The sequence below is a fragment of the Camelus bactrianus genome, chromosome 5 (assembly GCF_048773025.1).
Source record: "Camelus bactrianus isolate YW-2024 breed Bactrian camel chromosome 5, ASM4877302v1, whole genome shotgun sequence".
Taxonomy (NCBI): domain Eukaryota; kingdom Metazoa; phylum Chordata; class Mammalia; order Artiodactyla; family Camelidae; genus Camelus; species Camelus bactrianus.
This window is the reverse complement of record NC_133543.1, coordinates 74,529,996-74,602,084: the sequence shown is the minus strand read 5'-3', so window position 1 is coordinate 74,602,084 and position 72,089 is coordinate 74,529,996. Positions and strand designations below refer to the sequence as shown.

The following is a 72,089-nucleotide window of genomic DNA, read 5'->3' as shown; positions in this document are numbered from 1 at the left end:
TTCATTTATTCCTTCAATAAATGAGTGCCTATTATCTGCCAGACGCTGCTCCAGGTGCTGGGATACAGTAATGGACAAGATAGACAGACATCCCTGCACTTCTGCAACTTACATTCCAGTGAAGAAGACAGACATGAAAAAAGAAATAAGAAAACTATATAGTGTATTAATAATGACACATGGTATGGAGAAAAAAAATAAAGCAGAGAAAGGGTAGCAAAGGGAGGTTGAAATTTTAGATGCTCCTCAGGGAGGGGGAGGGTATAGCTCAAGTGGTAGAGCTCATGCTTAGCGTGCACAAGGTCCTGGGTTCAATCCCCAGTTCCCCCACCAAAATAAGTAAATAAGCCTAATTACCTCCCCTCCAAACAAACAAACAAAAGAAAACTTCAAAAAAGATCATCGAATTTGACACAACATTGTAAAATGACTATAACTCAATAAAAAAAAATGTTAAAAAATAAAATAAAAAATAATAATATTAAAAAAAGATCATCAGGGAAAGCGTCACAGGGAAAGAGAAGGTGCCACTTGAGTAAAGACCAGAAGTAGGTACAGGGACTTGCCATAAACAAGTGTCTGTGGAAAGAGAGTCAAGGGAGATTAAGTACAAGGAACCCTGGGGCAGGATCATGTTCCACATTCAAGAACTATGGAGTGGAGGGGGTTGGGCAGGGAAGGAGACAAGGTGAGAGAGGAAACAAAGGCCAGATGAACAGGGCCTCACATCACTCCAAGATGGGCAGCCCATGGAGGTCTCTGAGCAGAGGACTCGCATGATCTGACTTATATTTTAACAGAATCACTCTGGCTGCTGCGTTGAGAATAGATGGAAGTGGGGCAAGGCGGCCACTGATAGAATCCAAGCAAGAGACGACAGTGGCTTGGACCAGCGTGGGACCCAGTGGAGGTGGTTAATCAGATTAAGCAATTGTTAGTGACCAGAGTATATTTTGAGAGTAGCGTCCTCAGGATTTGCTGATGAGCTAGATATGGGGTATAAAGGAAGAGAAGAGCAAGGATGACACCAAGGTTTGGGCGGGAGCAAGTGCCAGGTGGTATCGATATTGAGATGGGGAACACTGGAGGGATCAGATAGGGTCAGATAGCAGGAGCTCAGCTTTGAATGTTAAATTTGAAAACCTCTCAGACAACCCAAGTGAAGGTCTCAAGAAGCCAAATATTTCTGGAGATAAGAGGAAAGACACTGGATAGAGACATGTTAAAAAAGAAAATTCAATTCAGGAGATTTTAAAGATCTTCCTGGCTTTATGCACTGATTCATGAATCAGGCAGTGTCCAATCTAGCAGATAGAAAGGAGTTCCAAGGAGCTGTACCAAATGAAAAACTATTACAGGCAGAAGGGCGCAAGAACAAGGAAGTTATAGTAGGCAAAAAAAGCAGATGGGTTATTGCAAGGTTACTTTACCGTGGATGGCAGCGCCCTAACAAGCAGATTATCTAACTAGTGCTGATCAAGGGACACCTGCTTGACAGGTTTAAGATTTCATTTTTGGAAAAATCAAAACTTTAAGTTAAATCTCAGTTGGGTGATGTGAACTTAGCATAAGCGACTCCCTTTGGCGCCTGTGGTCCTGTTTTTAACAAGATGTAAATCTAACAGATGGTGCTGAAAGCCATGAGACTGCCAGAGATGACCTGATTGTGGGTGTAGGGAGGAAACCTGCAAGGTCTGAGCCCTGGTGTACCCAATGTTATGAGGACAGGGAGAAGAGGAAGATCCAGAGAGAGACTGAGAAGCAGCCGGGAAGAAGGAAAAAAGACTGAGAGAATCTAACATCCTAAAAGATAAGTGAAAAAAGAGTTTTAAGATGGAGGGAGTGGTCAACGGTGTCAAGGGCTGCTGCTAGGATAAGGGCAGTGAGGGACAAAGGTCACCATGGGGCTTAGCAACACAGAGGCGTAAATGCCCTTGACAAGAACAGGTCTGGTGGAACCGTGCAGGCTGGAGGCCGTGGTGAAAGTCCCACAGGAGCAAGATCAAGAGAGACTGGGAGGGGAGAAACTGGAGACAATAAGCACACACAACTCCTTCCAGGAGCCGTGCTCTCAAGGGAAGAAGAGAAATGGAATCATAACTAGAGAGGGAAAATTAAGAGAGGGGTATTTGTTTTGTTTTTCCTAAAATGTGAAACATAACAGCATGTTTGTCTGCAAGTGGAAATGATCCAGTAGAAACAATAGGGAAGAGAAGAGACCATCACCGGAGCCGTGTTTCGGGTGCATGAATAGGTATGAGGTCCAAGCACAAGGGGAGAGGGAGGCCCTGGCGAAGAGCACAGACACATCATCCATGGTCCCAAGAGGGAAGGTGGGGGAGATGGGAACACGCATCCACCAGTGAATAGATGTGCTGTAGGAGTCGGTAGGCCTGGTCCTTGATTGCTTTCTTAGTGAAATAGGAAGCAAGGATCTGTCCTCAAGGTAAGGAGGATGAAGCATGAGGTGAGGTTCGAAGAAAGAGGAGAAAGTATGAACTTATCAGCTAGAAGAGGGCGGAGAGTAAAGGGATTACTTGTTCGCTAGGCAGCATTAAAGGTACACTTGAATTCAGTGACCTTGAATCATGTTCGACCTCCTATGTATAATTCACTTTTAAGAATAACTAGGAATCAATCAGTGGAAATACTGTCTTCACTACTAAAATCATGGAACTCTAGACTTTTTGAATCAGAAGATACTTTAAATATTATCATTCAACTTCTTTCATAGAGAGAAAAATAGGAGACCAGGGAAGTTAAGATGTTTGCTAAATAAGGTCCCTAAACAAGTTAGTGGCAGAACTCAGAACTACATGGCAGAGAAGAGAATAAATACTTGAATGGTGTGTCCCCCAAATGCAGACTACACATTGGTATATGAAATTTATAGATTCAACTAAGTGTAACACTGTCTTGCTAGAGATGTGCAATGATGGGGTGGGCTCCCTGAGAAGGAGTGAAGGTAGAAGTCATCTTTTAAATATTGTGAAGGATGGTTCTTGCATTACAGAGTTAGTCTAGACTAACCTTCCAATTTTGACGTTCTACCCTTCAAAAGGAGTGTTCAAGAATACTGTGCACTGTTATTTTCAATAGCCAAGACATGGAAGCAACCTAAATGTCCATCAATAGATGATTGGATAAAGAAGTTGTGTATATGTAGAATGGAATACTCAGCCATAAAAAAGAATAAAATAATGCCATCTGCTGCAACATGGACGGACTCAGAGATTATCATACTAAGTGAATAAAGTCAAAGACAAATATGTGGAATCTAAAAAGAATGACATAAATAAACTTATTTACAAAACAGAAACAGAGTCAAAGACATAGAAAACAAACTTATGGTTACCAAAGGGGAATGGTGGTGGGGAGGGATAAATTAGGAATTTGGGATTTGCAGATATAAACTACTATATACAAAATAGATACACAACAAGTTCCTACTGTAGAGCACAGGGAAATATATTCAATATCTTATAATAAAAGAATTCTTTTTCTTATAACGAAAAAGAATATGAAGAAGAATATATATGTGTAACTGAATCACTATGCTGACCACTGGAAACACAACATTGCAAATCAACTATACTTCAATTGAAAAAAAAAAAAAAGAGTACTGTGCACTGGCTGCTAAAAAAGGAATACCAGGGACAGCGTTGGGACCACTCGAGTGACTAAGGCCCACAGCTCACTTAAAAAGCCTCCTCCCCTAAATTCTTCAGTTACAACTTTTGAAGTATCAGAACTGATGTTAGTTCCTTATTTCCCCTCCCCACTCTGCAGTCCCCGTGATTACCCAGCATGAAATGTCCATAAAACAAGTAACCAGAGAAAGAGTTAGGAGACCTAAGAAGCTCGGATAATAAACGGAACAGATAATTAGTCCTTGAATAATTGATGAACGTAGGCTCCAAGGCTATTATTCTGTCAAACATTCTTAATGACGCTAAAACTAATCCAAACATTTCCCCGATGCCAACCAAGGAACGGACGGCAAGTTAGCCCCGAAGGAAACACTGTACAAGAATGCTGATTACGATGCTATTCCAATACATAGGAATTGCCACAGCAGAGAAGGTGCCTTTAAAATACAATCTGGGGAAGTTTTCTCCAATCTAGTTTGTTCCATAGCATGTTTGCACTTTTTAAGTTTTTCTACAGCGTATTGGAAAATAATTGGGGGAATGACAAGGACAAATCTAACACGTCCACTGATAACTGCTGTGTGTCAAGTGAGGCTGGCAGATTTGGCCGGTAGATAAACAGGGAGTCCTGTTAGATTCAAACGGTTTATTATTTATATCGACAGCAAAAGAGTGAGGAGCACAGGTGCCAGCTCCCCATGTCCTCCGTCCCGCAGGGCAGCACTGAAACAGAGGGGATCAGGTGACTACAACAGGGACGGTAGGAAGCTCTGAGGCTGAGGAGCCAATGCCAAGCTGCAGCTAAGCGGCTGTGGGGAGGGTTGGTGGCTGCAGCTCAGTGATGGAGCGCATGCTCAGCATGCGTGAGGTCCTGGGTTCAATCCCCAGTACCTCCATCAAAATAAATAAATAAATATAAGCCATCTTAAAAAAAAAAAAAAAAAGCAAACATAAAGTCTGCGGCTATGCCCTAAGGTGGGTACAAGGCCCCATCAGAAGCTGGGAAGCAAGGAGGAACTGTCTCATGGAGGTCGGGTGGCAAGTGGGAAATGGGCTGATAGCATCTTCTCACAGGCCTCTCCTGTTCTGAGACAATCACAGGGACACTTAAGTGGGGACGTGCACAGATCGCCAGGGCTCCAGGGTGGAAAAGATTGGGAAAGATTGTGAAAGAGAGGGAGGAATGACACGCAGAAATCAGTGAAAATAGGCAAAGAGGCCCTGATTAGGAAGCTGAAGGTGGGACCTGCCAGGGGCAAAGAGCTGATGATCAGCCCGTTGGACCCAGCATAGCGGAGGAGTCCAGGGCACCCCCAACACACAGATCTGAAAATGCTACTTCACATCAACAAAATCTACAGTTTCTACTGTATAGCACAGGGAACTACATACAACATGCTGTAGTAACCTCTAATGAAAATGAAGACGAATAGGAAAAGGAATATATGTATGTATATGTATGACTGAAACACTATGCTGTACACTAGAAATTGATACAACATTTAAACTGACTATACTTTAATTTTTTTTAATGGGGAAAAAAAGCAGAAGGGTTTAATGTCTTCAGAACAAAGAATTTTTAAAGGCTAACAAATTGTTGTAAAAAAGCTATTATGTTATGTTACATGAACATGCATTTGAAGTTTCTGTCACAGTATGGTGCTCCTAATTACTGTGCTCTATAGACTTTGTCAGATCTGGATCTTCCTAATCCTCCAGACCCCTGCACAGAGAGAAACTGGTGGAATAAGGAGGGAAAAGTATGATTTTAAAGAGAGAGCAAGTGAGAGAGAGAGATCTAATACAGTAGTTTTCTTAGCCCTCTATACTCCAGAGTAAAGACACTATCTTCAAAACAAAAATGAAAATTGTTAGGATTTCAGATTGGAAGGAGTCTTGGAGATGATATAATCTGAAGATTACCAAACAATTTAAAATTTTGAGCTCCAGAACTCACTGTTCAAACAAAAGCCCATGAAAAGGGAAGGGGGAACAGTCCATCCCACTCTGCCATATTCTAATCCTGCTGAACATTCTGGAGACCTTGAGAACACTCCCAGAGCAAAGCTGAGAAACCACTAATTTAGCATAATTCTTAGTTTACAGATAGGAAAACTATGGTCCAGAAGGGTGAGGTTATTTTGCAAAGGTTAAACTTCTAGTTTATAGAAACAGCTTGCACATCTGAGCCTTTCTTCACAGTACGGTGCTGTTTCTAGTAAACTACTCATTTCTAAATGGCTACACGTTTGCATTTACTAATACAAAATCACACCGGTAAGGAACTGTTCCAAAGCAAAACAGACTTAGAATTCTATTGTTCTGAGGCTGAAATTATGCTTTTAAAATCACTTTTTTTTCCCTACTGGACTAATTCCATGGCATCAAGAATAGCTTCTATTCTTAAATAATTTAAGCATTATTTTATCAGCAATTTAAGAATACGTGACTTGAATGCTTCACTGCATTTTCTAGCAATATTTTCACTTAGTTTTAAACCCAAAACACTTCCCAAAGGAGAGCACTCCAATTTGGTAATTTATATCAACAAGAAATAGGACTAATGAATATAAATCAGATCTACTGCCAACTTTTCAGGAATAAATTTATCTTGTTAAGTAGCTTGTTAATTAAACAGGAGTATGATAAGAGAAGCAAATGATCATACAAATAAATCATAACCCCAAGGTTTCTTCTTATTTTTGGAGAGAAATGTTGTAGGTACTAGCCATGAGCAGAAAAACATGTTATAATTTCAATACCAAAATTTAAATATAATTTTGGTACTGTTATTCCATCAGTATTTAAAAACAAAATATAAAATAAAAGACACTGGGTACACAGTCTTAACGATTAACATTCTGCACATATTTTGAGTGAGGCAGGACATGGATAAATGAGATGCTGACAATCTAGCATACGCTGTGACAAATGAGGGTTATAGACAAGATCACCAACTTTGAATACCAAGATAAATTGGAAGGTTCCTTGTCTTCCCCTTACCCAAAGAAACCAGATGTGTTATTTGGCTTCTGCTGGCATCACAATGAGCAACAATTTATTGAGGTTCTGCTATACGTATTGGGCCACCATTCCGAGCAAGGGTTTTTTAAAGACTGGTCCTTATCCTAATGTCGCTTCGTCTTCTTGAGCAGGCATAGGACTTATAAGGATAAATAAAAGTTAAGGAAACATATTTGGCATCAAATTATTACCACAGGCAATGAGTGCTGCCAAGGAAAAGTGGCTAAGGATTTCTCTGGATGAGGAAGTCTTCTTAAGGGTAAGAAGTCTTGAGAGAGGGTAGTTCTTAGATAAGCAAAGGGAAGATCTTCACAGTATGCACTATCACAGGTCCAGACAGGACTCTGGGTGTATGCACTGATGTGTGTATAGATAAAGTTTGCTGAAGAAAGGAGCTTTGAAGGGAAGGACATTTGTTGTTGATGCTCACACAATGAAATGTGGTTCAAACAGATCAGAAGAAATATGATGAGGAGCCTTGAAAACCAAACTATTTTGGGACCTTCCAACGGGGAGTGGAAAGAGATTGAATGAAGGAGGCTCCCACTGGAAATCATAGATTGTTCTTAGCTAATTTTGGAGCATTTTAGGAAGATCAGCCTGGCAGAAGCATGTGTAAAGGAATAATTTGGGGAAGGAGAGATTAGAAGCAGGGATACCAGTTAGAAAACAAATGTGCTGGTTTAGTCACTAAGTGATAAAAAGCTGGGATGCTGGGAGAAATCAAGATGACTAGACTCTAGCATAGGAGACTAGGAGTCTTTATAGTTGCTGAATGCATGAGTGAACAAATGAGCAAGGGCAAAAATTCAGAGTGAGAGCTGGTTTAAAAGAGGGGAAGATGATAAGTTTGGATTTAGACAAACTAAATTTATAGTGATGATTGAATTTGGAGGTAGAGGTCCTCAGGGAGCAGTAGGAGATGTGAGAACTGAAGTCTAACAGCAATCAGAGCCATAGACATAAATTTGGAGTTAATCTCCAGGGAGGTCAACATTGGGAGCGTAGTAGAAGGATCGTACTTTGGGAGCTCATGTACAGAGAAGGCTGAAAATACACTTGAGACATGTTCAAATTTAGGGAGAAGAGGGAGGAGTTGGAACTAACAAAGAACCCAGAAAAGATATAATCTGAGAATTAAGTGGAGAAACAGATAAATTGAATGTCCTCAGTGCAGACTGGGCCATAGAGGGTAAGAAGAGTAGCAGCAAATGTCACTGAGAGCTTTGGAAAGAACAGCTTCAGGAAAATAACAAGGTGAAAGCTAAATTGCAATGGATGAAGGAGTAATAGTGGGAAAAGCAAGTATAATGTTTAGCAGTAAAAAGAAATGACAGCACTTGAAGGGAAAAGAAAGTAAAGGGAAGATTTTGGTCTTAAAGAAATATCTGTCATACAGAGGGTAAGTACTGCAGGGCACTGTATTTGACCTCTATGGACTGTGGAGGTGATATATGGTTTGGCTCTTTAAGTTTGATTTCTACTTTTGGTCTATGTTCTTTGTATCTTCAATCTTTTCCTAGTCATAAAAGGAGCATAACTAAAATAACCAAGTGCTTAGTGTGTGCCAGGGACTATTGTAAGTGCTTTACATGTGTTGTGTCATGTAATCTTCCCAATGCAGTTTTTTATGAATGAGGAAACTGAAGCAGGGAGACGTTTAATAACTTACCTGAGATCATCTAGTTTGTAAATAATGGACTCAAGATTAGAACCAAGGCAGTCTTGTTCCAAAGTCCATAGCCTTAACCAGTTGCTACACTGCCACTCACCAGATCCTCCAAGTCTCTTCAAATTTGCATTCTTTCCAGCCGTGAACTTCTTCCAAGTACTAACTTCATTCAGTAATATTTGTGTAATTCTGGGCAACCATGCTGTGCTAGGGGCTGGGGTTTCAGGAGCTAACAATATGGAGCATGCTGTCCAGGTGAGGGATACAAGAAGTCATCAGAATGGAGTGGGAGGGGTGAATGCATTCCCACAGGCCCTCAGTGGGCCAAGGTCAGGGGGAGGGTCTGACTCTCCTCAATACTCATAGGGGAGGCAGTCTGCTAGCCTTTGAATACTAGCGCCATATTTACTAGGTAGGAGACTCTGGGAAAATTATTTAAGCTTCTTTCAGTCCTGTAAATAAAATATAATAGATTACATAGAGATGTTCTCCAAAAATCTGTCTTTATCTTTCTTCCTTGATCATTTAGCTGGCTCCAACAATCAACCCTGTCCAAAACTTCTAAATCTCTAACATCAGCTTGAGCCTCTCTTCTGAGCCCTAACTACCAATTGATGGCCAACTGGATATCCCTGCTTCCAACTCAAGACTTTATTTAAAACCCACTGACTCTCTCAAATCCAATGAGTGTTGAGAGTGGTGTGGTCCACTTCTGCCACTGGTACCACCATGCTTCCAGAAACCCAGGACTAAAGCCTCTTTTGATTCCTCTTCCTCCTCCTTTGCCCCTGACATCTGTTCGGTATGTTTCCAAATTTTTTTCTAATTCCTCCTTCCTTTCCAGTTTTTACTGCCACAACCAGTCTGTATTTCATTAACAAGCCTAACCACTGCAGTAGCAGTCTCCTAACTCACCTCTCTGCTGCGAACCTCAGTCTCTTGATTTATGCCAGATTAGTCTTTCTGAATCACAGCTGACCATCCCTCCCTTGACCCACTGCCTAGTCTAGCCTCCATGCTCATTATGCTCTCACTTCCATTATTTTCTCCACTCTGCTTCACACATTTTGTACATGTCAAGTTAAATGGCTCCATTTTCACACAAACCATGAAGCATCCTGACTGTGTATACAGCTTCCTCCATCTGGAATACTTCCTTCATTTCCAAATGTCCAAATACTGCCCATCCTTGAACGCTCTGTTCAGATGCACTGTCCTCTACAAGATTTTCTCTCCTTCGGTTGGGAAATTATCTCCTTCTGACATGAACTTACACAGCACTGTATCACTCTAAGCATCTGACGATCTCTACCTTGTTTGTGCAGTGATGCACCTTCTCTCTTCCACACGGCAAAGTCTTGGAGTGTAGATCCAATTGCAATTCTTTCTTCTATGCCACCTGTCCCTAACACACAGTGCTCAAAAATATAAATAAGTGGATTTTAAAAAGAATGGAAGGCAAAAAAGGCAGAAAATTGGAAGGACAGAAGATTGGAAAGATGGAAGAAGAGAGTCAGCAACAGCATACTCCCATGGGCTTGAATGGAATTTCAAAACACTAAGCAGTAGGCACCTCTCCATGGGGATTTAAAGCAGGAGAAATAACTGACTATAGTCGCATTTTGGTTAGAGGAGAACTTCCCAGGAAGCCTGTTATGTGAAAGAACAAAATAATAATACCTTAATGTTCAGATCCACACGTTGATGAAAGCTACAAATGAATGCAAATAAGGTTTTAAAATAATACAGGCTTTTTTTTTAAGGATTATTGTTAATGAGGCAGATGATAGAGCAAAGAACTGGAGGTATGCTAATGAAGGAGTTAAGAAAACATGTTCTCTTCTAAAGTTGAATTTTTGCCTGCACTTGGCAGTCCACAGGCTCTCAGCACCACCCCTTTAAAGACGTTGCCTAACTCAAATGCTTCACTAATAAGCTTGTCTCCTTAAGGCTATTATTTAAAAATCAGATCAAGAACTTAGCACAATCTCAAAAGTTTGTGCATTTTCACAGATATTTAGAAAAGCTCCCTTAGGGAGAGAACAAGAGTTTAAAATCAACTACCATATAGCTGTAGAAATGGATAGATCAATTTGAAGCATGATTCTTCATACCTTGTCAACTTCAAAGGCAGAGAAATGGATGAAGGAAGCTCTGTCAGTGCTGGCCAATTTACTAGTACTGTGGGCATCTGCTTCTAGTCACAGAATGCCAAGTTCTTTAAGAGAAATAAAGTACAATTTTAGAATGTATCTTAAACATGCCTGGATTAGAGATCAAGAAAAAGAAAAGTCCTGGGAGAGGATATAGCTCAAGTGGTAAAGTGCATGTTTAGCATTCAGAAGGTCCTGGGTTCAATCCCCAGTACCTCCTCAGGAAATAAAAAGTAAATCTAATCACCTCTCCCACCACAAATGAATTTAAAGGATAAAGAAAGTCCAAATGCCCTACAAAAATAAAAAAACAATAAATCTTTACAAGAAGAATGTGTGATTAGATTACTAATTTTTCTTTGTGAATTTTGTCCTAGCCTCTGTTTGTACCACAAAATTCCTCAGCAACAAAAGACAGCACAAGAAATGAAAAGTTCCAATCTACATATTAAAAAAAAAAAACAAAACACAAAACTCAATTCCAAGGAGATACAAGGCAGGCACTTGGCAATGTCTTAAGGGAAGAGTGTTTCTTCAAGTTTTTTGCTTCTTTTTAAACTTCGGTTATAAAACATGAAGTTGTTCTTATACTTGTGAAGCTATAAAAATGAAGAGAGAAGGGGCTCCTGATCAAATGAGATAGAAATTGACTTGTAAACCTCCACTGTAGCAGGTAATAATTTCAAATGCAACTTCTGGTTGGATTTCAAGGTTGGTTCTACATTAAAGTCACCTTGGATAGTGTTTAATTGATCCACAGCTATTATAAGTATTAATCATTGTTAGACTAACTATAAAGAACCATGATAATAGCTCCCTGGAGTTCTTGACAAAATATAAGACATAAAAAAAATTTGCTCTATTTAAATAACAAAGGGAAAAGAAATACCTACCCTGGATTAGCAGCTGCCATCAATATCCAGGCAAAGGGAATTATACCAAAAACAAGGCTACTTCACAGCAAGATTTATTAATACATCCAAAAGAAAGAAAGAAAAATCATTTTGTCACACTATATACAGATAATACATACAGTGTTTTATACACATATTACATCAGTTTTTACACAAGAAAAATATACATAAAAATGTAAACTTTTGTATACAAAAACCCTTAAACAAATTAAACAAGAACCAGATAACAAAAGGAGACCAATCCATTATTATTTCATCAAATTTTTAAAACAGTAATACAGTACATTCATTGAGATATATATGGAAAATGTGAGCCATCTCTTCCTGTTTAAAGGGAAATTACAAACCAAAAGCCCATTATCTCCCCAAAATGTGGTCTCCCCCAGCAGCACTACACCCAATGCCATAGATGTGCCTTTCCGCCAGAACTGGGGGCCTCTTCCTCAAACTGCCAATCTCCTCATCTTGCTCCTACGGTCTGTGCAGAGACAAGTGGCTCCTAGCTTTTGTGCATATAACTAAGCTTCCAGCCACTATGAACACAGAGAAGATGCCCAGTTTGTAAGTTCCCTTTAAGCAGCTTTTTTTTTTTTTTTGTAAATATTTTTAATGTATGGCCTGTTAAACATACTTGTGTGCCAAGGTGAAGGAGAACACTGAAACAGAAGGGCTTTGAGAACGGCTAGTCCTTGCTACCGTGCAGTTACTTTGTTAGAAGAGATTTCAGAACTGTGCAACCTGTCCTTTACTGGTTTCCAATAAACTACCTCACCTTTGATTTCCCACTGCAACTTGGTTTCAATCTATACTTCAGTACTCCGGTTAGTACCACACAACTGCCAAGATGTTTTTGTTAAAGGCTGCTTCTGATATCAAGTTTCATCTAAGCTACTGTGTGAAATCCCTCAAACCCCAACCTCTCTATTTGACTCTTCAGGGGTACTCTTACTCCTCCTGTTTTTGTTGTTGTTGTTTTTGCTAGTATCTTTTGGTTTGGGATTGTCTGTCTTTGTTTTTCTCTCTGTAAAGTCTTAAAATGCACTCTGCTGCTAACTCTCCAAAATAAAATATTTAAGTTTTTCCTTAATATTCTTTCATTCAGTGTGTCAAATTGATATACTAATAAAAATACCTGAAGCTGTGGGGAGTAAGAATTAAATTTATGCCAAGTGCCTGCAGATTTAGAGTTCTTAAAAGAAAAAAACAGTCTGGGAAGACCTTTAACTAAATAAACGCAAAACATGCTCAAGACAGCTTCATGAGAGAGCCGCCTTCTCTCAAAGTTGAATTTTGAACAAGGCAGAATAACAATTAGGTGATATATTTCCCTGCAGCTAGAGAGTAGTTAACTTCCCCCAGGCAGAATGATCTCAATGACCATTATTTATTAATGAAAGGAAGAGGCAAACTGGTGAATTAAGTTGATCTAGGAGATGGTGGATGACATACACTGATGCGGATGTTAGGATTGCTTTACAACTGAAATAAACAGGCTGGTTTGTGGCACTTCTCCACTTCAGAGGGAGGAGAACACACAGGGCTCCTCAAGTGAATCTCCAGCTCTCTCTTTCTCCCATGGGACAGATGGCATTTTTAAGATGACAGTCTCCCTTTCAGTTAAAAAAAAAAAACATAACAATAAAAGGAAGAGGAAGATAAATAAATAATGTGTGGATGTCTTTAGATGAGACTTTTAAATGTTCTTTAAATAACTTTTGATAATGTATTTTAAATCATTACATACAACTGCCATTGCAGTGACAATATTCCAGTAGGGGCAGCATTTTGCTAAATGTAAAAGATTGCCATTTAAAACTCATACATATACATGTGTATATACAGTATATCAACACTATTTATATACATATATATCTAGAGAGCAACATTTCGTTGTCTTTGAATATCTATATATCCACTCCCACAATATATACTAGAGACATACTGTGCGAGTATATGTGAAAGTATATGTACACATGCTCCAACATGTATATATACACTTTGACCTGTGTGTGCATAAAAGCTTTAAAGGCACAATATATAGGGATGCAAGTTTTCTAGAGAGCTGCAGCAAAGTTAAAACAGAATGTCACAAATGTCAGAAAAGTCAAGAGGAAATATAGCAGAATTCATTGTACAAGAATTCATTAAAGCCGTTTCATCATGAGTAAAATGAGTTATAGAATTCAAGAGGCTTTCTGTTGAAATGAAAATGGTAAATTTATGACTAGGTCACAAAATAGACCAAATGTTTTAAATGACAAATTAATGACAATAAACAACAAAATAAACCTAACGCTAACGTCAATCATAAAATCATAATTAAGGGGGTTTTTTTTCAGTTTAAGTAAAACATCCCCAAATTACCTAGGTAAAACTTTCAAATTAGTTCTGTTAGAATGTTGGTTTTTTTGTTTGTTGGTTGGTTGTTTCTGAGACAAAGAGGATGCCCAATTCTCAAAATTACTATAGAAAATATTACCAAAACTTGTAACTTCTGAGAAATTTCAGAGTTAAGGATCTTAAAAAAAAACAAACTGAAAAGTTAATGAAATATGGTTAAGCCAAATTATTCTGGCTAGAAAGGACATAATAAAAGGGAATAAACACAATGAAGCGTGATTTTTAAATGATTGCCTTAGAAAGTAATGAAGACAAAGAGTATGGAACTGGCAAGTAAGAACAGTTCTAACAGGAATTCATAAACAAGACTGTCATCCAAAGGACTTCCATCTCTGTATGCTCCTACGATTACTCTGTCACCTCCTCTTGCGTATAGAATAATCCAGAATTTTCCATAGACATGTATAATCTTGCTTAACAAAGGCTGTTTATCTATTATACACACACATTTTTTAGGGAAATATATGTATATAGCTTTATCTATACACACACATATACATACGTGTATATATAGATTTATACAAATGTATAAATAAACGTAATACTTCTCAATCTTTCCATTGACAAGGCAAGTTCACATTCAGCAAAGTGCCACCACATCCCATATACACATCTCTGTACAGATATACACAAAAGGGTCTGTTTTCACCCTTCAATCAGGGGGAATTTATTCTAGCAAATCCCATTAACCAGTAACTGAAGGGAGAAATGGCACCAGTACAACCTCCCTTCTTTCATTTGCATGCATATGTACAAGAAATATGCAGATTTTTAAAAATCCATAAAGCAAGAGTGAATGAAACTGGGAGAGGCTGCAAAAATACAACTGTAAAAAGAACAACATACAAAGCTTTTCCAGGTCTTGAGTATTTCTAAGATGAATGAGGCTTCAAAGACAACTATAAATTCAGATGTATTATCAGTTGTTGTGACATATTTCCAACTACATGATTTTTTAATATTAAAAATAAATATGATTGGAGCATTTAATAACAACTCTAGTTTTGACTACTTTAGACCACCAGATACTTCAGTAATGAATGTTTAGTAAAATGACAAAACTCAAAATACAGGAATGTATTTTTTTTTAATTCTGTATGAATCAGGTGAAAGTCAAGGGTAGCATAATTTCCCTATAACCAAAATATGGGCTTGGAGGGGGCACACTGACTTCATAAATAGCAACATAACTGAGCAACTTTTTTTTTAAATTTTGGGGAACAAATGAAATCATCCCAGCTTTGAAATGTGCATGGTGAAATGATCCCACAACTCTTTAAACAAAGCAGCCCCTTGGAAAAATGGTACTCTTTATAAAAGGCCTATACTTGTCTTAACTTCACTAAGAAGAGGTGAGCAATAATGTTTTATAAGTCAGGATATGAAGAAATCTATTATTAACATAAAAAAAAAAAGGGTTCAGCTGATCTCTGGTCCCACCACCCCAACAGAAAAACACAGCTTATGTCCAGGTCTGTTTCTCTCTTTTGCTCTTATTTTTATGCTCAAAAGCAAGAGGCTGGTCTTACAACCTGCTGTTTCTCATGTCACTTTAAAAACATAGCATAATATAAGGAAATCAAAAGGTTAAAATAAAATGCACATGATATCAGAGCTAGCCTTTTAACATAAGATAACATAATGAAGAATTTGGTGTATTTATACAACAGAGACGATGAGAGAGGAACTCCAATACCCTCAACTAAATAAACCATAGTTCTACAATATATCCCGTTACCCTTCTATTTTTGCCTAAGCACACATTCATCTCTCTCACACACATTCCCCCAATGTATATTTTTGCATGTGTGTAAAAACACAGACATATACATGCACACAAGGAATTTAATTCTATTTTTAAGTCACAGTGGGAATTCCTTAGTGAGGAGGGATAAAAAGTTCCTGAATAAGACACTGAGAATATCTAGATTTATTATTTTCTCTATTTTACTTCCCAACTTACAGAATAAACTGCAAATTAAAGAATAAATCCATAGGAAACAGAAGAGGTCTTAAAAACTTAGTTTACAAATTCCAGCTACAGTAGTTGGGAGTTTACTTGATCTATGTATTTCTATTTACCCTGTGACTAAGCTTCTAGCCATCTTAAGTGTAAACCACAGATCATTTACTAAAGAAACATGATTCTCGACAGTTCTATGAGCAATAATAAATGGTCTAAAGGTGTCCTACATTTTGAGGCCCCAGGATATCCTTTTATTTCATATATCTGCAAGGTAGCAAAGGATAGCTATACACCTTGACACGGCAGAGATCCAGTGTAAAAAGGTGCTTCACTAGTTTGTTTTGTCAAAAAAAAAAAAAAAAAAAGCTCATATATAATTTTTTTAGCTATTAAACACATAGGCAACATAATTCATTACACTCAATACAGCTTTAGTATAAAACTTATAATTTATGAGGTGATGTTAATAGCATAAATTAATATACCTTTTCTCTTAAAATCTACAATAAGTATTCTGAAAGCTCATTGGGGAAGGAAATTTTTAAATAAAAGTTTTAAAGCTGTGCGTGGTGGGAAAGGATTCTGTATGCTGTGGCTGAGATGAGAGCATGAAGGAGAAGGAAGAGTCCCATGCAAGACCCCGTGGGCTACGAAACCAAATGTTCTCTCTCTCTTGCGCTCTCGTCAATGATGAGTCACCTTTAGTTTCTTTTAAAACTATTTTCTTATTTCAAAAACTGCCCTAATTTCCACAAGGAATCCCTGAGACATACTCAACACTATACAGTGAAAAGAACTATCACTGTTGAGAGGAACTGATTCAACCCTTCCAAGCAGATGAAGACAACATCACAAGTACCAAACTTCCCAGCCCTTCCACACTCATCAGCTGGAGCCAACTGTACTTTAACGATGCAGGGTGGAGTCATTTCAGGGCAAATCAGCCTATTCCCCCAGTAAAAGCAAGGGTGGCACTTAGCTGCACTGGAGCCTTCTGCACTGCATGTTGAAAATTTTTCCAAGGGGAATTTTGGGTGCATATAGAGCTTACTTCAGTGGTCCCCAGCTTAAAGAACAAACAAAAACAAAAAACAAGTGAAAGAAAAGGATTCTACTACTCTTGGGCCAGGAGCAGTACAGATCACAGGTGTATGCGTGCATACTGCAGGGCTGGGGGTGGGCCGGGCAAGCAGGCAGAAGGGAAAAATGGAAGGAGAGCTGTGGGGCCCTCCACGGCTGCTAAGAGTAAGACAGGTTTTCTCTCATAAGCCTGTTTTTCAGACTAAACTTTAGATCACCAAAACCCTGCCATTCAAAGTAGCCAAACATTGCCAAGATCTGGGAACCTGGGGGACAGAAAGTCACACCGAATTTGCTCTCTCTCTCTGAAATGCCACGTTTCTTTTATTGGCTCTGTATTACAGTGCAGAGAGAAGACAGCTAACAAAAAGTAAGAGCTGGAGTGAAAAGAGAATTTTTGCTGTTTAGAAATAAGGCTAAGTTTGACCCACAATTTTTGCACTAAGGACATTGATTATTAGGAGAGATACAGTTATTCATTTACGTTTTATGTTTTCTTTCCTAACTCACTGCTCAGAAGAAGATGCTTAACAGATATCCAAACATGTTCTTCCCTGATATCTTATTACACATCTTTTGAAAGACAGTATTTTAAAAATGTTACTTCAATTTACTAAACATGGATTTTTGGGTCCCTCCAGAATATGATACTGGGAAGTTTATCAAGTTCAAGATATAAAGAAGTCGTTACATTGTTTACCTTTCCATAGAATGCCTCCAAAAATTCAATTGTTTTCAATGTATTGAGAGGAAAAAAAAACCTCTGTTCTATCATATACATATTCCCTCCCCACCCCATTCTGAAGAAATGTGTTTCTTGTCAGGAAAAAAAAAAGTCCTTGGAGCAATGTAGGTATAGATATTTGTGATGAAAGATTCAGTATGACTCCATTTTCTTTCAAGGAATCCTTTAAATTGCCTCATTAAACTGCAGAGTTCTGTTGACCATTTAGAAGACCATTATATTAGTCTATATATAACCAGATTAAAAATAGAATTGAATAGAATGTTAAAAGGCTAAAAAGAAACAGGATGAAGAAACCGGAAACTAGACACCTAAACAAATTTTAAATGAATTTCAAACCTATTAGCTTGCAGTAATTCGTTTAGTGTTATTCACATCCTCATCCTTTTGCAATGCCAATCCACAGCCACCTCTTGAACTAACTTGGAGAAAAGGTGACTGCCTCCCACAAACATTGCTGGTGAGGTCTGTCAGCCACATCAGCACCCCTGCGTCGCAGGCGCACAGAAAGGACTGCAGGCAAGACTCAGCGAACTCACAGGTGGGCGCGACCTACACAGGCTCAAATTCCCAAATGACAAACGCCCAACGGTGCAGGTCAATAGAAATACATTTTTCACACAAGAATAAAATTGGTTCACGTAAGAAGCTGCTAGGGCAGCTGTGTGTATCATGGACATCATCTCCTTCCGAATCAAAGAACTGTCTTTGTCTCTCTGGATCGTGATCATGGACTGCGAACGCGCTCTGGTAAGGAAAAGCTTTAGTGTTAGTCACAGAAAATGATGACTCTTAACTTGCAGTTGAGAGGTTGGGCTTATTTTAAAAATAAATCTTATAAATAATTATTTGGCAAAGATAAAGTACTAGCTTTCATTAGCCTTAAACCGCTCAAGAGAGCAACTACAACTTTAAGAAAAAGAAAAAAACAATTTCCTAACAGTATCTCCATGCCTACTATTTGCTTCTCATTAAATTATCCTCTTTTCATGGAGGGGCACTAGACACACCACACTGCCTGCCAATGCAAAATTGCTCAGGAAAGCATTCGTGAAGCAGTCCTATCTCACAGGGCAGGTTACTGGAGAAAATCATCCTTTGCCATATAAGCTATGCGACGATAATTGGAACATTTTTCCATTGCATAGTCTGTCACTTGGTGGGTTGAGTTTAATTGCTATTTACTATCGTGAACTGTTTACTAGCTACATAACCTACCCAGATGTGCAAATTGCTAAGCCATTTGTACAGAGGAAAAACAATGTCTTAAGTACTTTAATTAAAATAATATTAACAATTATGTAGAGTGTGGAGGAGAAAAACACATCTTTCCTTCGGATGCTATAGATCACAGCCAGTGGGTATTACACATTAGAATGGAATTCAGATTCTCAGAGCACAGAATGTATCCATTAACTGCAGCAACTCTGTAAATTAAATCACATTAACACAACCTAACTGGCCTTTATAAATGGTCCCAAAGAACTGCAGAAACAGAGTGAACCTTCTTTGCCACTATTTCCCAGGAGTTTAACACTAGAATGAAAGCTAGTTTCCACCTAATTAGAACCTTATATAAAATTTCTTTTTGATTCCAGTATTGCCTTATTATAGCATAAGTGCTATTTTAAAAGACAGTAATTTTCATATTTCTGGAGTAAAAGACACTTCATTCCTTTCCTTACAAAATAACGGCCAATCTACTACTACTAGACTAGGACTGCCCCGTTAGCCAAAGGAAAACGTAACGGGTACCTCCGAGTTCTCAGATGTCCCTCTGTCTTCCCAAAAGGGACTCACAAGAAACAGCAAGAGCAACACAAATCGCAAGCTCGGATGTTTGTTTTGAAGTAGATGAAATGAGAGGAAAAATTTGTTTTTTGCTAGTTCCTCAAACCTACACTGGTACTTTCTACAGGTGCCCTGTCTTCAGCTATCACTGTGGGCATCTAAACAAAAATGAATTTACTCAAAGTTTTTGGTGTGAAGCTGTAACTGGCAACATTCCTGATCATTTCATGCCTCCTTACTAGAAAGCAGAAAAGGGCTTAAAAATGCACAGAAAACAGAAAATTGCAAACGATAAAATGTGCAACTTACTGCAAACTCAGTTTTGATAACTGAAGAATTTTAAGCAGCTACCATGAGGGACAAATAGCCAGAAAGGTTCAAATCGACATCCCATGACTTTCCCTTCGTTGTCAAAGAAAGTCGATGTGCATACACCAATTTTACCTCAATAAAAAAGAAATTCAATGGGCTGCTCTGCTACGACCTTTAATTAGTACTCAATGGAGACGAAATCCAATCACTGGGAATGGACAGTTATCACGTGATGATTCTAGTGGGATGTGAAAAGAGTTCAGCAAACCAAATGACACTTCTGAGCAGAGGTAACTACTCATAATCATTTCATTACAGTACATTAAAATAAAAAAGCTTACCAACATAGGTTCACAGGTGAGAAATATTCAAATTATCTGTTCTCACCATTCGGAATAGATTTATGGTGCTACCAAATATAATTTTGCTTTGTGACATAATTTATAATTTAGAAATTTCTCAATCTGCAAAAAAGGCAAAGCTATTAAAAAATAAATCTTCCAATCAATTATCATGATTAAAAAAAAACTAAATATATTACAAACATATTTTTGGCCCACAAAAAGAAACTTCAATAAATACAAAATAGGGCATATAATGATTTCATACAGTCATGTGACATTTCCCCTCCATAATCTCAGGCACGTGGTATCTGCATAATGCCTGCTGATTACCATCATTCCTTTAAAAAGCAGAGAAAGAAAAGCTTTCAAAAGAAGGGACTGGTTAGAATTAGCATGACATAAAGAGACTACGTACAGGAAATAGGAAAATACATCCAAATCTTTACCTATTGAAAAGGAATTAAGATCAAATATTCCCTGACAAATGAATTATTATATCACATCATCAATAGATATGTTCTCTCTACTCATCTTTTAAAATATATATATGTAAATTAGACTAGACTCAGGTATAAATAGCCAATGGTATCTCAGGGGACAGTGAAACTTCTCAGCAAAAGCAGAGTACAGATGCTTTGAAAATCTAGTTCCGCCCTGGGGGAAAGCAGTGGGGAGAAGGCAGGTACAAAGAAACCTCACATATTCATTCCATAGTCACCAACTTACTAAACTACCCAGTATGATTTTTAACCCTAAAATTCTGGTACTTTGAAAAACTTTTCCCAAAACTTAAACCTAAGTACTTAAAATTATTTTAAAAGTACCAAAGGGTAGGTAAAATTTATGTCTAATTTCCATATTCTGCCTTGAAAGAAACTTTAAAATGTGTATCCTTCAGGTATTACACATCACTTCACAACTGGTACATTGATTCTACAAGTGTCTTCAACATTTTACAAATCTTACCAAAGAGTCACTACTGTAAACATGAAAAATTCAAAAGCAAAAGATGGATCAAGGAGTTTACAGATCTCATCTTTCCAAACCTATCTGACCTATCCTGGTTTTCACATCAAAATATTTTCTTTAATTACATCTTGCAAATGTACTCCATGGGAGAGGGATTTAGAAACAAATGCATGTCTAGAAAGGCAGTATTACCAACCACCAGACCTCAGAATTGCAGCAACCCCGCAGTCACTCCAGGCAAGCTTTTCACGACATCCGCAGGGCACTGACGTGAATTCAGCTTTTTGTGTTCTGGGCTAACTCAGCAGAAAAGGGTTGTGCTATTCATGCCACCAGACCACCACCCTCTCCCTTCAGGAAACTCAGTTAACTCAGTGGGAAAGAATGACCGACCTTGTTAGGGTTGTGAGATGTGGGAAAGGAGAAGAGCCTTCTACTCATTAGGAAAACAAAATAACAATGGGACAGCTGCTTCCTGCCCTGCACAAAGACACACGCGTGGGCGCACACATACACACAGGCAGTCAAAAGACTAATTTTTTTCTTTTTAATTAAACGTGATCACAATTAGGAATGGAATCCTGGCCTCATGTGGTGTTCGGCAGTTGGCGCCCAACCAGGGCCCCGATCTGCCTCCACAGCCATTTGCTATCTCTTACACAGGAACTCGATGAACAGGACCATTCTCCCTAGAACCACCCATGTAAAGACCTGGTAATAGAATGGAAAGCACTGATCTGAATACTAGGAAATAGTAAAGGGCACTGGTAATCTGAGGTATCTTCCACTTCTAGGACTTGCTGCTAAAAATCGATTCTATCCAGTCACTGTGCTGAGCCACTAAGGAAACCACGGCGGGAGAGCGGACCTGCCAGGAGGGAATGAGCACCAGTGCGCAGGAGCACATGTGAACACTGAGGCGAGGTCCGCTGCAGGGCGACTTGTTCAACTGGAAAAGGGAGTTCTCCTCTAGTCCCCGCCTGTTATGTTTAAAATCTTCTTTAGGAAAAGGGGGGAGGGGTGATAAAGAGGAAAAAAAAGATAGAAAACACCAGGTTCCCCACCTGCCTGCAAACACACAGACACGCTCAGTTAGGGGAGGTAAAGGGAGAAGACGCATTATTGGTACTTGTAGCTGTGGCACCTGTTACTGTGAAGCCTGTAGGAGGGGCTATAGAGCTGTGGCTGGGCTGCAGGTCCTTAGGAATGCCACTGTGAGAACTCAGCTGGTGGCCGAAGGCTGCGCTGAACTGAGGGAGTTGCTGCTTGGGAGAGGTGGAGGCCATGAGTTCAGCAGAAGGCCCCATGCCACTGAAGCTGGTCTGCGGTAACCCCGGAAGCACGCTGGAGCTGCTGGGGGTCACGGTGGCGAAGGCAGGCTGTGTGGTCTCTGAGTTCGAAGTGGTGGGTGGCGTGGATAGGGAAGTGGAAAGAAGATGTCCATCTGCGCCGAGAAGGTTGCTAAATGGAGAGGGATCTCCAAGGTTGACAGGGAGATTGCCCCAGTGAGTTCTGGGGTTCACGACTCCTCCAAGTGGCACCTCAAGTTGGGTTGGGAGCAAGTGCTGCGCCATGATGGGCATCTCTGCTGAAAAGGTAGCTGCCATATTATCACCCGAGTAAGATGTTGTGTGGGGAGAGGTGATATGGTCACTGTAGGGAGACGGCACATGCTCGCTATCATAATGGCTTCCATGGGGTGAGGAGTGTGAATGATCACTGCTGTATTGCTGTCGTGAGGTGATTAGGTCATCTGCCTTGCTCAGCAGCTGGGCAGGATGTGGCCTCTGGGAGGCATGGCTGCCATCATGAAGTCCATGAAACTGTCCTGGGAAGGCTCTCTCCCCAAGTGCACTCTGGCTGATCAGAGTGGCAGAAGTAAGGCCAACGTTGGCTGGGGCAGAGAACTGCCCCTGGATCTGCCCTGCCAGGGGTGTAGGTGGGTTAGACAAGGTAGCAGAACGGAGCAGGTTCTCGTCCAGCTCTAGACTAGAAAAATTGTCGTGTACGATCCGCCCATTCAACAGCTCCCCCAGGTCTGCATTTACCTCTCGGCTCAAGGACTGAATTCCTGACGCTCCAGTCCCTGTGGAGAAAACCCCTATTCCTCTATCTGACAACTCCTGGACGGGCACACCATCTGACTGGGTGAGCACCCCAATGGTACTCAGGCACTCGAGAGAAGTCACGGCCTGCAAGGCCCGTTCAAGTTCCTCAGCCTCTTCGGTGGTGGGGAGGAGGTCTCCGTTCTTTCCTGAGTAAACAAGAGCCATCGACAATCAGCAGAGAGCCCAGAAATAAACCCACACACCTACGGTCAATTACTCTTCAACAAAGGAGGCAAGAATATACAACGGAGAAAAGACAGCCTTTCGGCAAGTGTTGTTGGGAAAGCTGGACGGATGCATGTAAATTAATGAAGTCAGAACACACCCTCACACCATACACAAAAATAAACTCAAAATGTCTTAAAGACTTAAATACAAGACATGACATCACAAATCTAGAAGAGAACACAGGCAAAACATTCTCTGACATAAATCATAGCAATGTTCTTCTCCTAGGTCAGTCTCCCAAGGCAAAAGAAATAAAAGCAAAAATAAACAAATGGGACCTAACTAAACTTACAAGCTTTTGCACAGCAAAGGAAACCATAAACAATCAGCAGGGCTTTGGCCATGCCAGACCACAAAAATCATACATGTGAATTACTTGTAACAACAGTATTAAAAAGAGTCCCCATTGAAAAGAGGAGTTCCCAAAGTCTGGACTGGAAGGAAACAATGAAATACTCATCTGCAGGACGGGTCTGAAGTGTCAAGCTGTCCTGGACCCTGAATCGCATCTTGAGTTTATTTTTCAGTACTCTCAAAAACCATCTTATAGGGGGGAGTGTAATAGCTCAGTGGTAGAGGGTGTGCTTAGCGTGTACAGGTCCTGGGTTCAATCCCCAGTACCTCCATTAAAACACACACACACACACACATACATGCACACACACATACATACACACACATATACACACACACAATAAACTTAATTAACACCCTCCAAAAAAAGAATATAAAAAAGAGTTACCACAAGTTACTCCATTACTTGAATTAAAAAAAAACAAAACCATCTTATCAAAGTGTTCAGTTCTTAGGGATTCTAAGGATTACCAATTTAAAACTCAAGGTGACTATCTGATTACATGTATGTTTTTACCTAAAGTTATTAATGTCATTAAAATAGAAAACCTATCAATAGTTCAGATGTGAGACAAAGGCTGTGGAGGAGGAGTCCCCTCAGTTCTTCTACTCTTGGAGTCTCGGGCGCTGTGAAGACTAGAATACAGAACCTCATATGTCTATTTTATTAGCACAACACCGAGCACTCAGCTCATTTCATAGCTTGGTTACCTTTTAAAATGCTTTTGCATTACCTTCTACTCCTCCCTTCTCATTCTCCCATTTCTAAAGAATTTTCATAAAATGGAAGCCCATGTGCCTACACTGATTTCATTTTCAATATAAAAAAATCTATCGTTAGGAACTTGACTAATCACCACAAAAATACCTAGTTTTTAATGGTGGAAGAAACCTTCTAAGAGTATAGAAGATTATTCCCTGAAAGCACTAAAGAATTGGTGGGATTAAGCAAGTTTTGATCTGGAAAAGTGCACTTCATTTGTAGTGGGATATTAAAATGAGGAAAAGTTCTGAAAGCCTTCAGTAAATTCAAGTTTAAAATGTCTTTGTTCAAAAATAAAGTAAAATTACTCATTTTAAAGGAATGAAGTTATAAACCTACCTATCAAACCTATCAATCTACTAAATCTACAATATCATTTTAAAAATTGCACATGCATCACTTTCTAAAAGAGGGTAAAATAGCTTCAGTATTTTATATTTTCTACCTGTAGTGAAAGACATGTGGGGAGGAACACTTCAAACAAGTCTCAAAAAAACTATTTCCCTTTTTTAAAAACTCATTTTAAAAACCAGTCTTCTTGAATCAAAATATTGACCATACCTTCAAAAAAATCAAAATCTTGTAAGTCATCAGGTAGCCGTGGCAGGACGTCTGAAAAGTCCTCCTGGTTCAATTCCAAGTCATGTGGAATGTCGGTGATCTCATTGGCAATGTCATCTGGCAACTCATCAGCACTCAGCTCTGGCGTGGATGGGCTCCTGGCAAAGATGACATGGTTGGCCCCACCACCCCATTTTTACCTACCCACCAATGTCACCTAGACAAGTTTGTCAAATACGAAAATGGAAAATCCTAACTCAAAATGTCTCCTTTTCTACTTTAAGAAAATTTGAAACCAAAATGACAGACCTCACCATACGTAGTCACGTATTTCTACAACTTTTACCATGTGTTAAGAGAAGACAACCATTCTAAAATAATATTTTTACTGCAAATTAGTGGAATGAATCACAATTTGGTATATTAGTAGAATGGATTACAATTTGGTATATCAAGTATCTTAATACTTTTTAGTAGAATTTAAAAACTGGTCAAAATAATAATTTTTAAAAATGAAACATAAAACTGAGATGTTTGCTGAAACAGAAGCCTCATTCATCTGGTCAAAATGCTTACCCTTGCCCCAAATTAATAATGTATCAGATTTCTGATGGAATATCTGTTGGAACATGTATGGAATTTCTGTTGAAACAGAAAACTCTGAGAGTGGCCAATTAGATTCTCAATTTCAGCATCTGCTCCCTTGGTTATAATCAAAAGCTTTATTTCAGATCTAACCTTATCCACTATTTAGTAAAAACTGTCCTGAAAACTATGAAGTCTAGGCTGACACACCGATTGGTTCCTGTAGCCCACTTCTAACACTAGAAAACTGAAAGAAGCCAGATGTTCTGAGAACAAGCAAAACACGTAAAGGTGGCGGAAACTCTGGCGCCGTCACTGACCGGATCTGAGAGGCCTCCACTGGCAGTGAGACGCTGGTGGGCATGCTGAGGTTCCCCTGGGGGACTGCAGGGGGGATGGGTTTCTGGGGTCGACGAGGTCCACGCCTTCTCTTCTTCTTGTGTTTTTTGGTAAGCGCAGGAGGCTTGGTTTTTTTCCTGGGTTTCCTCTGCTGCTGGTGCTGAACTTTACGGGAGCTATCTCCTCTTAAGAAATTATCCTTTGGAATAAAACGGGTATTTTTAAACTGAAATTATTTGGGGAAAACCTAACAGCTATCTAAAAAAACCCTGTATTTCTTAAATATACTAATATATGGTGCCTAAAACTATGTATGACAATAGAAAATGAATAAGAAATTCATTCAAAAATTTGATTCAAATCAATTCAATACATACAATAGTTCATCCCACATTTTAAGGCATTGTGATAGGTACTGCAGTGGAAAAATTATGAATATACTTTGATTTGTGCTCTCAAAGAACTTATGTATTAGTCTCTCATGGGAAAAATGAGAATATAAGTATACATAAATATAGTACAAAAAATTGGGCAATGATGATATAAACACCTTCTAAGAGTGCACAAAAGGAAAATCCATTATTTTATGTGAGATTAAAGGATAAACAGGATTTGAAATCCTTGGGATAATGGAGAAGATCACTCTAGGCTAAAGGAAATGGCACAAACAAGATAAAAACAACAGCAAATACTTGAGTGTGACTGTTGCCTGGGGTATAATGAAGGATAAAATATAACAGTAAGCTGTAAAGAAGTTTGGGGCCAGATCATGTATGACTGAATACCCTGTTAAGGATTTTAAACTTTCTTTTACTGCAGTGGGGAATGATTTTTGATCAGGGAAATACATTGTTTAAAAGCATTAACTATCTGGGTAGCAAGGCAAAGTTCCAGAGAGAAGAGGCAAGTGAATGGAGGCAACAGTTCCAATGGGAGGGCTACTTGAACAGTGCATACAAGATAGATGGCAGAGGGCGAAGTCAGCAGGAGTGGAAGAGCGAGGGCCTGCTGGGAGAGAAGTCTCAAGATTTGACAGTTCCTTGGATATATAAAACTCTCAAGTGTTTCTAGGGTTTCTAGTTTGGGTAACTGTTAGATGATGATTCCATTAGCTGGGATGGAGAACACAGCAGAAGAGACTCAGAAGAAGAGTCAAGGGATTCAGTCAGGCTCACATATAGTTTGAGGTGTGAAGATGTCCAGGGAGGCAGGAGAGAACTGTTATCTGATGCTCAGGAATAAAGAAAGAGATGGAGATGCAGACTTGGAAATCGTGACACAGTAAAAGTCCTTCAAGAAACTGACATGGGCCAGGGAGACAAGGTAAAAAGAGAAAACGGTGGGGACACAGTTTATAAAACTGCTGCAATTTAGTGAGGAGGCAAAATAAGAACTAGGAAGAACAAGAAATTGACAATATAACTAGCTTTCTTCAACTAGTACCCTTAAATCTAAATACTGTATTTCATCAATTCCCAGATGCACACTTTAATATCTCTGTAACGGGGAGCATTTTATAATAATGACATCTTATAACTGCTGTTGGCCAGATGATGGTCATTATAATTGGCATTGCCTGCCCACGCTCAAAGCTGGTCATAGCTCTTTGTACTGCCATCATCTGAATTAAGGCATGTGCATCATTGGTTTTACATGTAGAAGAAAAACTGTTCTGTATGCAGAAAGGCACAAAGAGCAGCAGGATATAAAACTGTTATTAGTGAAGCAAATATTCATTATTGAAGAACTGACCACAATCCCCTCCTCCTTTATTGCAAAGCAACAACCAAATGAGAAAGGAAAATAACCACAAAGTGGACAAAGCTGTGTTATAGTTGATGTATGTAGAAAATACTGCCTTTCACATATCAAGAATTAGCTGAAACCAAGAGCAATAGAGAAGATAAAAATATCTAAGTCTAAAGAAGCTATTTTGATAAGTATAAAACACAAATTTTAAGTAACGAGAAACCCACGGGCAGCATTTTTTCTTTCTTAGTGGTACATAAACAGTAGTGGTTTTTGTAAGTTGATGAACTCAGTAATAATTCTTATAACCAAATACATAAAAAAGTGTAGATAATAGTATTTGAAGACTAATAACTATCACTATCATCAAACGTATTCAAAATAAGAAAGAATAAAATTAAGCATAAAAATTCAGGAAATCTGAAAGAAGTTTAATCCCAACCAAATACTTGAATCCAAACACAATTACAAAAGTCACAAATGCACCAATTTAGAAAACAACAGAAAAGAGGCTGCTTCCTAGCCTCTGTGTTTCCTTTCGACTCAACGCTCGAGGTCTACTTTTATTATGCCCACTATGTAACTGAATAAACAGGGAGTAAGCAGCTACTGTCACCCACCAGGTGCTGGCATCCATCTCAGGATTTCCCTCTAGGACCAGTCCGAGTGTCAGGTAGGAGGAAGTTAACGAGCTCTAGCCCAGAACAGAATACACAAGCCCTCCTGTAAGACTCCCGTTATCACCTGGTTCTGGTTCCAGGCTTGTGTCTTATTCTCCTAACCTTGTACTTTGTAGCCTGGCAACGTTTTTGGTAATATGCCAGGCCCTCCACACAGAAGTGCCCATGCCAGAGGCCCTGCCCCACTCTTGGTACTCCCTCACTTAGCTCCTCCGGAGAGCCAGAGCACCTGTGTCCCAGAGGCTTTCCTAAAGCCAACTGTTCATTCACCTACACCACTTACAACCACTGTTCACTCCCAGCATTCTCACTGTCCCATTCTACTTCTGCGTCAGGGCAATGCATTTAGTAACTGACCACTTGCTGTGTGGTCTCACCTGCTGAATACCATGCTCTGCCTGCCAGCCTGGACTTCCTGCAGCTTGAGCCTCTTCTACCAATGGCTGTCCTATGCAGTGGCTGAGTCTAGTTGCGAACCTCAAGCCCCCTGCCCCACAAGTCATGCGCCTAACTGGTAATTTAGTTCTCAATTACTTACAAAGCATCTTTGTTCTAAGCACTGAGGATATTGCAATGAACTAAAAATGTTCCTGCCTTTGTGAAGTTTACATTCTAGGAGGGGATAAAGACAATAAACTAATTAACAATGCTAGACAGATTTAAATGTGAGGAAGAAAAGTGAGTAGAGTATGAAGATAAAAAGTGGCAGGGTACAGGAGACGAGGAAGACTTCTTTGATAAACAGATATTTGATCAGAAACCTGAAAGAAATGAAGGAGTGAGACATGCAGAAATCTGGGAGAATAACATTCCAGGAAAAGAGAAAAACAAGTGCAAAGGCCCTGAGGTGGGAGCATACTTCGAGTGTTCAAGAAAGAGCAAGAAGGCCAATGCTGCTGGAACCTGGAAGTGAGGCGAGCGCATAAAAAGAAGCTGGAGTGCTCACTTCATCAGCACATACACTAAAATTGGACCATCAAGAGAAGATTAGTATGGTCCCTGAGCAAGGATGACACACAAATTCATAAAGCATTCCATATGTTTATCTCAATTATGAAAGAAAAAAAAAAAAAGAACCTGGAGAGGTTGCAAGGGCCAGATCAGGAAGTGCCTCACAGAGCATAAGAATTTTAGATTGGATTCTAAATGCGATGGGAAGCCACTGGAAAGTTTTGATCAGGGAACCTAAAAGGTGTGCTCTAAAGGCTATATCTTGTATAATCCCATTTATAAGACATTCTGAAAAATGTAAAATTATAGGGACAGAGACAGATCAGTGGGGAGCTGACTACAAGGGGGTAGCACTAGACAATTAGGGGAGTTGGTGATGGAACTGAGCTGTATCTTGATTATGGTGGCAGTTTCACAACTGTAAGCACTGTCAAGACTCAGGACTGCACACCAAAAAGAGTGAATGTTACTATATGTAAATTTAAAGACAGTGGAACTCACACACATGGTCTACTCTGGCTGCTATGTGGGCAATACATCGGGGTGCAGAGAAGCATGGCAGGAAGAAGGGAGGCTAATTAGGAGACTATTACAATAATGCAGGCAAAGGTAATGGTAGCTAAGGCTAGGATGGTAAAAGTGAAGTTGGTAAAATGTATTTGAATTCAAGATATAGTTTGAAAGTAGAGCCATGAGATTTGCACAGTGTTTGTCACCCGGTCTTAAGTCTCTCACGGAGGACTAATGGAATATAAGTCCTTGTTATACCCTCTTATGTAATTTTTAACTTTAAAATAGCTCAAACTAGTGTCAGATTCTGTAACTGTCTTCAGAGAGGAAACTATTTGTATTAAATTGTAAAAACTTTGTATTGAAAATATCCTTTAAAAACCTGATTCATTTTATTTATGTTCTTATTTTACATTATTATATAAAATACATATTTATGACTAATTTTATACTAATTCAACCTTACGTTTGCCTAGCTGAATTGGCCTCAGTAGAAATGTTTAACCAGCTGAAAAGAATAAAGTGCTTTCAATTTCTTCAAAAGCATTCACATAATTGTTATACTAATCAACAACTCATTAAATCAATAAAGCAGATCCTAAAATATAGCCTCCCTATTTAACAATATTTTCCTTGTCTTACTAGAAGTATGCTGGAATGGCATAACATTAAAATCAAAATTTACAACCAGGATTATTTAATTCAGTGGTTTGAAAGCTGCAGTGCTGGTATTACCAAGGGCCTGTGAAATCATCATGAGGATCCATAAAAAGTGGTTCAGAAAACATATGGAAATCACTCCTAAACCACAATAAAGCCTCAACAAGCTAACAAAAGTATGTGCGTTTTAAATGTTTTAAAATTAAAATGTGAAAATAATTATTTAATATTTATACATGTAGTTTAGTATATACAACTATTCAAAATATCTGGTCCATAAAAGAAATCTAAAAAAAACCAAAAGAGGTTCTTGGAGAAGAAGCCGGTAAACTCCAAACATGGCAACTGAGGTCTAGAAGAGATGACACTATAGTCCTCGCTGTACATTTAGCTGGTGGCAATGCCAGGATCACAGCCTTAACACCATTAAGTCCTGGCCCGGTGGCCATTTAGTTGCCCTGATGCACCCCTGAGAACTGAAATACGCTTACAAAAGGTAAGAGTTGTCTTACTCAACTTTTTAGTACTTAAAGTACCTAGCATGATACCTTGCAAACAGCAGAAGAACTCAGTAAGTGTCTGACAGGTAAAATGCATATATTTTAAGAAATTACATAATTCAGATAGTTCACTAGTTCAGACTTGTCTCTACTCCAAATTATTCTGAATTAATTAGGGTTTATGATACTAGCATTAACTGAAGAAATAATTAAGTTCAATCGAATTATCATACAGTTTGGCTTTTGGCTGAAATTTCATCAAATATCCAAGGCATTTGCAGAACTGTATATAAAAAAGCAAAAACCTAAAGAAATGGGGCAAAGAAAAGGCTTAGGAAATCTGCCTATGTATAATAAAATGTATCTTAAGGAGAAGAGAGTATGTACAGAATAGGTACAGATACAAACAAAATGACTATATCTTCTAGAACAGTGTGCTTTTTTGTTTTTTAATGAGGGTATAAAATGAATTCAATGGTTATGTCAAGTTTTTTTTTTTTTTAAGGAAACAGAACAGAGTATAAAACATGAGGTACTAAAAAAGCATTGTTTCATAAAACTCAGTTCAGCGATTTATATACACACATAAGTTTAGACTGAGTCACAAAATATTTCCTACTGTGGATAGCTATCAGAACTCTGAAAGCCTCTGCTGCAGAAAATAAAATGTGAACTTACCATTTTTTTGGCATGTTCTTCACACAGAGGCGTCTGGTGTGTAATGTCAAAAACGGGCACAGAGCACTGCTGTCCATCTGCAAACTTGGCCGTGCAACTTGAGAATAGTTGCTGGGAGCGGTTCAAGAGGATATCTGTGTTTTTTTAAGTTAAGAATAAAATACATTGAAACTCTAGCAAGTTTTTCAATTTCTTATAAAACTCGCTTCTTCCCCTACTTGTGCTTAATAAGTATAAATTTTATCATCTATAAAAGCTAAAGAACCAACCCAACTACTGATATAGGAAAATTACAGTAGTTAAATGTACCATCCTCATTGATCAGAAGATCCTTCTGAAGGAGTCTATTTTGCTAAATGGGCTCCTAACCTGAGTCACCCTTATGGCTGTTCTGGTTTATGTTATTTGGAGAAGCAGGGTCATTTCCTTATTAACACACTGACCCCTAAAGTTCAGCTATGATGGTTAAAAAAAAAAAAAAAAAGAAACACAACTTTAAGAAAAATTTCTGCCTATTATACTCATCAAGAATAAATATTTTAAGATATAATTACCAAACTCATCTATCCAAATTTGGGTATTTATTTCACATTTTCAACACCAAACTCAAATTCACAGCTTACAAGAAATTACTTTAAAATCAAAACCATACTATTAAAATTTGAATGTCCACTTTTTTTATCAACATTTTTTACACATCCATACTTTTAGCCACTAACTACATTTCCACAGATTTGCTTTATATCTATTAAGGAAGTATCTTTCATTTTTCTTTTATGCTTTTATAGTTAAGGCTATTTATCAAGCCTTTACTGCATAGAAACTGTTGCTGAAAAAGCTGTGAAAAGACAATGCCAAGAACAGAAAGGAAGGCAAAAATCAGATAGGTGATTTAGAAGAGTATATAATTGCTACTATGCTAAATTTTTTAAAATGCTACTCAACTTTAAATGTTTAGTGAAATTGAAAGTAATAAGATTTCATAACCAGCCTGAAGCTCTCTAACGTAGGTTTTCCTCAAGTATATTCCATCTTAAGGAATGTACTTTTCTAGTCAGTGATGTTTGTTATCTTTCATTTATTTCAAATCAGCACCATACTCAATAAAAACAGCAATTTAATCCCACAGCAAAGAGCATACTGTAAAAGCGTGTAACTTTCCTGAAAGACTAAAAACAGTTCTTGAATAACAGGATTTCATTTTCCCATCCATGAGTGTAAGAGTGGCCTCTTACAAACTACCTAGAATCACTGGAAGGACCAGAATCCTGTTAACAAAATCTAATCAAGGGCAGCCACTGGAAGAACCTATGACTTGCTGTCAATTTTGCTTATTTTGGTATGATTCTTGAATAAAGAATCACAATGATATAAGCAGGAAAAAAATTATTCAGAGGACACCATTAAAATCAGAAGTTACATAAAAATTATTTTAAATATCAAATAGTAATGATTCCAAAAGTCATTCACTTGGCCTGAGAATGAAATGTATCACCCTAATGAGTCAGTACTTTTCAATGCACACTCGAGTTAGTTAAGAGGATACGTTGGAAACAGTGTCTGGTGAATGGAAGGGCCCTGTTGGGGCACTGTTCACCCTTCACGGTCCCACTGCATGATGCCGGCTCTGCCTCCTTCAACTTGGTCCGGCTTATGCTAAGGAATGAAAAACACCAAATAAATTTTTTAAAAATGCTTTAAGAATCCAGGGCAATTATTCAGAATAATGTTACTACTCTATAACATCCACATTTTAACTATCTACATTCATTAATTAAAACACAGGTATGAGTTACTATGACCAGCTCCAAGAGTTTACATACTTTAAGCTATTTCAATGGCTTATTCCACATATTCACCAGTAAATGTGACAAAGTTATTAGATAAAAAAGAATATTTTAATGTTATTCAGTTTATATCCAAACTATATTTTAAGGATACCTATTAGAAAGTAGCCATTATAGTTATAACTTTTAAAATATTTAACAACTTTTTAAATGTCTTTTGTGGAACTAGGCCCTTGATAACAAAACTAACTAAATACATAGATGGCATTATTCAACTGACAGCTGATTTCTGCACATTTAAAATATATGTAATGTAACATAAATAAGCTACTAGTCGCTAAGGAATGATTATGGCACGTTGTTATATGATTATCGGTGATGCACTAAGCAATAAACTTTTTCCTATTCATGGGAGACATAACCAAATGACATCAAATAAATCTGAGAATTGTAATTGAGACCATCTTGGTGTTTGCTTTGTAATACTTAGTTATCACGAATTCTTTTTTTTTAAATCACTAAAAGTGGTTTGGGAGATGTTCTGAAAAGAGGTTGATTCTGCCAGTTAAAAACCACAGATAAATACAGTTCCTACACAAACAGCACACTGTCCCAAGCTCACAGTATAGTCCCTTACATCTTTGACAGGGACATAATAACATACCAGATTCAATACACATACACTGGTCTACATACAGACTGCTTCATGCTGGACAAAACTGAAGTTTCTACTGAAATTATATACTTGAAAACATTATATAAATGTTAGAAATCATATTTTAAAACCGATGTCAAACTGAGTAAATTCTTTCAACAAACAAAGAACAGATCTTCACTTGTTCGATTCTGTTCATTCATTCATCAACACTGGAGACTAAGAACAAAATGTACAACTGTTCCTGCCCTCATAGAAACTACTGTCCAGCATGCCAGACAGTAATACAAGTATAAAAATCTACAATGAAGCAGAGCACAGAGCACAACAGCATATATAATGGGGACCTAACATAATCAAGACAGTCTGGGAATGTTTCTCCGAGAAAGGTAAGTCTCTGAGTAAGTAAGAAGGAAGCTAAGACCTAAAGATGTTCTAAAACAGACACCACCTCCACTGCAGAGGACTGGAGCTCTGAGAGTGAGGACAATACTGCAGGCTGCAGCCATACTGGAGATGCATTAGATATATGTACATAGTTTCAAACAGCCTAAATATGCGAAGGAGCAGAAAACAAGTCTTAAGGCATAGTATTTTTTTTGAGGTACTCAATTGAAAAATGGGTTACTTTTTTATAGGTAATATAATGAAAACTAAAATAAACAAAATGAAAATGAAATTTCAATAATTATGTCTACATGTAAGGATTATGACCAATAGTTACAAAGCGAAGGTTAATTTTTAGTTTTCTGTTTGTTTTAAATCCTTTTTTCCTCAAATGACTCATGATCACTATAGAAATACTAAAATATACAGACTACAATTTTTTAAAACTTTAATTTATCAATTATCTCACCATCTAGAGATAACCAGTGGTAATATTTAGGTATATAAACTTCCCCAATATTTTACATATATAAAATATTTACACACACACAGACACACATGCACAGAGAAAAAGGCGAGAAGGAAACAGAATCAAAATGTTCAGTGTTCATTCTATTTTGTGAATGATCATATTATGGAGATTTTGTTTCTTTTTTCTATTTTTTTTCAAATTTTCACAATGAGCAAATATCGTCATTATAAAGAGAATGGATTTTTTTCCCCAAAAGAAATCCAATGTAATAAAACATTTTGAGTATATAATATATGGGATAATGTAGATATTAACAGAAAATACAATGAAAAGAAAAAATTTTTAATAATATAAGAAACATAAAATACCACTTTTGTGGCAAAAAAACTATAAATATTACTTTTAAATAACATGAAATTTCTAAGCATTGGAATTTTTTTTAAAGACAGATAACATCATCAAATCCTCTACTGAATAAATTTCAGTCAAACTTCAGCAAAATTCCAGTAATACGTTAATTTTACCGTCAGCTCATAGCAGCATTATTTTGTCATCTGTGTAGAACTTTGAGCAACAAAATCAAAATACAGTGCTTAAATATTTCAGGATAACATGCTCATCACCCACTGTGTCTCGACTATCCTCCCAAAGAACACAGAAAACAGACTAAGTTGAGTTCTCAGAAACAGGAGGCTGTATGGGGGGTGGGGGGGGCTCTGACCTGGTTCGACTGCATGCAGCTCTCTGCAGTTCTTGGATCAACTGGCCAGTACCTTCTGGCTCTCTACTGGCCGCCTGCAGCAAGGCCTTCCTAAACGTGTGCCGGCATTTCTTTTGCCGAGATTCTGCCCGCTCCAGGCGGCAGAGGTGCTTATATTTCTGCTGAAAGTAAGTGCAAAGTTGGGTCACCCTGGAGCTCCTACTCTCCGTGTCATCATCATCCGACCTAGAAAGTGCAGGGAGAGAAGCAAAAACCTGATTACACGTTAGGCTCATTTTAGAGAGGGGAAAAGTGGTGAGGAAGGGTGGCTGGATGCACAAGGTTGAAACTTGTGGCATGGGAGCACATACTTAACAAAATCAGGGGAAGAGAAATTCAGCAGAACAGCTGAAAATAAGTCTAACGTTTCAACGGTAAGTGAGGTGGTAAAGACAATCCAGTGCTTTAAGAAGCTTAACCATCTTAGCTTGTCATAATTAGACATTCAATGCATCGGTGTCTTCTAAATTTTAAGTGACTAGAGATTCCTGGGAAGAAAATAATTTACCTTTATTTACTAAAAAGTCTGAGTAAATGACATGGTGATTATGAGGAAACAGCATAATTTCATAAAAGATAGGTCATACCAAAAATAGAGCAGGGAATTCTAAGCGTGTTTTATCACAAGGCTGCCCTTTCAGATGTACTGGTTTTTAACTACCCTTCTCTAAGCACTTGAAGAATTTTGATTATAGGGATCACAGTCATTTTATAGTATTTTTTTAAACTGCAGGAGATACCCTAAGTAACATTTTACATACCATGGAATTATGTGGAGGTTTTTCTGTCATGTGACTGTTGATTGATCGGTGGCCCCTGCTGGAGGGCTACATTGAATGGGATGCTGAGGGCACATCGAGGCTCAACAAGAAAGAGCTCTGTGGTTAGTCAGCAATGTCTACCAGCAGGGAGGTTAAAAAGGTCACTTTTCTATGGAACAAATGTGATCTCATTTTTTACTATTAGGAATAATGCACATGAGACTTGAAACTGACCTGTGTTATTTTACCTTCCTTTTCTTACACCATAACATAAACAAACAGCACGCATGTGATACTACAGGCGACATATTATCTTACTAATCTTCTGTAAACCCTTGCTTGGTTTCTCTTCTGAGGTGGTATCACCCCTTTTTCCTTCAGAATAGCCTATACCAGGCTACTCTGTAAACTTCTGTTTAGTATACATCTCAAGAGACATGTTCGCTTCAGTATAGTTTCTACTACAGATATGCCAGTTGAAGGATCTCATTTCAACCTTTTCGTTTATTCAACGTTCAACATTTACTGCATGTCATGCCCGCTTCGGCGGCACATATACTAAAACTGAAACGACACAGAGAAGATGGGCATGGCCCCTGTGAGGACGACACGCAAATTCGCGAAGTGTTTCATATTTCTGACTGAAATGTTATGCTGTGCACCATAAACTGACACAACACTGTAAGCTGACTATACACTTCAATTTAAAAAAATGGAAAAAATTTACTCCATGTCTATCTTGCTGTGCACTACAGAGGAGAAACGGAAAGACTGCTGTGCAATTTAGACAAGATAAACATACCCCCAAAGTTAAACAATTCAAAGGAGGGCAGAATCAGTAACTAAAACTGTGGGGCAGACAGACCAATGGTTCAACTATCTGAACTCAAATTAGGCAAATCTAGGAGATTTTTGAAATTTCAGTTTCCCAAGACCTACTCTAGATCTACTGAACTAGAACTTCCATGGAACGGGGTCTAGGAATGTCTCATTGCTCCCCAAAGTCCCACAGCAGGACTCTATACACCACAGCCAGTCAGTGCTGTGTGCATCTTCAGTGTGAGCGAGAGCACAACAGTAACGTGAGAGAGGTACAGACAGAACTTTTAAAGTCTGCGGGAAAGACTGCTGGATGAAAGGCTTTGTAGAGACAATGACAATAGAACTGAAACTTGAAGGAAGGGTAGAATGTGAGAAAGAGAAAAGAAAGGTATCTAACAAGGATAAAATACCATAAGCCAAGACACAGAGACGGACAGATAGGGAACAGCAAGGGCTGGGAAGCCTGCTTTGGCTGAGCTGTAGGGTGTGCAGGCGAGTGATGGTGGGTAAGGCAGACTTCCTGAACCTAAACACAAGATTAATGAACTTAACCTTTACTCCACAGGCAATGAAGAACCTTGTAGATTTTTAAGAAAATAGGAAACAGTAATAGAGCTGTGCATGAAGATTACACTGTCAGCAGATATACATGGAAGAAGAGACAGAAGAGAGCAGTGAGGAAATTATTCTAAAACTCCAGGTAAGAAATAACAGGGACCCCACACCAGGCTGCAGGACTACAGACTATGAGAGGTAATTTGCACGTAAAAAAAGACAGACTTTGTCAACTAGGCAAGGATGAGGGAAGGGACAATAATCACTCAGCAGTTTCCATGGGCAAAGACCAGGAAGCAGGAGCAAGAGCAGATTTGGAGTAGGATACAAATTCCATTTTAGACCTAGGAGATTTAAAGTACAGAGGAGGCATCAAAGGGGCTGGTGGAAAAACCGTTGGAAATTAGAAACTTGAGCACATTTAGGGAAGAGATACAGATTTCAGAGTTAACAGCTAACAACTGAACGACATGGGAGTGATTAAAAGTAAAAGGCCACAGAGATAACAAAAAGAAGACATATAAGGGCCATTATCATAAAAAAATTAACTCAATTTGGTGACTGGGTATGAAGGATAAGAAAGTCGATAATGACTCTGAATTTGTATAACTAGGAGAATGAAAGTCTCATAAAAGAAAGAGGAAGGAAGAGAAACAGTAAGTCTTAAGGGGAAAATAAAGCTAGGGTGGATAATCGACTGCCAATATTGTTACTTTAAAAGACTCTGTTATTGCAGGGAAAATGGGCTAGATGACTGGTTCTCAAGTTAACCATGGAAAGATGCACCTGGATGTTGAGGCATGTTCTGTCATTACAAAAGCTTTCAAAGCTTCTTCATAACTTCCATACTTATCTTGCTGTGGCCAGTAACTAGCAGTTTGTGGTCTAGCACAGGGCCACAGACCATCCAAGGCATGGTCCTGAACTAGAACATCTCCAAGATGCTTCCTGCTTCTAAGATGCTCTGACATTAATATTTCAAACCTGGTTGCTGAGAAAGAGTAGCAAACTGGGACAAGAAAGGCCAGTTCCCACCATTTACCAGCAGTGACAAGGGCTGGCACCTACTGCATTTCTCAGTATGTTAGGTTTCCTTCCTTCTTTAACTTTTCTCATCTGTGAAATGAGAGACATAGTTGGCTCCCCAATCTCCCATGGTTAAGAGAATGAAAAGAAATGATACATGTGAAATCACAATATAAATACACAATATAAATATTATTATTATTAAAATGCTACTAATAACTTCAAGTAGAGAGCAGTAAATTCCAAACCTGATTTCCTAAGACTTCCTTTGACTATAATCTCAAGGCACAACATAAAATTCTCCAAATAAAATTCACTTTAATTTACTTTATTAAAACAACAAAAGAGTGAAAACTTCCCACAAAGAAAAGCTTCACAACCAGATGGCTTCACTGGTGAATTATACCAAATGTTTAAAGAAAAATTACCACCAATCTTTCACAAAGTCTTCCCAAAATGAAGAGGACTTTTCAATTCATTCTATCAGGCCAGTATAACCCAACCCCAATACCAAAATCAGACAGAAATCCAAGGAAAGAAAACTACAGACAAATATCCCTTGTAAATATAGATGTAAACTTCTCAACAAAATACAAACATAAAAGGATTGTTTTCCTGTTAGCACCTGGAGTAAGGGCTGGCAGAAACAAGAAACAGCTAATTTCAAATACTGGAACAATCAAACATAGAATATACAATGTTTAAGAAGTTTCAAGAATAAAAGAAAGTTTTTGGAATATGAATAAATAGCAAGTTGATTTGATTAAGAACTGAAGAGAAATTCTGGAAATGTTAAATATAATAACTAAAATTTAAAATTCAATATATAGAAGAACAGGAGATTAGACACAGATGTAAGATAGACTTGAGAGAAAGAGACAATGGGGTAAAGGTACTGTTTCATTGGATAATGGTTGAGAATTTTCCAGAACTGATGAAAGATACCATTCTACAGATTGAAGGAGCCCAGCAAATCCTAAAAAGGAGAAATAAAAAGAAATCCACATCTAACTACCAAAGTTAGAAAAACAACAACAGAATAAACATAAAGTATAAGATTTAAAAAAAAAAAAGAAGAAGCAGAAATTAATGAAATAGAAAGCAAATGTAAAAAAGAGAACAATGAAGAAAAATCAAAAGCTGGTTCTCCAAAAATACCAATATAATAGCAAAGTTCTGGTGCGACTGATCAAGATAAGAAAAAAAAAAAAGTAATAATATTAGGAATGAAAAGGAAGATACAACTACAAACAACAAAAATTAAAAAGAGAATATATATTGAAAAATTTCAGGCCAAAACATTGTAAATCTTACTTGAAAAGAACAAATTCTTTTAAACTATCACTTACAAAATTGACCTAAGAAGAAACAGAATACCTGAAGAGTCCTATATCCATTAACTAAAATTCAATCACTTATTAAACACATACATAGAAAAGTCCTGGTCCAAATAGTTTTACCATGAGTTCTTATCAATATTCAAAGAAAAAATTATTCTAATCACACAACAAATAGTCCAAATGTCAGAAAAAGAGGGAATATCTCCTCATTTAATAAGGCTAGCACAAACTTGACATCAAAACTTAATAAAGACAAAGGAAAATTATAGGACAATTTTATTAATGATCATAGAGGCAAAAAATATTAGCAAACCAAATCTAGCACTATATAAAAAAAGAGAAACATACAATCTGGGCTAATTAATGTGGAAACATGCATCAAATATTTTTCAGTTCCTGTCACATCTCTTACACAAGGAATTCATTTATTTTTCTTTTCCTTTCATTTTGAAACTTTCTACTTCCTTGCTTTCTCCCATTGCATTCGCCTCCTTTTTCTTTCCTCTTTCTCTTCTCAATCCTCATTTCATTAATGGGGCTTCTCAATCATTTTCCTAACTTCAACATCAACTTACATACTAAAGACACAAACTTGGTTTCCAGCCTACATCTCCCAATTAAATTTCAGACACATAATTATTTGCCCAGCCCATCTATATATAACTAACCAACCAATCCCAGAATTAGCAGGACAGGTACTGGGGAGAAGAAAGGCACACAGAAAGAAGAGCCCTGAATACTTGCAGAGGGTTCCTTTCAAGTCTTCATCTTCATACTGATTAGTGCAAATGGGTGTAAAAATAACTGAGTCCAGGAAAGAACTACCCGAAAAGAGAAGACCAAGTAAGTCCCTGCAGTTTACACAATGCCAGGGTGAATTTGTGTTTCCACCATCCAGAGTGGAAAAACCTGTAATACTCAGGGCTCTGGGTATACTACTCAGAAGCTTACTGCCTCAATAGTAAGGTAAAATTAGCTCTAAACTAATGGCTGCCTCAAAAGCTGTTTCTCAACATAACCAAACCAAGCTCAGTAATATTTAAAGAATGACAAAAAATATTTGGAATCAAATAATTAAAATTAACAATGTCTGGTATCTGATAAGAAATTGGCAGGGGGGTGGGTATAGCTCAGTGGCAGAGCACACACTGAGCATGTATGAGGTCCTGGGTCCAATCTGCAGTAACTTCCATTAAAAAATAAAATTAAATTAAAAAGTGTTTTAAAAAATTATCAGGCATTCAAAGAAACAGGAAAATAGGAACCATAAGGGAAAAATCAATCAACAGAAACAGATTCAAATGATACAGACGATAGAATCAGTAAAAACTAGGTATCAAAAACATTATTATAACCAAATCCCATATGTTCAAGAAGGTAGAGTAAATCATGATCACGTGAAGGAGAGACATGGGAAATATTAAGGAGACCCAAAACAAACTTCTATAGATGAAAAATACAATGTCTAATATGAAGAATACACTGCTTGGGATTAATGGCTAATTAGGTTCCACAAAAGAATAATGAACCTGAAGACAGCAATAGAAACTTTCCAAAATGAGACACAGAGAAGAAAAAACAGACTGAAAAAAAAAAATGAGCAGAATATTAATAAGTTGTAGGATAATTTCAAGCACTCTAAAATATATAACTAGAGTCTCTCAAATATAAAGGGGAAGAAAAACAATTGAAGAAAACTTGACTAAAATTGTTCCAAATTTGATGGAAACTATAAACCTACAGATTCAAAAAACTTAACAAATCCCAAGAACAAGAAATATAAAGAAAACTAACTATATCAAATTGTTTAAAACTATTAATAAAGAGAAAAATCTTGAAAAATTGTGCACTACACTGGAAATTGACACAACATTGGAAACTGACTATAACTCAATAAAATAAAATTTTTAAAAAATAAATAAAAAATAAAAAGCCAAAAAAGAGATAGAAAAATCTTAAAAGTCAGAAAAACAAGAGATACATAATGTTCCCTGACCAAAGATGTGAACGACAACTGCTTTTCATCAGAAATAATGCAAGATATGTGAGCAACATCTTTACTGGAAGAAAAACTCAACCTACGATTTAATGCCAGCCAAAATATCTTTCAAAAATGAAGGCATAGTCAGAACTGGAAAAAAAAAATAATAATTAAGGCACAGTCAAGTATACCTCAAAAAAAATATTTCTTTTTTAAAGTGAAGACAAAATAAAAACATTTTCAAATATATAAAAACTGGAAGAATTCATCACCAGAAGACCACTATTACAAGAAATACTAAAGGAAACCACTCGTAAGAAGACAATGACATCAGATGGAAATCTGGAACTACTCAAAGAATAAAGAGCTCTAAAAACTGAAAATGTGGCGGGTTATAACATATGCAGAAGTAAAAGTATGACAACTATAGAACAAAGGATGGGGAAGGGGAAACAAAAGTATACTGTCATACACAGTTCTTACGCATGAAATGGTGTAACACTTGAAGGTAGACTGAGGCAATTATGTATTCTGTAAACTCTAAAGCAACTACTATAAAAATAAAGCAAAGGAATACAGCCAATAAGCCAAGAAAGGCGATAAAATGGAATTATAAAAAATACTTTAAAAAAACAGAGGAAAAAGGACAGAGAATAAATGGAACAAATAGAAAACGAACAAAAGAGATTAGATTTAAACCCAATACTAGCAATAATCGCATTAAATTTAAATGTTCTAAATAACCCAAATAAAAAGCAGAGATTGGCAGAGTAGATAAAAAAAAAACCAAGACTCAACTATGTGCTGCCAACAAGAAACCCACTTTAAATATAAAGACTAAAATGTTAAAAGAAAAAGTACTGAAAAAGATACCAAGCTAACAGTAACCAAAAGAAAGCTCGAGTGGCTATATTAATATCCCATAAAGTAAGATCTCAGAGCAAACACTATTACTGGGAATAAAGAAGGTCATTTTATAAATGATAAAAGGACCACTTCATCAAGAGAACGGAACAATCTTAAATGTTTATGCACCTAATAATATAACTACAAAATGTGTGAAGGAAAAAGTGAAAGAACTCATACAAATCAATATCCAAAAAAGCAAACAATCCAATTAAAAAATGAACAGAAGATCTGAAGAGACATTTTTCCAAAGAAGACATACAGATGGCCAATAGGTACCTGAAAAGATGCTTGATGTTGTTAATCATCAGGAAAATGCAAATCAAAACCACAATGAGATATCACCTCATACCTGTTAGAATGGCTATTATCAAAAAGAAATATGTGCTGGCAAGGATGTAGAGAAAAGGAATCCTTGTACACTGTTAGTGGGGATGTAAATTGGTGCAGCCTCTGTGAAAAACAGCATGGAGGTTCGTCAAAAAATTGAAAATAGAACAGAATTATCATGTGATCCAGCAATCTCACTCCTGGGTATATATATCCAAAGGAAATGAAATCAATATCTCAGAGAGATATCAGTACCCCCATGTTCAGTGCATCATTATGCACAGTAGCCAAGATGTAGAAGCAACCTAAGTGCCCATCCAACGATGAGTGGATAAAGAAATTGTAGGACATGTATACAATGAAATATTATTCAGTCATAAAAAAAGAAAATTTTGCCATTTGTGACAACATGGATGGACATAATGCTAGTGAAATAAGTGGGACAGAGAAAGACAAATAAAAGACAGACATCACATGATCTCTCTTATATGTGGAATCTTAAACAAACAAACAAACAAAATAAAATCCCCACCAAGCTCATAGATACAGAAACTTGACTGGTGGTTGCAAAGGCAGGGGGTGAGGAGTGGGAAAAATGAGTGTTTTGGGGAGTTTTCGTTTTGTTTTTTGGTTTAAACAAATTGAATAATAAAAAAGAACTTGCTCTGACTCTCATGGTAGAAATAAGACAGCAGAAGAAACTCTGGGAACGATGATACCAAGTCTCATCCATGGCTGGTGGTCCTGCTCTCCACCAACACTGCCCCACCCCATCTTCCACACCCAAGCACCTGTTGTTTTTATTGGCTACAAAGCAAATGAGATAATATTAAGGGATAGTTTAAAAATAAAGATACTCAATTTTCCTTAATAGAGATTTCAACGTCCCTTTCTCAGTAACTGACAGAACAAGCTGACAGAAAACCACCCAAGATACAGAAGGCTTGAACAACACTAACAACCAGCTTGACCTAATTAACATTTATAGAACACTGTAATCTAAGTGTTATCTCTGATCACAGTACAATAAAATTAAGAACCAATTTCTGGGAAATGCTCAAATATTTGGAAACTAAATTATCACTTCTAAATAACCCATAGATCAAAGAAGACATCAACAGGAATATTAGAAAGCATTGTGAATTGAATGAAAATGAAAATATGTCATATAAAAATTTGTGGGATGCAGCTAAAACCAGTGTTTAGAGGGAAATGTATGGCACCAAGTGTTTATGTTAGAAAACAAGATCTCAGATTTAACTAACTTAAGCTATCACCCTAAAAACTTCAGAACATTAAACCCAAAACAAACAGAAGGAAATAATAAAGATAACAGAAAGTAATGAAATAAAGAACAGAAAATAAAAAGAAACAATACAACCAAAAGCTTTCTTTAAAAAGACTATAAACTCTATTATAAGCTAATTTAAACTTTGAAGTATCGGCACAAAGACAACCAGGCCAAGGGAATAGTTTAGAAAATGCACAAATAGACATACACATAAATGTCAAGGGTTCCAATGCAGTGGAAAACAACAGCGTTCAATAAATAGTATTGGTTAAATAGAAAAGCCATATAGGAAAAAAGAAAAAGCTACATTCGTCAAGAGCAAATATTCCCACTACTGACGTTCAGGACATCTTCAGAATTAAAACAGGATTCATAAATACCATTTATCAATTACATTCCATGAAAATGTGCTGAATATTTACTTGTGTTGCCTCATGTACAGAAACTTGTAAAACTAATTCAAAATATCCCAAGTCAGGGGGGAGTGTATATAGCTCAATGGTAGAGTGTGTGCTTAGCATGCACGAGGTCCTGGGTTCAATCCCCAGCACCTCCATTAAAAACAAACAAACAAACCTAATTACTTCCCCCTCCAGAAAAAAAAATTTTTTTTAAATCCAAGTCAAGTTAAGCTGATATGAATATCAATCTTAGAAAGCGTGATTGAAATGATCTCTAACTTAGATAGCTTAAGCTCAATTGTACGTCTATCTGAAAGCAAGAAGATGCTAATGGTAAGTTAACAGTCCTTTTTTTTTTAATTATTATTTTTTTTAATTTAGTTAATTTTGAGGGGGTTAATTAGGTCTATTTATTTATTTTTAGAGGAGGTGCTGGGGATTGAACCCAGGACCCTGGACATGCTATGCATATGCTCTACCACTTGAGCTATACCTTCCCCCCTTAAGTTAACAGTCATGAATGCCATATAAAATGGAACCTCAGAGAGAGAAATAGATATATAGCATTCTCCAATCCTCCCGCTAGGAGACAGGGGAGACAGGGACAACTACACGGGATATAAATCCCAAGAGTGGAAACAGATGTATCAAGCTATTATAGTTCAATGATACTGGACATTAATACCTCAATAACTCTCCCTGCTCTAATTCCATGCCCAAATAAGCTTCTGACTACAATTTCCTTCTCATGTAAGTTTGCTCTGAACATTCGTACTACTTAATGATTATATTTCTCACTATGAACTGGCATTTTGGTTTATATCTTAGTCTCCAGTGAATCGGTTCCCTAAGCCTAATCACCTCTGGGTGTACTAACAAATCACACTGTAAGCCTATAAATTAAAAAAACAGACCCTAGAATGTATGTCCATACAGTGATACTGTGAAATTCTAGGAGTCGGCCTGGGGCAGATAGCTAGTCTCCCCTCTATCTTGCTGAACATCTATTCAAATCGTACTTAAAAAAAGAAAGAAAGAAAGAAAGAATATTAGCTGAGTCTGTGAGTCATCTTTTGGCCCCAGACAAGGATCTATGTCAGCACTGTCACACTGCACCAAGCAGATCCCGATGACGCTAAGGCAGACCCTGAAAGAGAACTAGCTTTCTCACTAGCACTGAAGGGGCTGGGCATTAATCTACAGCTTTCTGATAAGGCAGATGCCAAGAACCTCTAATGAGATTATTTTGAAAAATATTTTAACACATTAGAAATATTAAAAAATGGATCAATCTTGCAGAAGACAGAGGTGAAGTAAAATGCACTATTTCCAGCTACTATGGGGAAAGGAACACAGAAGACAAGAAGTCAGACAGTGAGACTCCAAGGAGCCCCGGGACCACAGGCAAGTTCCTTAACCTATCAAGGCCTTGACTTCCTCTATAAAATGAGGGAATGGAATCGGATAATCTCTAAGGTCCCTTTCAATTCTAATTATAATTGGTTCCTTTAGTGATAACTGGGAAAGTTCCAGAAACAAATTTACCAAGAAAACTTAAAAGCAGCTTTCCTCAAATAACAGAGTACATTTCTTCCCAAGTGGAATCTATTTTATCTCCATTGATGATAAAATTACATCCAAGAATATTTTAAAATCAGCATATACAGGGAGAAATCAATCTACTACAGTGGGAATTTAAGAACAAAAAGGAAAAGGACTCACGTGTGTCTTCCGTATCTGAGGGTCTCTCGGATGGACCAGGCAACCTGGTAGGGTGAGGCCTGCTCTGAGTCCTCCAGCTCTTCTCCACTCTCTTCAGACCAGTCTAAACCTGGGACAGAGAGATGATGTTGCAAGTTAGAAAAGACTCATGTTTATTTTAAATTTAGATCAGAAGCTACCCAACACCAACAACAAGTACCATCATGGTGTGAATAAATGCCTCCTGATGAGTTTCATCCTTGTTCTGGGACAAAGATATTAATAATGAAGGTATGACATGCACTCATACTTAATGACATTATAACAAAAATGCTATATTCCATGGATGAACTTCTTTCATCAGATGCTTCACAAATGGAGTAGAAACAACACAAGCAAAGAGAGTTCAAGTCAAAAAAGGGGGTAAAAGTATCAAAACATTATACACTAAAATAATGTCAGAAAAACATAAACCATATTCAAGACGATAGGAAAAGAAGCCTTATGTTGAGGACAGACAAGTAAAAAGGTGCCAGTGGACTCACTCTATACCGCAACAAAGAAGGGCCCAAGAATAAACTGTCAAAGGCAGGCACACTCCCTCACCCTCCCAACACCTCTGGAGGAAAGGACTGCACCCACTTATTCCCAGGCTCTTGACCCCTACATGAAGACGGAAGGGTAGGCAGTGTTTTATTTCTAACGTGGTTTGGGGGTTTCTTTTAGTTCTTTTAAACAATAGCTGTCACATTTGTGCTCCATTTTGAAAAACAAGCTTAGAGGGGAAAGGGAAGAAATACAGTATGAACGTACTTGCTTATGTTGTTAACACTATTATTTTTAATGACTGGATAATTGTTAGCTTCCAATATAAAGGTTTTACCTTTTTAAAAGTTTTGTATCTTGAAGAAGTCTTGATAAATACTGATGTTGCATACAACATCAGTGTGTGGACAATATAACTTCAATATACTCATACCACTATGAAACATCAATTAGATACACTGATGACCAATACTCTTATGTCTTCCTTATTGATACCCACAAAAATTAAGAGACCACTTTCATTAGACACGGATAGTTAAAAAAGACCTCACAGATTTCTTCCATAATTTGAATGTGTTTACATGTACCAAATAAGGCAATTAAGAAAAGATTAACTGAAATGCAAATTATAAATGCTTAAAATTATGTAACAGTGCCACTGGCATAAAGAAACCCCAAATCTAGTTCCAAGAAGACTAACCAAAATGCCAGGTCATCTTAAAAAGTTACTTTCTGTAACTAAAATAATTAGCAATCTGTTAAAAACTAAATTTAAAAAATAAAAAACAAGTAAGTGATCACAACACCATCAGCTTCAGGATGCTGAAAGGTGAGATCCTTCGAACACAAAGTGACACAAGGCACTTTTAAAAATTAGAACGTGAATTGCTATTTTTTATTGTTTATGTAAATATAATAATGTGTACTAAGGCACGTATGCTTTCTCTGAAAAAGTCAAGATCTAAGCCATAAGAACTAAGACGGAAGTGTTTCTCTTGTTATAAAATTAACTGTCCAATCAAGCAAACCTTTGATCTTGGCTTCATTATCACTAGTTTTAATGTAAATAATTGAGACACCAGACAAGACAGGACTATAAAAGCCAATCAAACACTGTGCTTTTCTTTAAGTATTCTTTGCTGACATGGGTGCAGACTATGCTTGGTCATAATAGTGCATCACAATTTCTGGTTTCTCCAAAATAACCTTTGTTTTGAAAACTTGGGCCCCTCATATGCTTGAATTTTTTTTTTTAATAAAAAGACAGTACTTTTTCTGTAAGTTTTAGTTCTGTTCAAAAGGACTGAAAATCAGCCCTCAACATAACATAAAATTTCATGGTTTCAAAAGCTAAAAAATTACCAGCATCCAGAAATAAATAGAAGCATAAATAAAAATTTAGTAGATGATAGGGGTAAATGGTGGAATAAGAGGTAGACATTTAGAAAAAGAAAATATAGGTGAGTATATCTATATACTCTTGGAATGAAGAGAGCCCAAACAAGGGGGTGGGAACCCTGATTCAAAAGGAAGAAATCCTAAAAAAGAGAGAATACATTAAAAAATGTTAACCTCTGAGGGGGGAAGTTATAGCTCAAATGGTAGAGTGCATGCTTAGCATGCATGAGGTCCTAGGTTCAATCCCCAGTATCTCCTCCAAAAATAAATAAACTTAATTACCTCCCCACCACTGCCAAAATAAAATAAATAGTACAATAATAAATAAATTAAATATTTTAAAAATGTTAACCTCTAAGTTCCAACACCTTTATAATAGATATTAAAAGCAAATAACAAATAGGAGGGAAGAGAGGCTTTGCAACTAACATGAAATATGTATAAAAAGCTCTTACCTATTAATAAAAAAGAGAAGTATTTAAGTAAAAATGGATAAAAAATTGAAAAGGCAAAATAAGTAAGAAATATGTATGTCCAAAAAAAAGCATATGAACAAATATTCAAAACTACATTATTAATCTAAGATAGCAGTTCTCCATCAAAGTATGGCCCACCATCCCCAAAGATCCCTGAAACACTTTAGGGGAAATCCTTAAGTCAACACTATCTTTAAAACAATACTAAGATCTTATTTGCCTTTTTTACTGTGTTGACATTTGCACTGATGATAAAAAAAAAAAAACCACAGTGGATAAAACTGCACTAGTTGTCAATAGATGTTCCACAACATGACTTGCGGTCAAATGAAAACAAACAAACAAACAAACAAAAAACAAACAGTTTTAAGCCTATCCTTGATAAAGCACTTGTTTCTTAAAGATTATTTATTTCATTAAGTCTTGATTCTTGGGTACATGTCTTTATGACATCGTGTGTGACTAAATGTGAGGAATACGTGAAGTGCCTCTGCAGCATCTGGAGAGAGTGTGGCGGCTGCATGGAGGAAAGGCAATTGCAGGACTCTTAGTTGTGACCTGAATCAGCTGCTTTTTCTTCATTCAACACTATTTTTATTTGAAAGAGTGACTGACAGACAAACTATGGGTACTAAGACCTGGATATCTGGCAGTCATTTTTCCTAAAATGAACACAGTGAAACCAACCTTTCAAGGAAAACAATGAAGGGTATTTGTTGCCAATAACATTCAAATTTCCACTTGAAAGCTCATTTTTTTTTGAAAACCTGAATTTATCACAGAGTATGACAACCTCCTAAGAATTAGACTTTTCATAAGGTTGCTGTTAATACTAATGGATGTGATTTAAAATTTTTATATAATGAAGTATGTTAACATTTGGGACAGCTGTGTAACTCACTAAACCAGTATTTCCAAATGACCAAAACATGGCATTATAAAATCATGCATGAGTAAAAGACCCATTCAAAGTACAAGGTAAATCAATGGATTTTAATGTAATAATATGTAAAAACCTTTGATAAAGTTTCAGATTCCACATTGCAACTAATCTTTAAGAAACTACCACTTGTCAAGTTTTGGTGTAGAATCAGTTAAGAATACCCACAATTACTTGGAAAAAAACCATTAAAATATTCCTCCCTTTTTTAACTACAAATGTGTAAGGCCATATTTCTCTCTGCTAGCCAATACCGCCCATCAGGACAGACTGAATGCAAAAGCAGGTATCTAGCTGTCTTCTAGTAAACAAGACTTAAAATTTTGTAAAACAACGTAAAACAATGCTGCTCTTCCCATTATATTTGTTTTTGTTTTAGAAAACATAGTTATTTTTCATAAAAAGAACATGTTAACATGTAGTGAGTTTGTTATTTTTAAATGAATTACAAGTTAAAACTGAGAAATTAAAAATACTAATTCAGTACATATCAATAGGTGTAATTCACATACACAAAATCCCTACAGTATGCTCAATAATTTTGGAGTATAAATAAAGGGATTCTAAGGTCGAAAATTTGAGAAACATTGATCTAAGGTAGGCAAATTTTCTATCAAATTCATAAAAGCAAAATACTAATAATAATATCTAATATCCAGGACTATATAGATGTAGAGAAACTGTCATTCTCTTACACTGCTGAAAGTAAGGTAAACTGACAAAATCAGTCTAATGGAAAATTTGTTAACACATATCAAAAACCTTCCTAAAAAGTGCAAAAGCATGGAATCAGCAGTTCTGCTTCTAGGAATCTATTTGAAGGAAAAATTTTAAATGTGATGGTAATTATTTTACTGTGAGGCTATACAGCTACAACACTTAGTAATGAAATTAATTGGGAACGATTTAAATTAGAGAAAGAATTCAGCTGTGACAAATTATGTTGTGTATGAAAAATTACTAACTTGATAATACATTACAAAAAGTTTTTAAATAGGTTGCAATGCTGTATGTATAGCAGGAACTTAATTTTATATATCTGAAAAAATATACCAAGGTATTAACAAATGGGTATTAATAAAGTTTGGGATGTTTTAATTTATTACTTGCTTATCTATATTTTTTAAGGTTTATTAGTTTTTTTAATTACCAAAAGTCATACATCGTTTAATAACAGGTAAAACAATCTAAAGCTGTATAAGAGTTATCAATCCTATCTGCTTAAAACCACATCCTGTCCAATTCCATCCCCTCATGGTAGCCAATGTTACCAGCCTGACAGTGTACATCCAGTCACACTTTAACTATGCTCATGCCAAAGAGGCAAACATCTACCCATGTATTAGCTATATCTGGATCAGCAGATACTGTGTCCCTTGTTTATTTATTTTTACAAAACTAGGATAGTACAATACTTCACTTTTTTCTACTTGTTAATATACCATGGACACATCCAGGTCCAGATACAGATTTCATTCTTTTTTTGTTTTAGTAGCTGCATATTTTATAAAATGCATATATACAATAATTTTCTCAAGGTTGCCTACAGGTTATAAAGGTCGTTGGCAGATTTTTAGTATTGTAAGCAATGTTGCAGTCAACATCCTTGAACACATATCCTTACCTTCCTATATTTGTTTTAGCCATAGGATAGAGTCACAAAAGTGAGTTTGCTGGCTATACATAAACTTTTAATTAGTAGATACTGTCACATTATTCACCAGCAATGTATGAGATCCCATAGCCTCATCAACAAAGGATATAATTTCTGCCAAACTGATGGTAATTCACTGTTATTTTAACTTGTGTTCCCTGTCACGGGGATTGAGGTTTTCATTTTTTTTACTGACCATTTATATTTCTTCTTCCTCTATTCCCATCTTTTTCCCATTTTTCTATTGCTGTCATGTTATACAAATAATTTTTCCTAAAGTTAGAATCAGACCTCATACCATATTCAAACTCCAAGTGAATTAAAGCTTTAAATGATCTAAAACAATCAACTTATTAATAGAAAATACAGAATATCTCTATAAACTTGCAGTCAGGTATGTTTTCTTGAATAAGACAGAAAACTCAGAAGCAACAAAGGAAAGATAGACATGTGACTACATTAAAGTTTTATCTGTATTTTTTTTTCACTTTTAAATCAACAGGTATTGCTTTAAGAATTTTTTTTTTAAAAAGTCTTTGTTTTAGGAACTGTTGGCAGATATTAAGAATGCTATCGTTATTCCAAGGTCCTATGATACGACGTGTCGAGGACTCCATTAGCCACACAGGTACTGAGCTCTTAGAGTCACAAAACCAAACACAAGTGCCTTTTAATACTGCTGCCACCACCACTAGTACAAGCTATAACTGCAATTCTAAATTCCCAGCTTCTATTTCTTCTGTATCTTCTTCACCAGTTATTATCCTCTCCAGTGGCACATTTAAGGTGGTTTACCTAAATACAGAACCTTTCATTGGACCACTTTGTCCAAGCAGTCTCTCCCTATCCCATAAGTGAAGGTTATGAAAATAAGGCCTTGTACAAAAAAGCACATTTTGTTATATTATGCGTATCTGATACGGTAAAATAGATAACTCACCTAGATGGGGAAACAGATCAGTGTCCAACTGATGTTTCTGGGTACACAGTTTCATCAGTCTCTGCAGTCGACTTATACAGGAGAAGTGTGGAGAGAAGGCGGTGGCTTTCATAAGGACCCGGTCAGTCCTGGGGGGGTCCACGATGGGAGCCCTACTGGATGGCAGGAGGGGCAGAGGCCTCTTGTGGGACAACTGCCTCGCTTGTGCTATAGTGTGCGTGGTGGGGGCCACTCCCTGCATTGGTAGGCTGGTGTTCTGAGGTTGAGGTGACTTGCAGACTAAACCCTGCGGTGGCGGTGGAGGTTTTAAAGAAGTGGACAAAGGTGACAGGCGGGAGTGCGGCTGCGGAGGCTGCTGCTGAGAAGGTGCAGGAGGGGGACTAAAGTGCTCTTGTCGAACTTTTAAAATCTCTGTCTCTCTCTGGCACTGCCGATTCTGGGCCAACTTGCTCTGCAACTTCTTTCTCACAGTTGCCCCTTTCTTTAGGTCATCGTCTTCCTCGTTGAAAGCAAAGGGGTCTTCCAACTCGGTTTCCAGGTAGTGGAGAGGGACCCTTGCCCCCGGTGGAGAGAGGGACATTCCATCCAGTCCATTGGGCATCTTCAAGGCCAGCGTGGGCACCGTCAGGCTAAAGGCCATGGTATCCATCTGGTGCCTGACCTTCACCTCATCTATAGGATCATTCTTTTTCTTCCTCTCTTTTTTCGGGATAAAGCCAAGTACCTGCAAGTGGCTGTTGCAGTACCTTAAAAATACACACGTGGGTAAATGTTCAGGATACATATTAAGAAAAGTACAATATAAAACTACACATCATAAAATGTAAATCCTAGTATGTTAAAAATGCAAAACTAAAATAACTCTTTGGTATTCGTGGATTTAATATATGCAACTTTCACTACTTTCAAGCAACCCTCAGTCTGTGCAATTTTGCTAAAGCAAATATATGAATTGCACATGTGAAGAGGCTGCCAGACAGAAGCAAGTCATTCAAATAGTGAGAGGCCCTGGATAACCACCCAGCTATTGCTTCTTAACATCGCTTTGTTATTCTCTATTCATAGCATACAAAGTAACACAAGAGTCTAAAGGATCACTGAAAATTCTCTTATGGAGGAAGAAAAAAATATGTTCCAATGTCATTCAAGTATCTGGAGATTCACAAAGATCTTATGGCATGACCCTTAAGATGTCAGGTGTCTACTGTGTTACACACACACACACACATACGCACGCACACAGAGAGAGAGAGAGAGACAGAGACAGAGAAAATACAACAAAATAGAATAAAAGAAAATAAAATAATAAAACTAGTTGGTGTGATTATAGATTAAATGAGTTCCTCAATAGCCACCTACACTAGGTACCAAGATGATGCCCTTTATACAGATGAGGAAACTAACTTTTATAGAAATTAAATAACTTGCCCCAAACCATCCATATGGAAAGTGACAGAGTTGAGATTTGAACTAAAAATCAAAGCTCATGAAGACTCTATTAATAAGTCTTCAACAATGAGCAGGTTACTTTTGTAATGTAAATGCTATTTAAAAAAAACTGTGAAAGGATAGATAGAATCCTTCTGCACAATGAGAAAGTAGAATGCATGTTACTCCAATAAACCACACTGAAAACTTATGGAGGCTTTTAACCAGTAGAAAAGTAGTGTTTTCCAAACTGGTATTCCTCATGCAGTTCCACAGTATGCCATAAAAACAGCATTCCATGCTTAAATAAATTTGGAAAACACTAGCTTAAACAGAATTAGACAACAATTTCGCCATTTGTTTCTGCAGAACAACCTCTCAAAGCATTTTGTATGATAATGTGCATTTTGCTCCAAGGGGGAAAATGGAACCATATGGCAGTGTTTCCCAAGTTTATTTGAAAATGGCACATATTTTTACTGCAGCCTACCTGGGACATCTCCATAGAACAGTTTTGGGGGAAAAGGCAATAAAGTAAATAATGTCAATCCCCAAACTCATTGGGCGGCATCAAAAAATAGTTTAAATAATTATTAAAAACAGATTCACCAAATAAACAGAACACATGGTTGTGTTGGTTTGTCTTGGAAATAAATCTATCAGAGGCACACTTTAATTTTAAATAGGATTATTTAAAATTGGGACAGGAGAGCTAAGTCCCACATACACCTTAAACAGAACAGATTCATAAAGCTGTTGCCAATGAGAAAAAGGGTTTCAGGGGTAACTGAATTAAGCTTCCCAATAAAGAGTAAATGGCTTTTTGTTGTTTTCAACTCATTTTTTTTTTTTTTTCAGTGTTGGGGGTAGGGGTAACTAGGTTTATTTATTTCTTTTATTCTTATTTTTAGAGGAGGTACTGGGGATTGAACTCTGGATCCTGTGCATGCGAAGCATGTGCTCTACCACTTGAGCTGTACCCTCACCCCTTCAACTCATTTTCAAATTAACAAAAGGATTAGTATTTTTAGTGGGGAGAAATGTGATGGGTTTTTTTTAATTCAGAAGCTGAACTTTTCTGCTCATTGCCACGGGCAGCCGGAACTAGTGACGAGGCCCCTGCGCGCTACGGTGCACAATACAGCAGAGGCTAGTCTGCACTTGGTCCTCCTTCAACCCCACCCTCTTCTCTTACTCCAGCCACTCTGGCAGCACTATGGCAACATTTAGCCCGAACTCCTAAAAATCTTGCCTCTTCTGAAAGGGAAAATTCTTCGTAACTAGAATTAGAACAGCTTTCTTAGTTATGAACAGCATTTAAAGTAAGTATGCTAATATGAATTTCTAGTCTAAAAGAATTCAGGGAACTGACTTCTATGGGTTCTTTTGGGAGGATGAAAATATAAAATTAGACTGTGGGGATAGCTGCACACTCCTGTGAATATACTAAAAAATACTGAATTGTATACTTCACATGGGTGACTTGTATGGTATGTGAATTATATCTTAATTAAGCAGTTTTAGAATAAATATAGGAAACAAAATTTCTGGGTAAATACTACTAAATAAATAAATATGTAAAATTATAGCAACTTTAAGTTTAAAATATTATATAAAATAACCAACTTAATATAACCACTTATCTCTGAGATACCAAGGCTATAGTAATGAACCTTCACTTCCCACTGTACAAGTATATTAAAAAATGGACTTTACTCTTTAATTACACCAGTACTTTAATTGAATATAACACTGTACTATCAAAAAGATGGAATCCCGTAAGTTAGCACTTAAAATACACACCAGATAAATAACACACCAGATATTATTAAGAAGCTGCCTCTAGCTGACCACCAAATAGATAATCTTGTCAATTAAAAGCCCTTGGGAATTTGTTTTCTAAAATAATACATAAAACCATTTCAAATCCCTAAGTATCCAAAAGGGGGAAGGGTATAGCTCAAAGTGGTAGAGCACATGCTTAGTATGCATGAACGAGGCCCTAGGTTCAATTCCCAGTACCTCCTCCAAAAAAAAAAGAAAAAAAAGTAAACAAATCCCTAAGTATCCAAGGAGTAACTGCCTTAATAATGATGAAAGCTTATTTTTAAAAGAATATTCATCTTTTCTACATTATGTACTATAGTATAGTTGTAACTATTACATTTATGTACAGGCTTAAACAAAGTATTACATGAATTCAACCTGGATTTCTTGAGGTAGTATAAGAATACTACCTTCTATTAATGTCTACTTTAATCTGTTTTCAAACAACTCTATAAATAATAAAAATATTAATGCCACTTTCATTCATACAGTCTTAGACCAATTTTGAAAAAAATATGTAACTTAGTACTGATTAAGCATAGCTTCTCTTGACATAGCAACACAAAAGTCATTTCCCTTGTAAAGGTAAAAACATATGCTTCAGAGAATTAGGATTTTGGAGAAATTCAGAGTGACTCTCACTTTACTTCCTGCTGTTAGCTATTAAGATAATACCTGCTTCAGCTACAATTAAAAAAATCCAAGGTTGTAATTACAACTGTGAATAAACTGAATTTAAGACAAAACTGTAGCGATGCGATTATAATGGATCTTGAAGTGCAAAATTAATCCAAGTTCCATCCATTCTTCAAGTTAAAAAAGGGCAGGGGAAAGAAATTATTTTCAGTCAGCTAAAACCAACTGGACAGACATGCTTAGCCTAATACAGTGGTCCTTTTCTCACCTGAGATTAAAATTTTATTCCCTTCCTCACTAAGCAGCTGTTTCTAACTTTCAGGTATTGTAATTTGAGGCCTTAAGTACTCATTAGACATTCTAAGAGAGTATTCCCAAATCACCACATTATGCTATACTCATTTTGGTGGGATATTTATCAGCACAAATTATTTATTTTATCCTAAAAGTGTAAAAATTGCTCACCATGACATATAAAATATACGATTTCTTTTTAATTAATTTATGCAGGTGACATATGCTTATGTACAGGAAAAAATAAAGGCTGTATATGTATTTTTTAAAGATAGAAATAAAAAGTTGAAACCTTCTACCTAAGTATTTGAAAGGTTTTGGAAAACAAGCATGCATTTCTCTAATATCCTACAATGATCAACATGGTTTCTGGAGAACTGACAAAAAAGAGAGCTTTTATGTGAAATACAGTGTCAATTTTCCTAAGAATATGCAAGATGATCAGCAGAAGACTCCTTTTAAAACACCTCCACATTTTATTTTTTTAATTCAGCAAAGTATAAATTCTTAATTCTAGTCATAAAGCCTACCTTACTATGAAAATATAGTTTCTAAATTATAGTAAACATAGTCTATATGGAACGCTTTTTAACCAAAAGAGTAAGTCTGAGAGGAAGGAAATCTTCCGAATGATTTAAGTAATTATTCTTTTGAATAATTCTTTTTCAATGAGTACATATCATTTGCTACCTTTCAAGCACAGATTTAAAAATTCCAAAATTACTATCACTAATTATAACAGTTTCTATAATTTCTCTCATTTAGGCAGGTGACAAAACTAAGTAGAGAAGTCAGAAAATACTTTTTAAGGCTGCAAACCAAACATATCAGCACTAAGGCTTCAAGGAAAAAATATTTTTTAACTAATCCTAGAAAGTTTACTAAATCAAAAAAAAAAAAAAGAAAGAAAGAAAGAAAGAAAGAAAACACTTAAATGTATTTTTCTGATAATTCCCCAAAGTTACTACTCCATTTTTAAAAACTGCCATCTCTCCTCTTTAGAAGCATTCCAACGTTTACTTTAGATTACCCCCAAAACTCAACATTTAAATTCAGCATATCCCAAAAAACCCAAACCCCAGAACCAAACCAAAACAAACAAAAAAAGCCTTTCTGGCCTACTAATTACAATTAAATCAAAGACTGATCCCCACCCATGGTCGGTTCTCACCTGCGGTCCTCGGATTTGGGGATGGGGTTGGTGCAGCGCTGGCTGTTATACTTGGCCACATATTCACATTGCTTGAAGGGGGCAGTCTTGTCCTCCAGAACGTGTCTGATACAGAAAGCGTAGCCGTTGAGTCGCCGCTGCTTGCACAGTTTGGGGCTATATGAGCACAAGGGCTTATTGTCAACCTCAGAGAAGTGTATATGTTTCCCTTCATACATCACGTGACTCTATTCCTTGTGAACATCAGCTAAAAGACCACCACAAAAAAAAAAAAGAAACCCAAATGATAAATCAGAGAGTATAAGGCAGATTTAAGTTGAGAATTTCACTGAGGGACTTCTGGCCCCACAGCCATACCTGATTTTAAATCTTCTGCACCATAGCAATGTTAAGAGAACCCCAAGGATACCACAGTTTGGAATGCTGCAGAATCAAGATGAAGCAGATTGTCTACAAAAATATCAAAAGGCCTAGTTAACAAATAGAAATAAGCAAAGCTTGATCACCTGGAAAGTAAAATACCACCCTTCCTAATGGGATAGATTCTTCAACATCCCAATACTGAATTCAAATAATGGGAGACATAAAATAATAAGTTAACTTACCACTCCAAATTGAACTAAGTAATTTTTACTCTGGTTAAGTTTTGTAAATACCTCAAAGTAGCATAGTTCTTCCACCAAACAAATGTCTTCAGGTGGCCTATCTTTTTTTTTCATCACTGATGGTTGCATGCTATACCTATTTTCAGAACTCAAATCTCTTCAAAATACCAATGGCATGAGCTCTATAGACTCAAAACTTCCCTCAGAAATTCTACATTTTTTCTGATGTGTTGGCAAAATATTTGGCAATTTGTAACAAACGTTTCTATGAAATACAAAAGAACAAATTCATGTTAAAAAAAATAAGTCATTTTCCTCTAATATTCCCCCACGCCTATCCCATCCAGACTATAAACTTCTTGAGCCCAAAGACTAGTCACCACATTTCCACCATTCAGTTCAGTGCTCTGTACCACACTGTGCTCCCAGTTACACCAAGTAGCACAATAATCATGGCTTATGGGTCTTTGGAGGTTTAATAAGAAAATGAAAGAAATCACACAATACTCACTACCTCTCTATACACAAAAGATCCAGCAGTAACATTTATGTACTATAACACCATACAGTCTACAATGAAACTGATACAACTAATCTGTCAAGTCAGGATCCCAGGTAACCTCTATGGTCTCACCGACTTTCCCCACAATCCAAAAATCACCCAGACAGCTGATGAATAGCTTAGATATCAGCTACAGAGAAACTCAAGAAACATTCTCTTCTTCACAAAACCAATTATGAATTTCTTACACCAGTGAATGACAAGATACATAAACCCCTAAGGAGTCAGAAGGTATGTTTGCTCAAGCCCTCTACCTGCCAAGGTAATTAGTGCTACCTTGAACAAATCATTTAACCTCAGTTTTCTCATCTGTAAAATAGGGATAATATTACTAGCTATGTTATCAGGTGGCTCTAAGGATCAAATGATACAAAGCATGCAACACACTAAGTCTCATGCCTAAGAATATGTTAAGCACAGAACAAATTGAAGTTATTACTCATAAATGTCAATTCTTTTTATTACTACATTCTACCTGCTAATGATAAAGGTAGAGAATTTGTATTACCCTTGAGAAGCATTTCACTTACCCTAGTAGAAAGAAAAAAAAACCATCTAAAATATATTAACTTGGTTAATAAAAAATCACATTGATTATTGAGTAAACCTAATGATATGTCAATATAAAACAAAAATAAGAGATTTCCCTTTTCACTTTATTAGGAGGTAAGGAAAAAAAGTTGGACTAGAAATTTAAATTTAGCAACCCTGAAGATCTGAATTTTCAGGACAGGAAATTATTTCAAAGCAAACCCATGCTGTTTCATTTTTCACTTTCTCTTTGGCCTGCTCATCCACCTAGCAAACATAAATCTTTCTTGAATTAGTTCAAGTAAATCTATATGAACTTTAGGAAATAAATAGGCTGGATATAAGTAAGTGAAAAAGTAATTTACATAATCAATTTGATTGTCATTATGAAAAAGTAGCCTATATATCTCTATGTATGAAAATATTTTATAAATCACATGAAGGGCAATGTTCACTTTTTACTCTGACATAGTCCTAGGTGGCATCATATCTGTTAAGACTGTTGATTTTCCCTTTCTTTCCAACTTTTATGCATTTTTCCTATTTGAATTGGCTAGAACTGCTGGAACAATATTAATGGCAACCACTGTTAGTCCTAACTTTAAATGAGAACTGCTTTGAGTCGATGGCAGAAATAATGCTGACTTCTGTGTTATGTTACGGAAGTATGAAGTAATTCTCATTTTATTGAGTTGTTCCTTTTTTCAAAAAACTCAGAACTGATGGTTCATTTTACCAAATTCTTTTTCAGCTTTTAGGGAAATGATCATTTTTCTCTTTAGTACTTTTTAAAATATGCACTAAAATATTTAATATTTGGTATTCCCTGATACTGTACTCTTCTTACATTCCTGGGATGAAAGCAACTTGGTCATCGTGTATAATGCTTTTAATGTGTGGCTGAGTTACACTTGCTAATATTTAGGATTTTTGTATTTGAGAATGTCCAAAGTTTTGTGTGTGTGTGCTTTGTCAGAATTGGGTGTTAATATTTCAAAAAATAGGGGGGAGGGTATAGCTCAGTGGTAGAGCGTGTGCCTCGCATTCATGAGGTCCTGGGTTCAATCCCCACATACCTCCCTCAAAAAAGTATGAATAAATAAATAAACCTAATTACCTCCTCCCACCAAAAAATTTTTTTTTCAAAAAATAATTTAGAAAATCTTTGTCTTTTCCTATTTTCATGAACAAGTTAAAAAGCACTGTAGTTAATAATGTTCCTTAGAAGGTTGTCTGTGCCTACTACTGTTTTTTTGTGCAAAATAGGTTTTCTAATTTATCTACGTAGAATTGAGCAATGTGACCTTACATTTAATTTCCTAAACGTCTGTGATTCATTCTCATATTCTGTGTATGTCCACACATATATGTGATATTTGAGTTTTTTTCCCTTTGGGCTCAACAAGAGTTTATTTGTTAAATATTTTTGCCAACATCCTCCAACAAACAAACAAAAAAACCAAAATCTCTTGGATTTATTAGCACCTCCATGTATGTTTTCTAACATTATTTTTTGCTTTCTGCTTTGTTTCCATTTATTTTACCTTTTTTAACTTCTTGGGCTGAATTCTTTTATTTTCACTCTTTTCTTGCTTAGTAATTTGTTTAGACCTGTGAATTTTCCTGAGTACTGTTTTAATCGGATCCAATAGGTACTAACAGCATTCTGATTTTCAGTACTTTCTAGCTGATCTGGGTTTATCCTTTGACCAAGGAGTTACTTAACTTTTTCCGATGGTAGAGTTTTATGCTTCCCTTTGTTTTAGTTCTAGTTAAGATTAAGGAGCATGGACTGGTGTCTGTGTGAGTCCCTGGGGCCAGCAAAGGGACCAGGTTTCCAGAGCCCTGAAGACAAGGGTAACACCCCAAAATATGGACTCATTTTCCACTCCACCTTCACTGGCCAAGCAGCTACCAAGGACAAAGACCACATCTCCAGATACATAGCAAACAAATGCAGTATTGCCTCACCAATGATTACATATCTGAGATGCCTATGAGAGTATCTGGGAAGAAGCTTCAAGGACAAGTTGAGGAGCGGCTATTCTATGAGACTGGGGAAATTCCACGAAAGAACCTAGATGAAGCAGGCAATGGTTCAGGCAGAGGAAGCGGCTGCTAAAATTAGTAGGAAGCTGGAGAAACTGCCCTCACCTCCTGAGAAAACGGAGCGGTGTGGATGGAGCAGGGGCGTGTGGAAGGAGAAAGGTGCTGAGAACTTGCCGCATGGAGCACACACCCGCTCTCCCGGCAAGCATGTTCTGTCCTCGGCAGCCTCCTGGGAGAGTCAGACCCCAAAAGAAGAAAAAACAAGAGCCCCAGGATGCTCCTCAGGAGAATGGAATGGAAGGCCCATCTGTCTGTCACCAACCCCAAGAAAAAGAAATCTTTTTCCAAGGAGAAGCTGGTCGGTAATGATCTTGAAGAGACAGCTAGCAATGGAAGACTTCCCAAGAGGAAGAAATCTTTCCCCAAAGAGGAACAGTTAGTGACCCTGAGGAGGCAGGAAACAAGAGTGTTCCCAAGAAAAAGAGGAAATCCTCTTCCAAGGAGGAGTGGACCATTTAGCAGTGGACCTTTAGAGTCTGCTGGCAAGAGTAGCAGCTGGAAGAAAAAGTTTCAAAAGCTACCCTAGGAAGATTAGAATGGACATTTCCCAGGTGGGGCATAACCTAAGAGCTATTTCTCAACCCATCCTCTACATACTATAAAATACAAATTCACAAGGGAAAAAAAGAAAAGGAGCATGATCTGCATATATCTCTGCTTTTTGGATTTGACTATGATTTTCTTTGGGGCCTAACAGGTATTCCTGAAAAGAAGTATTCATCGTTTCCAGGATATGCTGTTTGTTATACCATGCATCATGCTATTAAGTGTCCGCTGTGTTATTACTTATTTTGCCTCCATGCTCGCTCTACCAAGGGCTGGAAGAGATGAATCAGAATCTCCTACTATAAACTGATTTGTTTCTCCTTGTACTTATTTTATAAATTTTAAAGTTGTATTATTTGATGTATGAGATTCATGACCACTAGACTGTCACACTTTATCATTAGGAAATGCAATTCAATTGATGCTTTTTGTCTTGAATTCAACCTTGTCTGACACTCATATCTGGATTCCCACTTTTCGAATTTGAATTTGCCAGTTTGATCTTTGCCCATCCTTTTACTCTCAAGTTTTCTGAGGCACTGTTTTAGATCACAGGTCAGCGAACTCTGGCTTACAGGACAAATCTGACCCACTGCCTGTTTTTGTAAATTAAGTTTTACTGGAACACTGTCTTGTTCATTCATTTACATGTTGCCTATGGCTGCTTTCATGCTGTAACAGTAAAACTAAGTAGTTGAGACAGAGATTGTAATGGAGACAAAGTCTAAAATATTTACTAAAAAATTATTTGCTGGCCCCTTTTTAGATGCATCTCTTAAGGGGTTTGACTTTTTTGCTCCAATCTGAGTCATTTTCTTTTAATAAATGAGTTCACCCAAGTTCACATGGCCTTCGCTCTTTAACATTCGTTGTTAAGCTACAAATAAGAGGAAATGTAATACATAGAGTCCATATGATCTTAATCAAATGTCTCATAGACCCTAATATTTAAATACTATCCCATTGTCTAAACCATGAAGAAGAGGAATACCTAAAATCTACCTTTAATCCATGATGAATATCACTTAAAAAAATTCCTAGCTAGAGTAAATTTATCACAGTTATAGAAGATACTATCTTCTGCTGTGGAAATAGCTTGCTTAGAATTAGAATACAAACAGATCTGTGCTCCTTAAAGAAGAGAATTAAGGTAATTAAGCACTTTTGAGCAGCACTAGATAGAATATACACCCTTATTAAATATTATCAAAAAAGCAAAAATAACTATTACTGAGAATAGATTCACAGAAAGAATATTTTCACAGCAAACATCTATATACTGGAATTCAAGAATAAGAAATACGGGTAGGTGTAAACTCTTTAAAAAAAAAAATCCTCCTGGGTATTATATGCTGCGTTTAATTGAAAAATAAAACAATTTCTTTTCATAGTTTCTTTCTTCTTGCAAATACAGAGGAATAAGACATTACCATGGAGAAAAGTAAAGAAGATAAGCTTTTAACAAAGGCAACCTACGGCCTGCCTTTTCAGCCTTCCAACAGCAACCATAAACCAATTTGCAAAAATATGAACATTATTCTCTTTGGGACTGCCGCTGTATCACCTCCATGTGGAACCTCAGTATGTCATTACTGTTCTTTTGAGTCTCCTGTTTCAGAAGCTTGTTCATTTCACTGCCACAGCATTTTCCCCTAATTGCTATCAGTAATTTTATATTCTACCCACTTTTAAGAGAGTAGACCTACAACATACCTTACAATTTTTTCTAATCCAACATGAACCTAAACTCTTAGAATATTAGTTTTCAAGTATATTTAATACAAATGAAAGAATATTTACTTTTCTCAGATAAAGTCTTAAAAAGTATGTCCCCCCATTTTAAGTTTTTGAAATAAGTTTTAATCCAACTTCATGGAATGCAAACAGATGTGATACTAAACAGATAAGCACACTGATTCAAAAAAAACCAACAGCCCACATATCAATGTGAAAAGTAGTAAAATTAGACTCAGGAATGATAAAAATCTATCAATTGGTGTGATTCAAAGAGAAAGATCACCGAGAAAAACTGCCTATCACTCAAAAATATTAATAATATTCAGCATAAAGTTCAAACTAGAATATTTTAAAATAAATCAAATAAATGCTTACCGAATGTCTATTATGTGCCAAATACTGTGCTCAAACAGCATTGTACAAAGAAGTTTGCATTATGAATTTTAATTAAAATTGCCTTTATGCTAGCTGAATTCCTTACCTGATTTATTAGAAATGTAAGAATAGTTTATACCACAGTTGAGAGCACTCGTGAGTTTCAGTGGGTATCAGAGATGGTGCTCAAATCTGGTTTTGCTAATTACTAGGTGTATAACCTTGGGCAAGTTATTTAGATTTCAGCTTTCTTATTTGTAAAGAGGGGATTATAATAGTACGGACCTCACTGAGTCACTGAGGAGAATTAAATTAGTTATTTCATGTGCATGGTACCCAGCACACAGTAATCACTTAACGTTAACTACTATTAGAAGCAGTAAGTAGTAGTTTATTGGTATTATCACTTTAATCAAAGATCTGCTGGGCTGAAATGCAGTCTCGAGCTGCCGGCAGTTTTCTGAATGGTACAATGGAATTCTCCACTAAGTCAGATCCTCCCACCTTCTTGGGGCTAGGGTAACAGAACCACTGAGAACTGTTTTCTATAATCCATATTAAAAATATTTTCTACATTCTATAGAGCATCTATAAGCTGATGTTCTTGGGATGGAAAATACTAGCAGAATGAGCAGTCTTTGATTGGGTTACAGCACTTATTAGCTCCAGTTAATAATCCTTTACAACAAATGCTTTCCTATCCATGCCAAAGTCACTCTCAGCTGTTACAGAAACCCTATATTGCAAGACAAGAAGAAAAATTAAGTCGCAGCTATAGTCTCAAAGTTCTTCTGTTCTAAGAATCTGAAACTAATGGCCTCTTTGTTGCTAAATTCCAGGTACACCTCTTCATCCTTATCTTACTTGACCTCTCCACAGCATTTGACACTGCTGACCACTTTCTCTTTCCTGAAAAATCCCTTTTAGACTGCTCAGTCAGTGGCTTCCTTTCTCTTGGCCCCTACACTTAAATGTCAATGTCCCCCAAGATTCCCTTAATCTTATTTTATAGGGATGTAAGATGAAATGCCTAGATAGGCCGCAGGGGTAGGCCAGGGGCTGACTTTGGCAAACTGCTCGTCTAAAGACAGGGGACTCAAACAAGTTGTTGCCATTTAAAAAAAACCAAGGATCCAAGGCTTCCAGATCTTCCAATTTTTCATAAGAAGGTAAAAGTCCAAATTTTCCCACAAAATCTTTTCATATCAGCAGCTCACTGAAATTGTTAAGATACTAGATGTGTGACCCTGAGCATGTTATTGTACAGATCTGTTTCCTCTTCTCCGTAGTGGCACAGCCACACACAAACACACAAAAAGTGAGTGTCAAGATATTTTTACAGGCTTTCGTTTTAATATCTGTCCTACATCTATCCTAACCAGAGATTATTATCCTAGGTTTCAAGCCAAATGCATAAAATTGTGAATGTGCATAAATGCATTTAACTGGAGAAGGGTCCAGAAAGTTCATCAGATTCTCAGAAAGACTAAAAACCACTGACTTAGCCAAAACTTTCTACTTTCTACAACTTTAGATGCTATCTATAGGAGGATGGTTCCCAAATCTACACATCCGGTCAATCTATGCAGACCACTTTACCTCCGTAACCAGCCTCTCCACTGATTGCTCTCCACCTCCAATGCCACTGACACCCTATCAGTACAAACCTTCAATCTCTTCTTGGCAGCTGTCTCACTGGTCTAATTCCAGTCTTGCCCTCCTTTATTCCACTTTTTGTGCAATTCGAATCCTCTAAAATGCAAATAATTCATTTGGCCAAAGGCCTTCATAAATGTAAAAAGAAGCCTAACTCCTTAGTCTAAAAGACAAACTGCTCTACAACCTGGCCAGGCTGACCATACCCCCTCCCACTATTCATTCCTACTCCCCTCAACTCCTACAATTTGCAACACAGAATACTCCTTTGTCCTTAGGCATTAATTCATACTTGCAGGTCCCACCTCCTGGAATGCCTTCTGAACTCCTCCCATTCGCTTAGGGCAGATCTCCCCCTCTGAAAATCCTTACGGCTTGCCCCTAGGCCAGAATAAGGTTTCCTTCCACCAGGCTAATCTATCCCTTATCATTCCATGTTGCGAATGTAAGCTTTCTTCTTCTCCATTAGACTAAAAACTCCTCAAGGGCAGAGAGTGTCTTTTTAATTACGAGGCCCAGAGCTATCACTGACGAAGCTAATCTGTTAAATGAATGAAACAGCACCAGCAAATCCAGCCTCAGATAAACATCACACCCTCCCAAGGCGAGCTACCAAGGCCACAAACTCAGCCCTTCAAAGCCAAGCAACACACACCTGCAGGCAGGTAACTTCAAGAGCTTAAAAGAAGCCAGCAATAAACCCACCTTTTTGCCCAGTGGTGAACTTACCATTCCTTTACATTTGTCAACTCAGAGTTCAGAGGAGACTAGGTTAACATCAAGCTGCTGAAATTTTCTATGAATATACTGCTAATTTTTTACTGGCACAAAAATATTCATTTACCCCATGAAGGTAGTTATTATTTTGTATATGCACTCAAATACTTATTAGTAGTATTAATATATGCTGAGTCAAGCACTCATCCACATGGAAAAAATTCACATTGAGAATATTAAACATCTTTAAAGGAAAACATTATATAAAGGTCTCACATCAGGCACCACTCTAAAGACTTTATGTGCAATTCCTCATTTAATCATCACAGCAACCCTGGGAAGGAAATATTATCACCCCCTTTCACAGATGAGTAAACGAGACTTAATGTCCAAGTCAGATAGGTGGTATTCAAGGCCAATTTGACTCGAGAGCTCACGCTTTTAACCAATACAAAATTATACAACATTGTTAAATGGCAGATCCTAAGAATATGTGGCAAGCACACACAAGCACAAGATAGTGAAAGAAAACACAACAAAATGTTGACAATGGTTCTCTCTTGAATGAGACGATTATGAGCACCTATTACCTTCAGTCAGAAAAAAAACCAAATAAGAGAAATGGTATTTAGATGGTGCTAGCAGAGAAGTGAGGCGGGCTAGAAGAATTAATATTTAATGAGCATCTACTAAGGGCCAAGTACATGGGCTATCACATCTAATCTTTACATCAAAAGAGTTATTTCCACTTTATACAGAAAGAAGCCAAAGATTGAGGAACCCGCCCAGTGAAAGAACTGGGATCAGAACCCAAGGCCCAGTCCTCACGCGGCTAACTGCACGATACTCTGTTACAAATAAAATGTAGCCAAAAAGCTGTCTTAAAAACAAGTCACGTTCTGGGAAAGAATCAGAACCAAGTAGCCTGGCATCTTTAAGTAAAGAGGGAAAAAAAAGAGAGGCCTAAAGATTTTCACTTTATGCTGATCAAGAGTATCTCTGCAAGTATTTCAAAAAAGCCAGAAGCACTGTCTAAAATCAACCATTGTAAGCAGGGCTCTGGGGCAAATTCGCCCCTGATGGAAGTGGAAAGGAGACTCCACTGCCGTCTGTTTTGCAAAGCACAGAGTTGCATTAGCATAAATTAAATGGACTTAGATGGGATACCATTGTATACTCAGTGGAGTACCTGCTTTGTGGACAATTTGCTGCCTCCAACCCAGTCTCACCTATACAACCACTGTTTACAAGTTACCAGGTGTGTATTGGAGAGATGAGGTGCTACCTGTCTGAGAATATTACTAACTGTATTCAGATATAAATGACCTCTCATTATCCCTAACTACTGTTCCAAACCTGGATGGTGAGAGCTGTGAACCCTGGGGGAACATCTCAGGAAAGAATGAATGGATCAGCAATTTTTGAAATGACATGTTTAATTCTGGGTGCTCTGACTTCGAAATTTTTAAATCCACCTAAACTATAATTTCATTTCTCTAAAAATAGATCTAACATGATTTGCTGAGAAAAATAGTTGGAGTGGGGTATACAATTTCCGTAGACAATCTTTCAGAGGAAAGAAAACTTGATTACTTCAGACTTACACATGAAAATAAACATCTACTTTTAAAACTAAATACTTAATAGTGAAAAAGTGTATTACCTTAGCAATTTAAAATCAATTCAATATTTGCCCTGAAAGTCTTTTATTAGTTTCAAATATAATGTAACTTTTTAGATTATCAAAACTGCCATTCCTTCAGGAATAAAGTAGCCCATTGAGTGATTATATTAGGAAGGGTGGGGAAAAAGTACAAACTTTTGGGATTTGTACATATACAGTTTTTGAAAGCTTAGGAATGTGAAGCCAACAATATACCTTAAAATTATCAAATTATGAGGCAAAGAGATATTTTTTAACCTTAAAACCTTAAAGAGACTCAGACCAATTTCCTCCATCCAATATGCTCTAAAAATAAGGACAAGCTATAACAGAAGTAACAATTTTGGGTACACAAGTATATGAAAATGTCCCAATCAATAAGCAATTTCAATTAATCAATAAAGTTAAACAACCTTTAAATGTAATTTGCACTTTTGTATGAAATCCATACAATCTCAAGTATCAAGCTTTTCTTAAGTAAAACACTCAATGGCTGGCTATCTGTCATTGTGGAGAAACAGAAGGAGTTTTTATTTTAGGCAGACAAAAGGAAAAGAAAGACACACTTAGTAAGAATCACAGAAGGAATCAATCTCACTTCCACGCCTAACAGAAGTCAGCACTGACCAAGTCAGGGGTTATCCCCATCCGTCTCCAAGTGCCAGCTTCTCACTTGTAGCAGTGCTCTGGGGTTAGAGTGGTCAGAATGTGGAACACCTCTGCCAGCGAAGTCCAGCCTGCTTTCAGGCAGGACAGACACATCTGCATGCAACCTCCCGCCCTAAGTCCACCAGAAAGAGCAGGGAAGAAAAGCACAAATGAAAGAGGGGAAATAACCTCCCCAACATGCCCAGGCGGGGGGCTGCTAGCGGGGGGCAGGGCACATTAACATTTCGACTTCCATACTAAAGAACGACCAGAAGGAGGTTAAGTGGAGCCACAGGAAACATCCCATCCCCGAAAACCAGGATATCTAGATTTGGAAATTTAACTTCTCGACTTTTTTAACTTTCAAAACTCATGGCACCAAAATACAGTTAAAACTGAATCCGTTTAAAAGGGGGGGGGGGCGGGGGGGATACCCAAACCACACTGTGTCACCTATGTCCAGTTCCCTGAGGGCTCTTCCACGGACCCTTCTGAGTTGTGGCAATACTTAGTTGCCTTAAAATCCCCATTTGACTATTCCAAGGGTCGAAAGTAAGAGTATCACCGAAATCCAAATAGCTACTATCAGAAAAAATAAACTACTGATCCTTAAACTGTAGACCTTGTTTCAGGAGCTGCCCTGCCCACCTCCACTCCCTCCTCCTCCTTAACGCTTCCCAGCAGGATCCGCTCTGACAACCAGGGTCTCCCCCTTGGGGCCTGTTTCCGTGTTTGTTTTCCCGGACGGTGACCAAATAGGACAGGAAACTCCTCCATCTGGGGGCTGCTCCAGAAATCCAGCCCCCTCTCACTGACAGTCTCCTCCCCGCTCCCTACATCTTTCCCTCTGCAGGGCTGTCCAGAAAAGGGGGCTCGAGACCCAAAGGAGTCCGGGATGAGGGGAGGGTGGGCGCTAAATCTGAAAGTAACACCCCCCGCTTTCCGAGGTGAGGGCTAAAAAAGCGATTAGGAAAGCCTGCCCCGTTGAAATACCACCTGAATCTACCTCCTCCCTTCCCACTGCAAAAAGCCCAGTCACTAACTAATAAGCTAAGACAAATCCCTGGAAAACTTTTCTAAATGAGAAGAGAGGGTCTTCTCTCCCGCCGGGGGGCTCCTGGGGACGGGGCTGGAGTTTGCAGCCCGGGAAGGGCTCGCCGGGGAGCGGGGTGGGGCGCGGGCGAGGGGTGCAGGGGCGGAGTACCTTCCACGGACAGGAACTGGCAAAGAGTTTCAAAATAGCCGAGTGCTCTCCCCCACGCCCTCGGGGGTCGCGAGTGCTAGGACCGGGGCTCCCCGAAAGGAGGCCAGTCCCCAATTCGGGCCTAAAAGGAAACTTTCCGGGCCGCGGCTGCACCTGACTCCTCACCGCCCCTCCACCCCACCCCACGCCCGCCAGGCCGCCCGCCCCGCCCCGGCCAGGCCGCCCGGAGCGCAGAGGAGGGGGAGAAATAAATTCAACTATTACCGGAATCGGGGGTGGGGGGCGTCGGCGGGAGACTCAGGGGAGGGGGCGGCTGGGCGCCCATTCCCCACTCCTAGGCCCTGCCGCCCCTGTCCCGGCCACCCGGGCCTGCCGCCCCTCGGGGAAGCCTCCCGGGGGCCCGCGCAGGATTCGGCCCAGCAGCGCCGCCGTCCCGCCTGGAGGCCCCGGGGGAGCCGAAGGGGCGCGAGGAGGCCTGGGGTGCGGGGGCAGGGCGCGGCCGCCGCGGGGCCCGTCGGCCCGAGGCCTAGCCGGGCACCCCCCCCGCCCCACACCCCTACCCCGGCCCGCGCAGGCCGCGCCGCTCGCCCCACTCCGGCCCTGGCTGGACCCCCCGCCCGGCCGCCCACTGTCGCCGCCCGTGGGCGCCCCCCAGGTCCCCGGGTCCTCAGCCCCCGCCACCCCGGCGCCGGCCCCTCTCACCCTTTCATTCTCTGCCCGGGGCCTGGCGCGGGCCGGCGAATCCCCGGCCTCACGTAAGCGCGCTCGCCGCCCGCCCTGCCTGCGCGGCCCAGCCCGCCGCCCTACGGGAGCCCGGGGATGTGGGCCGGGCCTGGGGCCGCCTCTGCTTACCTTTCAGCTGCTTTTTTTTTTTCTCCTTCCCCCCTTTTCCCTCGGCTGGGCTGACAGATCAGAGTGAGAGGCGCTGGCAATGGACTAGGAAGCTCGGCTGCCGCTGCTACTGCTCCCCCCTGGGCTCCGGCGAGAGCCTTTCCCTGTCAAGCAAGAGGGGTGAGGATCATATTTTTATTTTGGAAACTAAAAAGTGCTCCCAGGGTCGGTGATTATTAAGGGGAAATCCCTGAATATACTCTCCAGCCAAGAAGGCAGGGCTGCCGGGGCTGCACAAGAAGAGGCAGCAGCCTCCTACAGCACCACTACAGGCACTGCGAGGACATAACACCAGAGAGCAGCTCCTCTGCCCTCCGAAACGACAACTTTCCTACCATCTTGGAGGCAGAGGGAAGGGGGGCCGGGGGGAAAAGTGCACCCGCTCCCGATAAAGTACAAATTTCTACTTCTCATCTCTGGAAAAAAATCCACACCGGCCGTCTACACCGACGCCTGGGGGAAAAAGCGGGGAAGAAACTGGGGGTGCTTGAGCACCGTTTGCATTTGCACCAGGGGGGAAAATGTTTCTGCATCTTCTGATGAAAAGAAATCTTTACAAGACACAGGTTTTCCGGTGATTATTGTTTTCTATTTTCTATTTAATTTTTCCATGTTAATGATAGTAGTAGTTTAATTTTTTTTCATGCTAATAATGATTTTTCCCCCATTGCAGA

At 37.9% G+C, this 72,089-nt stretch overlaps 1 protein-coding gene and 2 non-coding genes across 9 annotated transcripts; 2 read left to right on the top strand and 1 right to left on the bottom strand.

Moving 5' to 3' along the window:
- Positions 1-11,450: 11,450 nt before the first annotated feature.
- On the bottom strand, positions 11,451-71,516 carry INO80D (INO80 complex subunit D). Of its 7 annotated transcripts, none has more exons than XM_074364111.1 (11): positions 71,377-71,511; positions 58,529-58,621; positions 58,172-58,418; positions 52,816-53,561; positions 46,883-46,991; positions 35,709-35,933; positions 33,233-33,342; positions 31,687-31,820; positions 25,940-26,157; positions 25,035-25,192; positions 11,451-23,274 (listed from the first exon to the last, which is right to left on the bottom strand). In XM_074364111.1, exons 3-11 carry the CDS (start codon positions 58,387-58,389, stop codon positions 22,109-22,111), a joined length of 3,084 nt encoding a protein of 1,027 aa, XP_074220212.1. In that variant the 5' UTR covers positions 58,390-58,418; positions 58,529-58,621; positions 71,377-71,511; the 3' UTR covers positions 11,451-22,108. The 7 variants fall into 7 exon arrangements, with proteins under 7 accessions (XP_074220212.1, XP_074220213.1, XP_074220215.1 ...); XM_074364112.1 differs by having other exon boundaries at positions 71,227-71,442; XM_074364114.1 differs by lacking the exon at positions 71,377-71,511 and adding an exon at positions 70,789-70,823.
- Positions 29,326-29,431, top strand: LOC123618344 (U6 spliceosomal RNA). Its single transcript, XR_006726768.1, has one exon. It is a non-coding gene; the product is annotated as a U6 spliceosomal RNA (small nuclear RNA).
- On the top strand, positions 37,043-37,147 carry LOC123618353 (U6 spliceosomal RNA). Its single transcript, XR_006726776.1, has one exon. It is a non-coding gene; the product is annotated as a U6 spliceosomal RNA (small nuclear RNA).
- Positions 71,517-72,089: the final 573 nt, after the last annotated feature.

Bases quoted from the DNA above. Each gene is read 5' to 3' on its own strand.
- INO80D (XM_074364116.1), bottom strand. From the start codon at position 58,389: ATGTATGAAGGGAAACATATACACTTCTCTGAGGTTGACAATAAGCCC. The intron at 33,343-35,708 runs GTCAGAGCCCCC...TTCATTCCTTAG, and splicing joins GCTGCATGCAGTCGAACCAG to CATAAGCCGGACCAAGTTGA. The intron at 23,275-25,034 runs GTATGGTCAATA...TTGTTTACTCAG, and splicing joins AGATTTTGATTTTTTTGAAG to GAAAGAACGGAGACCTCCTC.